The sequence below is a fragment of the Oryza glaberrima genome, chromosome 2, assembly GCF_000147395.1.
Source record: "Oryza glaberrima chromosome 2, OglaRS2, whole genome shotgun sequence".
Lineage (NCBI taxonomy): Eukaryota > Viridiplantae > Streptophyta > Magnoliopsida > Poales > Poaceae > Oryza > Oryza glaberrima.
In genome coordinates, this window is record NC_068327.1 from 14,194,383 (window position 1) to 14,266,471 (window position 72,089).

Genomic DNA, 72,089 nt, shown 5'->3' on the forward strand with positions numbered 1-72,089 from the left:
TCAACCAATGATTTTAGGTACACATCAATATTGTTACCAGGTTGCTTTGGGCCTTGAATACTAATAGGCATCATGATGTACTTCCGCTTTATGCATAGCCGGGGGGGGGGGGGGGGGGGGATTGTAGATGCACATGGTGACCGGCCAAGTACTATAGCCATTGCTCATCTCTTCAAACGGATACATTCCATCCGTGCTTAAACTGGGACTAAAGATCTCAAATCTCTTTAGTCCCGGTTGGTATAACCAACCGTGACTAAAGAGATGATCTCTAGTCCTGGTTGGTGTTACCAACCAGGACTAAAGTTTCTCAGCCATCCGATAGGGGTCTGACATGTCCTGTCAGGGGGCGAATCGGGACTAAAGATCCCTTAGTGCCGTTGGAGTAATAAACCGGGACTAAAAAAACCTCTTTAGTCCCGGTTCTTTTTGGAACCGGGACTATTGCAAAAATCACTCGACCTAGCGAAGATCACTTCTCCAGTAGTGGAGGGATAGATCGGGGTGACGTGGATAGATGCGGAAGCGAGCACGTTGGCCTGAATTCGCCTGGAGTGCTGTGGGGAGGCGAACTCGCCCTCATATTTAATTCTCACCGATTGGGTGGTTCAAAATCTGTTTGAAATCTTGTTGAATGACCGTTTAACAATTCCGTTAAGAAAAATCAGGGACCAAATTAAATAGGAGTAGAGGTAGGACTCGCGACGTGCTAGCGCACGACAAAACTGAGGCCCGAGAAGCTTGGCGCGTGCATGGCCATGGCCATGCAAGATTGCAAGCACCCATGAAGCTAGAGGCCCTGGTTTAGCGTCACGCGCCCGCCACACTGTCCTTCCAACCAGCCAACCATGCATATGCATGCGCCTCCTCCTCCAAGTTTGGCTTCCTCCCCACGCGCGCGACTTCTATATCACTCCGCAATCTCTCTCCTCCCCCTCCACCTCCGGTAACCTCAAGCTCGAACCAAACCATGGCTTGCAAGAACGTCTCCTCCTCGGCCATGCCGCTCCTCCTCGTCGCCGGCACCGTCGTCCTCGCGCTGCTGGCGTCACCGGCGGCGGCCTTCAACATCACCAGGATCCTCGGCGAGTTCTCCGACTTCTCCACCTTCAACCACCTCCTCACGCAGACGAAGCTGGCGGACGAGATCAACCGGCGGCAGACCATCACGGTGCTCGCACTCGACAACGGCGCCGCGGGCGGCGTCTCCTCGCTCCCCTCCGACGAGCAGCGGAAGGTGCTCTCCGTCCACGTCGTCCTCGACTACTACGACACCGAAAAGCTCGGCGGCATGAAGATGAAGAACCGCTCCGCCGTGCTCACCACCCTCTTCCAGTCCTCCGGCCAGGCCACCGACCGCATGGGCTTCCTCAACTACACCAAACGCTCCGACGGCATCATGGTGTTCGGCTCCGCCGAGCCCGGCGCGCAGGCCACGTCCCAGATGGTCAAGGTCGTCGTCACCCGCCCCTACAACATCTCCGTGCTGCAGGTCAGCTCCCCCATCGTGCCGCCCGGCATCGCCTCCGTCAGCAACAGCAACACCGGCGCGCCACCGCCCCACCCGGCCAAGTCCAGCGCGCCGGCACCCTCGCCGTCCAAGTCCAAGGGGAAGAAGTCGGATGCCCCGGCACCGGGCCCGTCCGACGACGTCGACGACGACACCGCCGCCGACGCGCCGGGACCGGCGGTGGATGGCCCCACGGCGGACGGGCCGGCGGCGGACGGTCCTGCGGCGGATGGTCCGACTGAGGCAGACGCGCCGGCGCACGACAAGGGCGACGTCGCAGACGCGCCGTCCGCCGCCGGCAGGGCGGTGGCCAGCAGCGCAGGCCTTGGCGTCGTTGCACTTGTGGTTCTCATCTTCCCCTCAGTCTCACTCTGATCAATGCTAAAATGGTGGAGGCCGAGAAATCGGAAGGAAGAGTTTATAAATAGAATGACCATTAGGAAACGATATAGTCAGGGTTCACTCTATCGGTTGAGACGTTTGTATCGGGGGTCACTGAAATTCCGAAATTTCGAAAATTTCGGTCCGAAATTTGGAAAATTTCGAGTAAAATTTAGTTGAATTTGAACAAATATTACCCAAATTCATGAAAAATTGAAAAATTGAGGCTGAAATAATATCGTATCGGAGGTGACCGAAATTTCCGAAATTTCCCGAAATTTCGGTCCGAAATTTCCAACTCTGGATATAGTACAGTGCTAATTAGTGTTTTTAGTAACTTTATTCTACATAGTAATCTAATTGTATAGGTAGATTGTGTTATATGTGTGTCCATTGTCATACCCTCCTACTCCTATCAGGAATACTGGGATAACAATGTGAGAGTGCGGCAAAAACATGAGCCACTAATGCCACTTTCCGTAAAAATAGATATGCTCCTTGAAGTAATTCTAAATTCTTGAAGTCTCATAGTTTACGTGTCATTTAAATAGTTATAAGATAGATTAATATATAATGATAGAATGTCAAATTAAACCTTTTCTAGTTAAAAAATAATTATGAATTTTCTAGTTAACTAGTTATAGTTTAACTTTTCTATTTCAACATATAGAAGTTGAATTTTAACTTATATGTTTATACAATGATATATAACATATTAATCTATATTCTCAATTTCTTTCATAAATATTTAGATTTAATGTAAACAACAAGTGGATGTTCCGTAAAGAGTTTAAAATTCACAACCCTGAGTAAGAAACTGTGCAACACCACAATAGTTTATGTGAAGTGCTTTTAAATATTGATATTTTCTCGGTAAAAGTAGATAGGAAAATTCTTGTAATGGGTGCTTAGGAGGCGGTGGAAGGTGGCGACTGATCCAGATCCGGTGACAAGAGCTACCAAAGAAAGAGAAGGATGGTGATGCTAGGCTATTGGAGCCGAAAAAGATGAGGGACCACGTGTGACATCCTGGCCCAATTAGGATAATGCCTGTGTTACCCATGTGAGCTGTGTGCGCATGTTTAGTACCACCTTGCTAGTCTAGCAAGAGCGGAACCAACTTATAAGGCATAATCGCTCCAAGCATATCACTCTTGGGTTAACCCTTTTGCATAAAGCGAGGACGAAAGTGTAAGTGGTGTGGTATGCGTAAATGGGTCCGCTACTGGAGAAGATGGAGGATGGTGTGCCTCCGAGGTGGACGGTAGTTGGTGCGGGATAGTGGGAGATTCGCATGATGGGGGAGGAAACATCACTACACTACAACACCAATTAGGACGTTGTGGTCTATTGATAAAAGTGGATAATCGTTAACCCTTCATCTATCGGGGAATATACTGTCAAACTTTCTATCACTAAGAATTTTCGTCTCTCCATCCATAGAAAAAGATATATAATGGTAACAACTTTTTTCGATTGTTGAACCCCTGTCAGACACGTGCGGCAGACTAAGTATCATCAAAAATTTTTCCCGACATATAATTTGCCAGTAATACCTGTTTATCCTGATGAATGAGTGCTTCTATATCTATGTTATGGTGTAGTATGTACGTATTGGATGTTCTAGAGCGTTCCTACATATGAACACAATGCTGGTGAGGGTGAAAATGGATCGGACAATCTGATCCACTTCAAATCCGTCCGAAACGAGGATATGGTATAGATTTATAGAAATCTAGCAGATATGAATGCAGATGCAGATCATATGATGTGGATTCGAGTGCGGATGTGGTATTTCTAAAATCTGACGGATAAGGATTAGTACCCATTACTAATTGTACAATTTATAGCATCAATGGCATTGAACTATTAAATACTAATTGTACAATTTATAGTAGATATAACACAACATTGAACATAATTTCATATATTCATAGAATTGATTTAAACTAATAATTTCCAATTGTTCAACATATAAAATATTAAACTTCTAATTGACAATTGTTTAACATATCAAAGCGATCAACATATGGAGTGAGTAAAATAAACTCACTAAACAAAGGTGGACAACAACTGAGACATTTGTTCCATGCCATGTAAGAACACTAATGCAATTGGCAATCTAAACCACCACAAAAAAAATAAAAAATCTAAAATCCAATGGTTTGTAAAGTAACTTCATTAATATATGTATTCTATAAAGTTACAATAAAGTTACAACCTACTACATCCTAAAGCATCATCATCCACTAACAATTATTACATCTTAACATTCAAACATGCAAATCTACAATTTATTATATTCAAGAGCTCCACGTGCAACTATATCAAATCCCTCTCACATTATTTTCATAATATTTCAACTTATATTCTTCAAATCCTATTTTTCTTCCTCTTTATTCAGTTTGATTTGAATTTGTGGTTTTTAAATAGAGGAACTTGAATTAAATAATCTTAATATACAAACATGCCAATCTATAGTTAATTACATTCAAGAGCTCTACACGCAAGTATATCAAATCATGGTCACATTATTTTCACAATATTTCAACATATCGTTCCAATCCTATCTTTCCCTCTTTATTCAGTCTGATTTGAATTTGTGTTTTTCAAATAGAGGAACTTGAATTAAACAATACTTATTCATTAGTTCTCCATTGTATTATGGGCTATAATATCTGCCAGTTTATTTTTCTAGTGCTATAACTATTGTCCTATATTAGTTCTCATATTGGACTACGTAATTATTATCCCTTGCATTACTTCTACAAATCTTAGAAATATGAACTAAAAAAACCATTTTTCTACCACAAGTTTTCTATCATATAAACACTAGAAAAAGTGCATGTGCGTTGCATTATGTAACAAAACACGAGAGATTTAAGAAAAAATTAAGAAAGATTTATATTATGTAATTAATTAAAATATAAAATTACAATTACACATGTATACGATGTTGAAGAAAAGAAAGGCTGATGAAAATCAATGTAAATGTGGGAAATAAAATATGACTGGATTTAATTTTTATTAAATTCTACATGATTAATTACACTATGTGAAAGTTTTTCAGAATTTTCAGATCTGCATTTCTAATTTTAATAATACAAACATCATTTTCATATTTATTTAAATAAAAATCTAAATAAAAACCCTCCTTTCTCCCTGGGCCATTTTGAGACCATTTCTTTCCTTAGCCCCTCCCTCCTTCTCCTCCTCTCCACTTCCGGCCCACAAAGCGCGCATCAGGCTCATCAGCAACAACATGTCTAATCGTCCTCCCCTACTCCTCTCACTGTCGCGTGGGTCCCAGCGCTACAGTGTCGTCACCTACCTCTCGCCGGTCTCCTGCGGCTCTCGGAGGACGCCTGAAGCTCCCTCCTCCATGAAATCCGGCCACATCCTTGGAGGTAATCCAAAATTGATTGAGGGGTTTCGATTCTTATCTCCCCCACTTTCCGTTTTTTCAAGAATCGGAGCAAAACCGCATCGTATCGTGCTTGAAATCGAGTCTTATCCTACACAACCGAACCCTAAAGTTTCCCTTCTTTTTGCTTGAACAAATATCGTGTATACCTATGGATGTTGAGGACAACGGACAAAAATAGTCCTGGAATCCTTACATACATCGTATCGCGCTTGAAATCGACTCTTATCCTACACAACCGAACCCTAAAGTTTCCCTTCTCAGTCCGTTTAGCTTGAACAAAAATCGTGTATACCTATGGATGTTGAGGACAACGGGCGAAAATAGTCCTAGAATCCTTACGTATTTTTTAACAAAATAAAACCAATATATTTAACACATCATATGTCTTAGTTGTCCAGTTCAATCAAGAAAATCTTACGGTAACGTACAGGCATAGATGGCCAAATGGGCTGTCCGGTCCGGCACGGCCGTGCCTAGCCGAGGTCAGTCGGGCTGGAACAGTCTGACCTACACGTCAGACCGTGCCGTGCCAGCCCACGGGCTGCATATATGGCCCAGATGCGACCCAATAAGACTCGGGCCGTGCCGGGCCGGCCCAAAGGCACGACAACCTATCATGCTTTTCCACATAATAAGTCTATTTTTTCCTCCCTCAACTCTTTGGGCTGTGTCCATATGGCTAGAAAACAAGTCTATTTTGTATTCCCCTTCTCTTTGGGCTATTCCTTATATGGTTGATTAAGCCTATTTTGGATTCCTCTACTATTTTTTCTTCGTTTATGCCGTGCCGGCCTACCGTGCCAAGGCATCGGCCAAGGCACGATCCAACTGTCAGGCTGTGCCATGTTTGGGCTGGGCCAGGCCATCGGGCCTTATTGCCATCCATAGGTACAGGTAGGAAAAAGTATACTTAGAATACCTCAACTATCGCTCAAGTATCATTCATGTCCTCCAACCATAAAACCAGGTATATCGACTCCTCGAACTATCAAAACCAGTGCAAACAATGCCCCACGGTGGTTTTGGCTGACGTGGCGCCTACGTGGCGGTCTTGACCAAGTCTTTATCCTACGTGACGCTTATGTGGCATTAGAATAAAAACAAAAATAAAAAAAATATGTGAGACCCATATGTCATTCATAAAAAAAAAAATATCGTGGGATCTTACATGTCATGCTCCCTCTCTCCCCTTATTATATCTCCCCCCGGCCTTTCTCTTCACCTTGGCCGGAGCGGCAGCGGGGACGGCAGTGGGGAACGGCGACGACGGCGGCGGGGAGCGGTGGCGGCTGTGTGGGGAGCGGCGGCGGCAGCGGCAGCGGTGGGAAGCGGTGGTGGGGAGCAGCGGTGGCGGTCGGGAGCGGCAGCTCCTCCCCGAAGCACGAAGCACGACCCCGCAAAAAAAAGGAAGCACGAAGCACGAAGCGGCGAGCTCCCGGGCTACGCGGGCGCGCGCACGCCGAACCTCCATACCTCTTCCTCGGCGGCAACCTCCTCGCCGGCCCAATCCCTATGGGTGGGCATTCGGTCTAACCGAGAAATTCGGTTCGATTTCTCGGTCTTTTTGAAAATTCGGTCTTCAAAATCTCAAGACCGATCGGTCTCCAACAAAACTCAAGACCGAACAAATCGGTATTCGGTTAGTTCGGTTCGGTCTCAGACCGAACTAACCGTAACATATGTTTGAACAATAAAACACAAATCAAATAATCAGTGCAAGATCGATGAATCAAACAATTAGATCGCAGATGACACACTACAAATTGGTGCACCATCAAATCAAGCACGATTTAGACAAGAAAAGAAGCAAATCGAACACGATTTAGAAAAGAAATCAGCTTCTCATGGCCATGGCTGTCATCTTCCACCAGGACCACCACCGAGGCCGGGATGCAGCCGGCTGGCTGGATGCGGCGCACGGCGATGGAGACGGAGGCGGGTCGGCTGGAGGCGGCATACGGCGATGGAAGTGGAGGCGCGCCGGCTGGAGGCGGAGGCGGCCCGGCTGGAGTCGGCGCATGGCGATGGAGGCGGAGCCCCGGAGGTAGGCTGGTTGGAGGCGGCGCACGGGCGGCGATGGAGGCAGAGGCGAGAGGCGCACGCTGATGCGGTCAAGAGGCGGCGCGAAGGTGCAAAGGAGGATGGGGATGGGGATGGGGACGGCGCACAGGAGGATGGGGATGGTCAGATGGGGACGGCGGCGCACATGTGAATGGATGGGGATCGGTTTGCCTCTAGGGTTTCTTCTAAATTAGTGGGCTTATTGGGCCAACAAGGTCTATTGGGCCCAATTCGGTTAATTGAGACCCCTGACCGAATTAACCGAACAAATTTCGGTCTTAATGGTTGAGACCGAATTTCTCGGTCTCAGTTTTTTCGGTTTCGGTCTTTTCGGTTTGGTTCTTCGGTTCGGTTTTATTCTGCCCACCCTATCCCGGCGTCGCTGTCGAACGCCACGGCGCTGGTGGCTCTCAACCTCGCAAATAACAGCTTCGCCGGGCAGGTGCCCGCCGAGATCGGCACGCTCTGCGCGCTGTCGCTGGAGCTGTCGAACAACAAGCTCACGGCGACTGACGCCGGCGGCGGCTGGGAGTTCGTGGACAACCTGACCAAATGCGGCGCCTTGGCTGAGATACTCCTCTACGGCAACAAGTTCGCCGGCGTGATGCCGAGCTTCGTGAAGCTCAAGAACCTATACTGTATATAGAGCTTTGGTCAGGGAAGAACAGCCCCCAGTTCCTCTCAGATTCAATTCCCGGTTTCTTGTTCTCATTGAAAACGGCGCGAAGGGGAGGAGGTCGGAGTTGGGGACGCCGACCATGAGCTCGACGCCGGTGTTGGCGAAGGCCTTGATGACGTCGATGTTGGTGTCGTAGATGCGCGCGTACTTGAGCGACTGCTGCTGGATGAGCTGCACCACCTTGTCCGGCGCCGGCAGGTCATCGACGTTGCGGGCTTGCGGCCGTAGCAGATACCAACCTTGCCTTCGAGGCAATGCCCTGCAAAAGCCACATTTGCAATCATGCGTTATGGGTCCACAATATTATTTTTTTTGAATGACATATGGGTCCTACATATTCTTTTATTTTTGTTTTTTTTTCTAATGCCATGTAAGCATCACGTACAACAAAGACTTGGTTAAGACCGCCACGTAGGCGTCACGTCGGCCAAAACCACCTCCAAAACCACCGAGGGACATTGTTTGTACTGGTTTTGATACTTAGAGTACTCGGACAATAATTGAGGGAGTCAAAGTATCCTTTTTCCGGTACAGGTATCAACTGTATAGCTGACAATCCAAACCACCACTGACTGGTGCGTGGCGTGGTTGCGGCGGCCGTGGCTTGGGGACGGGTCTCTGTACCTGTGCTGATCGGTTGACGCGGCTGGCCAGCACATCAGAGGAGTGAAGCGGGGAGTGAGGCCCAGGAGACCAGAACGATAGGCTTCTTGTTTCTAGGGTTTAATGTGGCCTATTTATTTCTTCTTTTCTCATATATACATACATATTATATTATACGATTTATTTATACATCTATTTTCTTATCAAAAGTTTTGGATATACATCGGGATACCCTTCAATTGCCCTTCATTTACATCTGAATACCCGACCAACAGCGTCCATCCTATTTTGCAAACTAGACTACACAAATTTACAAAATAATAAAATATACACAAAAATATTCGACAGTTTTCATGTATCCACCTTTGATTTACTATTCATTTTCTATTTTTTAAAAAAAAATCAGCAAAATAGTGCCGACGTTCAGAACGTTTGAGCGCATAATTAGAAAGAACGAGCAGACTACATGTAAGTTTCACAAGAGAGACCAAACATAGTCGGTGGTGGAAGTACGAACAAATTAAACAAGGAGTAAAGGGTGTTAGAGAACATATGTTAAGATACAAAAGTTACATGAAAATACAAGGAGCAAAGGGTGTTGGAGAACATATGCCGAGATACAAAAGTAACAGACATGATACTTGATACAGTACATGCTAGTGATTCTACTATTATAAAGTAACACAAATAATGCACACGTACAAACAGAACATTAACATATCCCGCATTCGAGTGGACTTCCTGGAACCAGTCAATCTCAGTTATGATATTTCTAATGCTATAAGATTCTTGTGACTTATCAAAGTTTCACTATCACCTTCAATCTAATGTTTCTTCATTCAAAACACCACCGCCAAGAAGATATCCAGGCAGCGTCAGCTCCTGGAGAAGGGATATAAATTTAGAACAGGGAGAAGAACATTGAGGGAGTAGAGATTAGACTAATCGATTTTCATTGCTTAATCCAAACCACAATACAATCTCTCCTTATATAGAGAGGGAAGGACCCATCCTAGTCCTATCCAATAAACTCTGACCAACTGAGCTACAGTACTGAGTAAGAGGGGAAGATAGGGATAATGTTACCTCCACCGGTACTGGGCTGCCCAACGCCCATGAGATCTAGCGGCTGAACCACCCACTGGAACTATATACAAAAGACCCACTGAATGGGTAACATCAGGGGCGGTGATGTACATTGGCGCACTTTTATCTTAACCATACCTTTGAGGCTCTCAGTCTACTCATAGAATGTCTCTTGCTTCTTATCCATTTGTGGTCCTTAAACTTTTTAAACTTCTTCCGTTGTGTCCACCAATTTGAATAATCCAAACTTGGATTGAATTCAATAAAATCGTATAGATCTGAAGAATCCTCCCCACGTCCTGTAAGTCCTTTGAGAATGGTTCTAACATTATCCCTTCCATAGCTAGATGTACACCTCTGAAGACTATCGGAACTGCAATAGGTTAAATATAAGCTTTTCAGATATTGGACGAACAAATATGAGTTCAAAGTGACAAGAATAACAGATCTACACAAAATAAAACAGAAAACTAGTATTTCTGAAGGGAAAAAAGGGCTTCTAAATTAAGAAAAAGGGAAATGTCTTTTTTACACCCCTGGATTTTTGCATGTCTAAAAATCGTCCATCAACTTCAAAACCAGACACTTTCATCCCCGAACTTTTCAAACTGTTTGGTTTACGTATTTCAACCAAAATCAGACTGGTTTTAATATGTGGCATCTCAGTTAGCAAAGAAAAATAATAAATTAGTGGACTCTACATGTCATTCGCTATCCCTGCATTTTGCTCTTCTTCCTCAGCTACAGCCTACAGGCTAAGGTGACCGGCAGCGGCTACGCCTTCGGGCGCGGTAACCTTCTTGGGGGCATTGTCGAGGTACCCTCCTCCCTCAACGAGGATCTCTAGTTGAAAACCTTGTCCAGTCTTTTGGACGGACAACGACGGCATCTTTTGATGTCGCTACCTTCATGAAGGCGTTGTCTTTTTTGAGTTTCCGTTCTGTGGTGTTGTTGTAAGCCTAGCGGTGACCGGCCTCGCATAGCGGTTGCCGGTTCGGTGTTTGGCTCCCCTCTCTGTAGCTTGTGTTTGTGCAGTTGGCATGTGGTGTCGGGGCGTGCGCTTTGTGCACATCCTTCCTCAATAGCTTGCTGTCGATGAAAAACCTTCTTGTAACCTTTTTTTTCCTCTATCTTAATGACATTGGATGACCTCCTTCGGTCATCCCGACAAAAAAAGGTTGGCCAAGGGCAAGCAAGGAAGCAGAGGCAGGCAGGCAGTGGTCAAGTAGCAGCGAGTAAAGTTGACCAAGTGCAGAGGCCGCAGCCTGGCGGCTGTGGGTGAGGCATTGATCTAGTAGCAAATAGCATCAGCGACACAAAATCTGCCCAAGCTCACTGGTGCCAACTAGCAATATTCCATGGGTATTAATTAAACAAGTAGCTTGATTAATTGATTGCATCGTTTGACTCATGCTGCTTAGAAATGGGTCTTTGCTCCACATGCACGAGATACCCACCAGATCGGAAGGAAGCCTCCTGTGTGCAGCTCGGCCCTCAGCGAAGCCCTAGCCAAATGCATGTGCGATGAAGCTAAGCGAGTTGGCAGCAGCAATGGTGGGTGAGGCACAAGGACAGGTGAGGTCGATGCCAGCGCAGGCAGGGGCATGCCGGTGATTCGTCCAGAGTTGTTGCTTCACTGCTTCAGCAGGAAGAATGAGGAGGAAGAGAAGGAAGAATCCCAAAAGTAGATGGTTTGATAAGTTAAGGGGTGATTAATATCCAGTTTGAAAGTTTAGAAACAAACTTTAGACTTTTGTGGAAGTTCAGGGATTTAAAATAGACATCCCTAACAAAAACAAAGCAGTACATTAGAGCATTAGCAAGATGGTACTTTCAAATTACACTCCTTAGTGTGTTCATGTGCATATGTACCATTTTCAATGACACAAAAACCAATTAACAATGCAACCTACAAAAGAAAAACCATGCTTGCCCTAAAGGTCGATTTCTGCTCAAAGAAGTATGAAGAAACTTTAAGACTTAATAACAACAAATGCTAAGAACTGTTAAGATCAAGCTCCTCTACATCAACCTCACCATTACCATATAAAGTACCAACTAAGACTATCTTCTTCATTGTACACCTCCAAGAGCTACTCCTAAACTTTTTGGAGCTTACCTGCAGACCTCACCAAAGCCAGGGCCAAGCTTATCTTGAATATAAACTTGCTGTGTGTTCTGAAACCGTAATGCTATCACTGTAGAAGATTTTCTCGGAACAGAGGCCTACATGCATATGGTCTTAGAATCAAATAAAATGACAGAAATAAAAGACATGCTAACAAGAATCAGAGATAAAAAAAAATATCCGAATCGGTACAAAAGAGTACTACCTTCAAACTACCATCTTGATCAGCACAACGAACTTTAGATGCTTTTGAACCATCAATAAGAAAATGATACATTTCAGTAGCACAAAGGTTGGCCATCATCATCATGAAAATGCAACCTTTCCACATAAAGTTAAACCTCATTCTTAAACAATGAACTGATAAGGTAGCAAAATGAGATAGCATTAGCACTGCTCCCTGTTGTCCGTCCCCAGGCTTACCAATGGTATCAAATAAGTCATTTCTCTGAAGCTCATTAGGTTCATAGTGCCCAAGTAAGCTGATGGTTTCTGATACGATGTTAAACACCTTGCAAGGTTCTAAACAATGTGTGGTCTGGCTGCCATCTCCCACTGTCATTTGCCTAATGCAATGCATAATTCGTATAAAAGAGGAGCCCATTAGCCTAAGTGCTGCAGCAAGGCAGATAATCTCCTCTGAAACATTAGGATATAATCTATCCATCTCTTCCTGCTTTGCCAAAAGAAGGACATTTGACACTATGCTTTTCACAGCAGTAATAGTGTCCTGCCTAGATTGTTCATGAAGTACTTGCTGGTTCTCTTCAATGAAACGGACTATATCACTCTCATTGATGGGCAAGTCGTCATTGGAGTGCAAGTTGCAAAACAAAACCAGCCTATTGATATCACAGGCTAGCTTCTGATGAGTTGCAGCCTGTAAACAAGAGCTCAAAGGTCTTCTTTTCATGGAACAACCCAACGGCCTTTTTACACCACTAGTTCTTCTGAAAACACCTAATGCAGGTAAGTAACTCAAATAGACATCCATGGCATGCTCGAACGCCAGCAAATTCATGTTCAGATCCCCATTGTCAGCACATCTGCACGCCAGCAGTAAGAAATGAGCCTGGACAGCAGGCGGAATAGAGAGCAAGCAGCTCTTGTGGAGCAGGGAAAGAGCTCCTGAAAGGCCAATTTCTGGAACTTCCAACTTAGCCTTCGCTGACCATGATAGTGCGCTCAAAAACCCCTCCTCGTCTTGCACAGATGAAATGAAGTGATGCGACATGAGCTCCATGACGAAAAGGTTGCCACCACTGCACACCGAACCCAGAGAGGTGATTCTTGAGCGTCTCGGCATAACAGCATTGGCCGCAGTAAAGCAAGTCATCAGTTGGTTGCTAGATACAAGATTGTCCAGGAACACCTACAACATATAAACCAAACAAGAAATTAACAAAAATACCTCTCTATCCGTTGTCACGGATGAGCTCTCACCTAACTACTCATAGGGGAAAAAGTTATTTACGCCGGTAAGGGGAAATTTTCAGTTGTCCCCTGAGCATCACATTCTGATTCCGGAATTGAGAGCAAAAAAAACAACCCAATGGTGGCGAAGCGAACGGAGCGCGTACCTCGAGGGCGGGGAGCAGTGAGGGGTCGAGGTCGCGGCAGAGGATGCCGCGGAGGGAGGCGAGCAGGCGGGTGCAGCGGCGTAACGCCAGCTCCGCGTCGGCGGAGAGAGGCAGCGACAGGAGGCAGAGGCGGAGGAGCGCGGGGAGGTCGGCGGGTGGCGGGCCGGAGGCGGAGGAGAGGTCCCGCCGGGAGAGCTCGTCGAAGGCGAGGCCGGACAGGCGCCGGAAGCCCTCCAGCTCGCCGGCGTCGGCCATTGCCGGGCCCCCCCGTAAACCCTAGGGTTTGATTTTTCGGGGATGTCGGAGAAGCGGGGGGTTTGCGTCGGCGAAGAACGAGGGAGGCCTTCTTGGTGAGCGTTCGCAGTTGGGCCGTGCGTCGTGTGGGCTTCGCGGAAGGCCGGGCTCGTTTGGTTGTTTGCCGTTGCAAACCTTGCCAATTTTTTCACTTTACTACTAGCAATGATGTTCGTGTGTTGCAACTTTACTATACTAGCAAAGATGTTGATGTGTTGCAACAGGTGAATTCAATTTTAGTAATTGTATATGTAGATACTTTCCATTTTCTTCCACCGTGCATTTATCACACTTTGCTCTCCCTCTACATTTTCTAGCTATTCTGCAATTTACACAGTCTTTTGCCTTGTTCATTAACAAAGAAAATCTCATCACTAATAAGCCACAAAGCTTCTGCAATATATATTTTGATAAAACCTATTTTGCAACCCATAATACTGCCCTCATATTAGAATACTTCGAACATACTCCCTCCGTCCCAAAAAAAAGATAAACCCTAAATTTCTGTGTCCAACGTTTGACTGTCCGTCTTATATGAAAATTTTTATAATTAGTATTTTCATTGTTAGATGATAAAACATGATTAATACTTTATGTGTGACTTATCTTTTTAATTTTTTTCATAATTTTTTTAAATAAAACGAACAGTCAAACCTTAAACTACAGAGGGGAATTGCTCCTCTAGAGAATTTTGAGCTGGCGTGGCCACTTGCGCGAGCCGACGCGTCATCGGCGCTGGAATCTTGTGGGATTTCACGAGCGCAGGTGCGGCCGCGTCGACACTGGTTATTTTGCAAAAAAACCCTTAAACTCATTGATAATTTGTTTTAGGTTCCTGTCCTACAGTTTCTATGTTCTACGTTGTTACGTGCAGGACCTCTACAAAACGAAATATTCTGACCAAAGAAGCGAAAAATCAGAAAACAAGACCGCGCTCGAAAACATGGAAATTAAGGGTTTTTTCCGCAAAACTTGCAACCCTATCCAAGTCCTCCACCCCACGAAAACCTAGCCGCCACCGTTCCCTCGCACCTCTCTTCTCGCTCGCTCTCCCCTAGACCACACCGCCGCCGCCTCCTCGCGCCCTCACCCCCCCAGTGCCGCCGCCGCCGACCACTTTTCTCACACTTAGCCAAATCGTCGCACCTTCCCCTTGCCACCGCGGGGCCAGTTCCGGCGGAGGGTAGGCCATGCCCGCCGGATTCGGTAGCCACAACCTCCTTGCCGGCGGATCCGGTCACCCGGAGGCGAGGGTAGGGCTAGCACAGGAGGCTCATCGACAGTACGGCGGTGAGCTCCATGGGGAAATGCTCTGCTCCCCACCCTCATCTTTCTTCTTTCCAACACTGTGCTGGATTTGGCAAGATGAGTAATACGGTGCTGCACGGAAGCTTGAAGCCGCTCTGGCCGGCGACGGCATCAAGCAAGAATAGCATTGTACGCAGCCAAAAAGGTTTGTCTCCATGCATGTCCCTCTCCACATCCAAAGCCGTCCACGATTCATGTGTATCTGAGTCCCTTGCTATCGTTGCCGCCGGCAATAGATTGTTCTCATATGTGACGGTGACCAGTGGGCAGTGGCACAGACGATGTGTGGGCTGGCTGCCTGCTTGCCTCTTATCATTCCTTTCCCCTTTTTTTTCATGCTCTCTCTTTCTCCCTTTGTATGTGTGTTGCAGCCTTCCAGGCTCTCACTATCATGTATTTCTGAATTTGTGCAGGTTCTTGGCAAGTAACTCAAATTTCTTTTATCTTTCAGGATAAAAGTTTAAGAGGTATAAGAGGTTGGCTTTCTGTTTTGTTTCAACCTCTTTTACTGATTTATTTCATTCCTTAGATTTGGTCTTTAATTATGCATCTTTAGTTACTGAGATCCATAAATTTGTTTGCTTCATTCTTTTAGGTGGTCGACCATCTACAGTTGCTTTGCCTCTCACACAAGAGCCACCAATGAAGCTCCACAGCATAGCGGCAATTGCATACCAGTAGATGCTGCTGGTTTTGTTTGCCATCAGTCATCTTGATTACCTTGGTGCACATAGATATTATCTGTTTATTTAAAAAGAAAACTGAATTTGGATTTGGTGACTACCAAACAGGTGAATACTCGACTTGAATTGTTTATGTACAAAAAGTATTTGGCAATATGTTCTCCTGTAGTTTAGATAGGCTAGCAGTAGATGTTGCTGTTTTGTTTGCCATCAGACCTCTTGATTACCTTCATGCACATAGATATCATCTGTTTATTTAAAAGGAAACTGAATTTGGATTCAGTAGTACACTGGGATTTGGTGGCTACTGAACAGTTGAACACTAATCATGAATGTTTATGCTTGAAAAGTATTCTATCCTTCGGAGATTCTTATTGTTGGCCAGAGGATATAATTAGAAGACAATTGCTGATCCTTTGGAGATTCTTATTCTTTGGGAAGGAAGGTAGGGTTGTTCAACCCCAAACAGTTGCTGATCAGCTATACTGATCCCTTTTTCATGTTGCAAAACTTTTTATCCTATGCCTTCTTTTGCTCAATTGGCCTACAACCAAGGGATAAATAGAAATTACCACAGGATCTTCTTACAACGATGAAAATTTCATTTGTAATAATCATTTTACTACCTCAATAGGGAAAAAAAAACTAGGGCGAGCTTTTATAGGCTGAATGCGGAACTAATTCTGTGAGTAGATGAGGTTATGTGATAATTGAGTGTACTATCTGATGCTCTCTGTCTGCATTTTCTTTTATGCTTTCCAATTTTGTGCAGATAAATAACTGGCAAGAAATTGAAATGCCTCAGGATGGTACAAAACTAAGAGTAAGAACTTTGGATGCCAATACAACACTGTCAGCCTTTGGTCATGAAAACATTTGAGAATCGACTTAGACATTATCAGGTATGTCATTATTAGTACCATCAACATCCTGATTAACTCATCTTAATTAGCTGGAACTATAATACCTATATTTTTCTGAAATATGCTATTTCTGTTCTACAGAAGCAAATTATTGTTGTATAGTGTGTGCTTTCATTTGCTGTAAATCTTATAGGAGGGTTTGAAGTATATGATAAACAAAGTGGAACAACTTATGAACGTGATGCCTAATTGTTGTTGTTTTAACTAGGCAACAAACTCAGCAAATTCAGAGGCACACTTCAAATGATCTGGTAGAAATCCCCACCTTAAATCCTTAATACTGTGCAAACCACAACTATATTTAATCATCTGTTGCCCTTATTTTTCTTATATCTACACATGGCAATGATGCTTCATGTTTATTTTCTGAAAATGCCAGCACCTAAGATTTTGAAGCACACAGCTAACAAAGTGGACATGCTAGGAGTGCAATAGAACAAAATGCAGTACACATGTATGCTGATTGCAGTGCTAGGAGTGCAATAGATTTTTTTACATGGGTGTTTTTTTTTTGAATGATGGATGTTAATTATTGAGGGATATGAATGAGTTAGATGATATATACAAGGCGCGATGAATGAATTGAGGCCATCCTGATGTTGGGTTGCACAAGTAATATATTTCATTGGATTTATCTTTTTATTATGCACTATTTACAGTAGTTGGCCGGAGAGGAATGACTAGAGCTAGAAGACATTTTCACTTTTTTCCCTCTAAATATGGGCAACATGCCTTTAAACCAATTTTTTCTTCTTATTATTACTTGCTCATTCCTTATCTGCAAGTTCAGTTGGAATTTGGATTTGTTAATCTGCTTGAGTTGAATTTACAAAGCGATTCATATCTGGGTTGTTTTATATTTTGTTAAATGGACATGATGGCTGTTAGACTGACTGATAGCAATAACAACACTTCTTTGAAAATAAGAGGGGTAGACAAAGATAGTTCCTCCATCCTCCCTCTTGTTTCTTCCCCACGTGCAGTTGAGGCTAACGGTGATTTTTGACGGAAAACGCGATGGAGTGGCACGGTTCTAATTTCCCCAAATTCCAGTAGCATGTAGCCGATATCGTGAATAGTAGTAACATTTATCTAAAATGGCGTATTTGTAGTGGCATGGATCCAATTAACCCATATAAAAATGAGATCTGTTACTTTGTTTTCTAGATGCTACTGGCCACCCCCATATTTATCTTGCATGTGGCAATGAATAATGTATTGTATTGCATTTGTCCACAATTTGATCATGCAAAGTTATAAAAAGTGGTGTGGTGGTCTTGCCGAGGTGGGTTTCAAAGTTTCTATATCATTTTTTTATTGATGTGGTTCAAGTGTTAAAGTTGCTTGGATTTTTCATTGCTCAGAACTGTAGATTTTCATTAGTGAAAATTGCAAGTGACAAGTTTGGTTCTATTGGTCAATATAATATTTTTTTGTGATATTGTGCAAGATGTTAAGTCAAATCCGTGACTGTTATCTTGACTAGAAGCAAATTTATGCCACAAAATATAGTATTTATTGCTGAGATTGTAGGATTTATTTGTTATAAAATGTTCTTTTTTATCTTGTAATAAAATGTTACCAGCTTAACAGAAGAAAACTATCAGATTATGTTTTATAGGCTAAATGTTAAACTATTTTCGTTAGTATGGCATTTTTTTAATAATATTCTTAAGCCTAAACAAAAACTGGATTATATGTAAGCTATCTAATTATGAATGGCTTTGGTAAGTAATGTAGCATTCCTTCACTATTTATAATACCATCATTGAAGAGATGATCTTCTTTACATTTTTTTTCTTTCATGTGCCCTTTACTACTAAAAAAGAATTGAAAGTACAACCTGAATAATTGGAGGGGATCTTACTTGACCAGTTGGCATGTCTCTACTTCACATTAGTGGGGATCTCACTTGGCTAATTGGCCAGTTGTCATGTATCTGCTTCACATTGGAGGGGATCTCAGTTGGCCAATTGGCATGTCTCTGCTTCACTTCATTTCAGCTCCTCAGAAACAAGCAACCAAGTTCTTATTGCCCAGGGATGGCCAAGCTCTCCAAAAACAACTGATATAATGAAATATTCTTTCGTTCCTCCCACAAAGCTTCAGAGCTGGACTATCACAAAAAAAAAAAAAAACTTCAGAGCTGGAGGGTGAGGTTGCTGCCATGCAAAGCTGAAATTTCATTTTTGAATATTCCTACTGTACTATTCTGTTTTATAATCGTCGTGCTTTTGTTTGTAGAGTATGCTTAATTAGTCATAGAACCAGATTTACAGTATAAATTCGTGAAAGCAGCTGTAAGCTTTTTCATACTATTGCTTATTTTCAAAAAGGGTAAGTTTGTGCTTTAGTGCTTTAGCTAAACCACAAACTTGGTAGAAAATTAAATCTCAATTTACAATTGCATCTATGGCGTTTAACTCCATCTTGAGTGGACTGCTTTTATGCTATTATCAACATAAAAAATGGATCCATGGAAGGCCAAATTTCTATGTAAATTTTTGTGCTATTTATCCTGTCTTTTTTTTTTTGCATTATTCATCCTGTCGAAATCCCTGCTGTACTATCCCTGTTGTCCAATTAGTCATAGATGTTTACAGAAGTTTGGACTGGACATACTATATTTTAAATTGAGATTTTATTTTCTATTAACATTGGATTGAATATTATAGAATTGGTACTCTTATGTCATAATGCATCTTCCTTCACTCTATTTACCAAAATAATCTTACTCTCCTTTTCGGAGGCCATTGGTGTAGCGCGCAAAGCGTGTGTTTGACTCTAGTATATAGTCAATAGCAACTCATACATATAGAGCTGTATTGATCGTGGAGATTCGATCTTCTTATGGAAGTAAAACAAATGTGCCCTTGATTGAAAGGACTCATGACTCATCAGTGTAAGAATGAACTGAAATACTAACAAAGTAGTAATCACAAGCCGCTCTTACCGAAGCTACACAAACTTGTTAGAGAAGGCCTACATAATCAGAAAAAAAACATGCGACACAAAATATTAGGTTTTTGCAATAATAAGCAAGTATTACCAACCATATGCAAAAGTATCTAGGCATCCAATAACTTCACCGTATTTCTTTGACCTCAAATGCCCCAACTTCATGAATCGAATCCACTAATAGGGATTCACTGACCTCAAATGCACAGTATTTCACGAATAGAATCAAAATTCACTGTATTCAAATGCCTCGAATGGGGTTATTGGCTCCGTGAGATGAGCATGCAACATTGGTGTATGCGAACGATCTGGAACATGGGCTTGGATGCAATCGATCATGAACTATGGACGCACGCGGGAGGCCAGGAGCTATCCAATCGATCTGGTGCTAGGCGGAGCCATGTGTCAATGAGGATGGTCGACACAAGCATCACGAAGCAATTGGACTCACGCGGGCCAGGTCGTTGCGTTGGAAAGCGTAAACCTTGTGCTATTTGGACACAAACGACGGAAACATTACGGATATTTTAAGTAGGTAAAGATAAAGATATGGTAAAAATTAGAATTGCCAATTTCTTTTGCTCAGTTGAGTTTGGCCGCAAACCAAATATAACTTGGTTGAGTTTTATCTTTTGGATATATAATACGGTGGGGACTGTACCCCCTCCTTTTCTTGTCTCACGGTGGGATGGAAAAACAAGGTTATAATGTTATAGACGATCACTAGTGAAATATAAGTATATATTGTGAAAAACGATACGAAACTGTAAAATACTTGCGACAGTTTTCAAATCATTAACCATCGAATTTGCTTTGAGATTGGTGATAGGCAGAAGAAAATTCATGTACATGAATGGGCATGGGGAATATCGAACACTCGAGCTGCTCCCAGTTCATGTAGATGAATGGTACCACTGCACCAGCTCGTTTTATTTCATATACATATATAAATTACATTAAGTATAGTTACACTTTAATTATATTTGAAAGCTTTTCAAAAAAAACTGTCAAATGCTATATTGGTACTCCTAAAAATAATCATAGAAATATGCAAAAGATATATTTCATCTCCACGCATAAAACATCGAATTTCTCCTCAATATTAATCTCTACTAAACAACCTAAAGTTGCAAATAGAGAGAGCATGCTATCTTATCCCCTAAAGTTGCAAATAACTTCCCCCGAACAGGTAAGAGCTGATGAGTAGTTGCTTTACTGCGGCCAATGCTGTCAAGCCAAAACGCTCTAGGGTCACCAGTCACCTGGGGAGGAGGGGTATGGGTTCACAATTTTATCCATACCCATCTCATATTTAACTTGCCCATACTTAATGGGTGTGGGTATTACCTAATCGATCGGTGTTATACTATCCAATTGGTATTGGTAACCTACATGTGGACCCACATATAGAAATAGCTCAAAATGTACACAAAGTTATTTTTTATGCAATAAACCATTTCTAAACAAATTCAACCAAATTTGACAAGTTTTTATAGTGTGGATGCGAGTTTTAAAATTATGGGTCCGAGTTAGGTGGGTAATAATAAGTATAATCTCCCCTACGCAAAACTGAAATTAATGGGTAATTTCTTTTTACCCATACCTAGGGATGAAAACGGATCAAAAAGAAACAAGCTCTACCATATTCACTTTTCGGAATTGGAATTGGAAACCCCGGATACGAAAAAGAAATACAATATTATCAAATATAGATATGGAGCAAAAATGAAATGGAATGAATACAATAAAGAATATTTGTCGGAAGATAAAGACCCCTCAAATTGAACTTCTCGAATCAAGATATATCGTTTGTTATTTTTCCTGGAATAATAGGTCATCATTTCCAAATTTTATATTATTTATTTTGTAGGTGATCCTAAACAATACGTGAAAATCGGTTTTCATAGCCGTTCCCTTAAGAGAACTATTATCCACTTTCTAATCTATTGAATAAACCTAAGATATCTTCCTTTATGCATAATTACACATGGGAAGGAGGAGGAAAGGATGAGGCCGGTGTAAGTGGACGTACAACAGCTGTGGGATGGGATTTTTATTCAGATAATGAGATAAAATTTTGATCTTTGCTCAGCGAGTTACAGTCAATTATTACAAAAATCCATTCGATGACGAATGACGAGCACACACCAAGTCAATAAAAGCACACCCAAATAACATGAAGCAAGCACAAATTAATATGCACCAACGCTAGATAAAGATCCCACAATTATTGAATCCTACTCCGTGTCGACGTTTGATGTCGCGACTACGGTATTTGGATAGTATGGGGATCGTTGGTACTAGAATATATGCGAGACTTAGGTAAAAGAGACGGAGACGAGGATTTTTATACAAGTTCGGGCCCCTGAATTGTCAGGTAATAACCCTACTCCTGTTGGCCGAAACCGGTCGTTACTCTTATTCACCATGATCACACCAGTACAATATTTGGGGTAGCCTATCTAATTGTTGTCGACTTGACGGCCTGAAGTATCATCACTAGTCGACAACAGGGTAGTCTTCCTCCTCGAATCCGTGCCCGGCGAGATCAGAGACAACGCTATGTCTTTCCTGACAGTATCCGAAGACACCGTAGGGGACTAGCCATGCTTATTTTTGAAGTCGATATCTGGCGTCTTGTCTTGTTGTATATTGGCTTGTATGTTGATCTTGTGTCTTGATCTATTGTTCTGTGTCCCCTCTCCTCCTAGGAGGCCTTGTATTTATACCCGTAGGTGTCCCCTTCTCCAAGTAGAACTAGGGAAACCAATATGGATACAATTCGAGTAGTCCTTGTCGTTTCCATGTAGAACTCTATTCATCCTTCCTTATGCGGAACTCCTCCTATCTCCGAAGGTTGTTTCCGTATAAGACATGGTATGTGGTGGGTCCTACCGAGATTTAATCAACTACTATTAGGTATGTGATATCCATAACTCTGACACTCCGTATTTGTGAATCTCCATCCGCAGTTGGTGAAAAGACTTTTCCTCGAAAAAAAAACTACCTTTTGTTTTGTTGGATACACTTGAAGGTTAATTTGTATTTTCGAATGTACATACCGGGCACTGTGACGGTGTGCCTCGGGGCAGTAACTCGCTTCGGATGTTCGAGCAGGACATTTAGTGATAGTGCAACACTGAGGATCGAACTTGTTTGAGTTTGATTTCCTCGCACAAGAAAAAAGGAAATTGTAGCGACTTTATTTCCCTTTTTCCGTTTCCATGAAATGGGTTGGCTTCTACTCCCTCCATCCTAAAATATTTGACGCCGTTACTTTTTTAAAAATGTTTGACCGTTCGTCTTATTTAAAAAATTTAAGTAATTATTAATTCTTTTTTATCATTTGATTTATTGTTAAATATACTTTCATGTATACATATAATTTTACATATTTCATAAAAGTTTTTGAATAAGACAAACGGTTAAACATGTTTAAAAAAGACAACGGTGTCAAACATCTAGAAAAGGAGGGAGTACTAAAAATGGAGGCGAGCGAAGACAGCGGGGAACCAGCCGCATGCAGAGCAGCGACGACGGCATCCATGGCGCGCGGCGTACGTACGCAGGAGCACATTTGGAGGAGAGGACGACCCCGACCTCCTCCCAGAAATAGCAGCCATCGCGGCCTTTATAAGCATCCACGCACGATCGATCGCCATTGCAGAGAGCTCGCAACCACAGGCTAATTTAATTAGCACCAGAAATATGGCTTCTTTCAAGATGACGCTGCTCCCCGTCCTCCTCCTCCTCGCCGCGGCCTCGCCGGCGGCGCTGGGCGCCTTCGACGTGAACCAGATGCTCGCCGACAAGTCCCAGTACGGCTCGTTCCTGAAGTTGCTGACGCAGACGAAGGTCGCGGAGGAGACGAACCGGCTCAAGTCGGCGTCGCTGCTGGTCCTCCAAGACAAGGCCATGAAGCCGATCACGTCGCTCCCCGCCGACAAGCAGCGGATGGCCATGGCCAACCACGTCCTCCTCAAGTACTTCGACCCCATCCAGCTGGGCGAGATGAAGGACCGCACCGCCATGCTCCCCACGCTGCTGTCCAACACCGACAAGAAGCTCGGCGTCGTCAACTACACCAAGGCCAGCGACGGGCAGATGTACCTGGGCGCCCCCGGCGCGGCCTGCGTCGCCAAGCTCGTCAAGGTCGTCGCCGCGCGCCCCTACGCCATCTCCATCATGGAGGTCAGCGAGGCCATCCTGCCGCCCGCGCTCGGTGGCAGCGGCGGCCCCGGCCGGCGCGCCAAGGGCGGCAAGGGAAAGGTCAAGCCGAAGTCCAGCGACGCCGACGAAGCCGCGGCCAAGCCCGCCACGGAGCCAAAGGCAACCGATGTCCCTAAGTAAGCCGGTGGCAAGGTCGACGCCGATCGACGCGCTCCTCCGTCCACGTACAAGCTTGGAATTGGATAGCGCAATAACCACGCACGGCTAGGCGTAATGTGTGACGACACGTACGGCGCATTACCAGTCTAGTATACCATCACCTTTGACCTGTACTGCTAATTTTCAGTTTAATTTGTATTCGATCAAGTACGTGAAATTGGGTCGAGTTCGATCGATCGGTTGTTTCATACGAACCGAGTTTTGTACTGCTACTAATTAATGTAATGGCTTATGGCTAATGCAAATATTTGCATGTATACGGCTGATCGATGTGCATATACTGCACATTATGTTCAAGAGAAAACCACAAATCGATCGTCCGATTCCTTAAATAAAAGCTAGCAGGTGTGTTTCACTTTACCAACGAGTTAAGCATTAGATTATAAATAGTGAAAAAAAATCAGCAATTAAAATATTTTAAAAAATTTGTGAAACGTGATGAAAACACTAAAACATGTCGCTATCACATACGTTTTAACAGTTTGAAACATATTTTTTTATTTCATTAGAATATAACTATATGATACATTTTTAAGATTTAATTGTAACAAATATAACAGTGTGATCGGATCATAAATCGGATAAGGAGTTTAGAAGAAGAAATATTATTTTGAAGATCACTATATACATGGTACATGAATGGAATGGAGAAAAAAAAGGTAGTATGGAAGCAGAGAGTAAGAGTAGTGATTGTTTAAGTTTTGTAAAACATGGTGAAAACATATATTAAAACATGTCGTTATAGTTCATGAAACATTAATGGTATAAAACATATTTTTTTATTAGAATATAATCATAGATATTATAAAGAATTAATTATAACAAATATATTGGTTTAATCGGATCGTAGTTCGGATAAGTAGTTTAAGAGAAAAAATATTTTATTGATTGATACATATATGTATTAGAGAGAACAGTAGTAGACATAGTTGTTGGAGGGCCCGATAAAGATTCGTAGCATCGGTAGACCTGTTGGTAGCATTCTCCCATTAAGCTTTGAACACGAGTAATTAAGAAGTTTATTTTAAATGGAGATCTCGACTGCCAATCAAATACTTCCGTTCATTCGTCGGAATGCTAGGGCCAATAGGTGCCCAGCGTGCGTGCTCATCATCCCCTACGAGTAATAAGTCTATCTTGCGTCTCTCCTCTTTTGCCCTTGGTCAAATCGCTTCCCTCTACCCCAAAATCAGGTATAACACCTCCTCAACATAAAAAGCCGGTGCAAAATCGAATCATTATTCAGTGGTTTGGGAAATAATTTTTGTTGATGTGGCGGGTTGACTTGGTCCATGATGAGGGAAGTTAGGTCCTGATCTTTCGATACTGAGCTTCTAAACGAACACGCTACTGAGCCCCGCAATCGCAGCATCACGTCTCCTCTAGTTATCAACCGTGTCGAAACCCGGTTGACCTCGCCGAGAAGGCTAATCCCTGCATGCGAATCGAAGAACACAAGTAAGAACAAGATAGATTGCAACACAATTGCATATGAATGATTAAGCACTTGAATTTGGGGTTCTACAAACCGATCTAGTAGCGAAACTGTTCTTCATAGAATAATCTAAGCAAAACCTTATTCTAAACGATGACAGCTATTGACTAAATATGATTAGGGACGTCCTAGGGTTGCCCTAGGGTGCACACTAACATGGGCTAAGCCCACGATACAATTACAAGGCCCAAAACCCAAATCAGATTCGGACTGGATTAGATACGTGGTTTGTTTTGCAGATTCCCGGCAGCTCGGTAGGAATTTTGACGTGGGACCAAAACCATCTGAAACTAGACTACATAACCTTTCCAACAAGTATTCATGGGCCCCGAAATTCCTTCTAGATCAGCGGCTAGGTCCATTTGAAGTTGATGCTGTTAGGAGGCCCAAATCCAAATCCAAAACATGTAAAACTTGATCTCTTGTCTTCTATGGATCAAAAGTGACGTGATGAGATGGAAGTGGACTTGGAGAAGGTCTTGGTTTGGTCCCCAATCAACTTCTTTAATCATCCATGCATTCCTTACGATCGGTCTCTTTTCTTTCGCCCAAGCAAATACCTCTGCAAACAAAAACACACGAAACTCATTGTGTAGCAACGTTTGTTCAAATATATAACATGTAAATCTAATATAGAACATATCCACCTTTGGTTGATTAATACATAAGGTAGTCATGGTTATATCCGAGCTAGTTGTGTCCTCATCATCCTCCCATTCTTTATTGGAAACAGTTCTCGGTTTCACCTTGTCATGGAGCGTATTGAACTTACCGTTATCTATCACAACATCCAGGGAGGAGCATTTCTTGATGGTCATATGGTCGCAAAACCACAACATTCCCCTTCTTGCAAACCAACCTGTAACTCATTTAAACAACTGGAGGAACTAGATAGAGAATTATTTATACGCATGCGGTCCTCTAGACAATACATCTCATCATGAAAAAGGAGGTATAGTCAAATTTGAATAAATATATACTCGATGCAAATTATATTCTCCTTTACTATCATAGTTGCCAATAACATGAAAAATCACATTAGAAAGACATGGCAATTCAAATCTAGCAAATAATTTCTTCTCTAAATAGTTTAGTGGAAAAAGATCATCAAATTGAAAATAACCCCAAGTATTTAAAGAAGAAAGCAATTTAAACTCTTCATGCTCGCTAGCGTTGTGAAAATAACATGTTCAAACTCAACACATGGTGGCTCTACTATAGAACTAACATGTTCATTCACTAGTTGTGGCATGGATATAAATGAAGCATCGCACAACTCTTCTTTATCACAAGAAACATCAAGCAAATTGTTTTGTGACAAAGGTATTTCAATAATTGTTTCCACTATGGGTTACTCTAATGTAGCACTAGTGGACATAGTTGGCACATCATAACTATGCAAACCTTGAGTAGTTGTAGATCCGTTATCATTACCTTTTTTCTCATCTTCAGAAATTATAGGCGCTTGGTCAATTAAACATTCCTCAAGCATGTATGGAGCTATGGATAGGTCTTTTTGCTCTTCGTCTTTCTTCTCTTCCTCCTCATTACCTTGGTTGTTCTCAGATGCCTGCAAAATATTAGTATCCAAAGCAATAGGCACAAAAATACATTTGTTTCATAATAACTCAGATTTAGTTAAAGGCATCGCAATATTAGTATCATTCCTGGTATCTATGAAAATCTCATCAATTCTATTCTTCATTCTTTCAAAACTATCTTTGAAAATTTCATCGATTCCATTCTTCATTCCTTCAAGATTATCTTCGAAAATTTCAGCAAAACTCAATGGTACCAATTTCATTTTTCAACCATTATCTTTAAATATGCATGTATTAGCAATATCATTATGCAAACCGTTATTATCATATATCCATGGTTGACCAAACAACAAAGAACATGCTTGCATAGGGACAAGATCAAAATTTGCAGTATCATGGTAATTTCCAATCGAAAAGTTTACTCTCACAATTTTATTTACCTTGAACTTACCACAAGAGTTGAACCATTTGATGTAATATGGATAAGGACACGGTTGTGTAGGCAACTCAAGTTTCTCAACCAAATCTGAACTCACAAAGTTATTGCAACTCTCACTATCGATTATAACAATGACATGCTCTACCCTTTACCACAAACTTTGTTTCAAATAATTCGTGGTACTGCCATTGCTCCGGCTTCTCCATTTGAGAACTTAGCACTTGTTGCACCAAAGTACTTTCATCACGTGCATCTGTAGAAGGTGATGTAGCAGCTATGGTTTGTCTCCCATCCAACTTTATCTCATGTCCATAAGAGATTTAACCTACCATTGTCAGTAGAAAAGAGAGAACAACAGAACAGTATTGTTCCTATTAACTACAGAACATGGATTGTAGTGGAGGCTAGCAAATGGAAGCATTTTACCAAGCTCTTACAAGTTTCTTACCAGCAATGCTAAGGACGGAACAACCGGTGGCTAGTTCGTGACACCTTGAAGGACGTGATATTGCGATTACAAGGATCAAAGCGGTGCTGACCAGAAGTATATATGTGGAGATTGGGAGGCACAATATATAGTTGCAAGGAACACAATTGTGCTAATCAGAAATGCAAAGTTGAATAATAGTTCAAAGTACTAGTCAATGTGCTAGCCTAGCCTAGACTCAACTCTAGCTCAAGCAAGCACCCGACAACACTAAGGACTATATATAAATCAATGCACAACTCCGCACTATGAAAACATACTCAAAGGATGAGTGATTTTTTTTCTTTTTTGGTGTGGCTTTTTTTAAGCACCTTTCTGCCTTTTTTTTTCTTTTTTTAGGTGTGGTTTTTTCTTTCTTTTTTTCTTTGCACCTTTCTGCCTTTCATTTCTTTCTTTATTTTTTACTATATTTTAAACAAGAACTGACCACTGACCTCGAACAGGGACTCGAATGTAAATATGAATATTAATCGAATGTAAATATGAATATTACAGGGACTAAAACGCAAAGTGCAAAACTAAAATTGGATCACCTCAAAAATGGATTCCTCATATCATGTAGGTTCTATTTTTATAAAAATATCTCAAATCCGCTACTTAACAATTCTAGACAGAGAAAAATACGGACAGTCACCGATAGATCAGATCTGATCCGGAGTTCTCCCCTCACGCGTGCGCACGGTACTCCCCACATGTGCACAGTAGTACGGCAACACATAAGCTCTAGAAATCGAGTAACTCCAAAACCGTTGGATAAAAATTTCTCCAAAATACAAAAACGGAAACCCGACGATGAGACGATTCAATTTTTCAAGGTCCCGCTAACAGCCGATGAGATGAAAAACTGGACCTAAAACTAGCGTACAACTCACAGACTTGAGTGATGAACCCTAGACCTAAGTGATGAACAGATGCAATACTCAAAACTAAAATTAAATCTAAAACTAAACCAGCACTTGACACGACGATGCAAGCTAGAATTCAACAATGCAAAATCTTATAGAACAATGCAACGGCTCAAATTTTCTAGGTAATGAATAAATATTTTTGTGTGGCAATTTTCAAGTTATGGGAAGATAACTTAACTAATAGGAAACCACGCTCTGATACCAACTCAATTTTCTGGTCATGGGAAGATAAATTACCTAATGGACAACCGCGCTCTGATACCAACTGATGAGGAAAGTTAGGTCCCGATATTCCGATAGTTATTGATAAACAGTCGATTTAGGGGGAGTCGCGACACAACTCGATCCGGCTTCTGAATAGAACACGCTACTAAGCCCCGCAATTGCAGCACCGCGTCTCCTCTAGTTATCAACCATGCCGAAACCTGGTTAACCTCACCGAGAAGGCTAATCCCTGCATGCGAATCGAAGAACACAAGCAAGAACAAGATAGATTGCAACACAATTGCATATGAATGATTAAGCTCTCAAATTTGGGGTTCCACAAACCGATCTAGCGGCGAAACTGTTCTAGACAGAATAATCTAAGCAAAACCGCACTCTAAATGATGACGGCTACTGACTAAATATGATAGGGACGTCCTAGGGTTGCCCTAGGGCGCACACCCCCATGGTCTAAGCCCACGATACAATTACAAGGCCCAAAACCCAAATCAGATTCAGACTGGATGATATACGTGGCTTGTTTTGCATATTCCCGGCAGCTCGGTTGGAATTTTGATGTGGGACTAAAACCATCTGAAAGTAGACTGCATAAGCTTTCCAACAAGTACTCACGTGCCAGCCCAGTCATGAAAGGAATTGAAGATAGATTGGGTCTCACATGTTAGTGACAAAGTAAAAAAAGGTAGGGCTCACTTATCAACCCCCTGCTCCTCTTTCAATCTCGGTGTGTCGCCCTGGCGTTGCCGTCGCCGGAGGAGGGAGAGTGGTTGGTGTGCGGAAGCGGACGATGATGGGCTGATTGTGAGGGCATGCAACACTGCAATGATGATGGCCACTACCATATACCCACGAGGCCAGCTGCACAAATCCGCCGACGGTGACCACAACTCCACAACTTCCCTCGTTGTCCCGTCATCTGCACCACCGTCTGCTGTCCACGACCTGTGACGTGAAGCCTATGCTAGAGTTTCACCCAACACCGCTGCCACCATGGAGGAGTGAGGAGTGATGCCTTTACCACGCTGTTGTCGCCAGCCGGCGATATCCTCCCCATGTGTGTCGCGGTTGGTCGACAAACTCCTCCCGCTTGCAGTCGACCGGCAAGTTTCTCCCCCACACACCCCGCCGTGTTGCTGGACCGCCGCACCCGCTCGCCCACCGACAACAAACCACACATTGTTGATGCCTCCCACAGCCGTAGGTCCCTCAGTGCCACACTCTTGCTACATCGCCTCCTCCTCTCCCCCACTACCCCCCTCCTTAGATCTGGGCCACTGCAGAACATGTCATAGGCCCAATTCAGTGGTGGCTGCACCTAACAACCCTTCCGCGATGATGATGGCGCTATTACAGGATGCTCACTAGGGACGGCAGTCGACGGGCGGGCAGTCTTCGCGACAAGTCGCAACACTGTCTTCGTCACCACCTGCCATGGATCTCTTCGATGACAACTTCTCCTCTCTCTCCCGAGCAGTGGACGCAGTAGCCCAGTAGCCACCAAGCTCTCGATGGCATAGTTGGAGCTTTGTTGGTATTTGTTATGGTCAGAGATAGATCCACAAGCTCATGGATACAGCGGTAGCACTTGACCTTAGAGTATTCCAAGGGTATCGAATCACAAGGGACACATTTATATATCTAGGAACAAGATTCAACCAAGAACAACAACAAATGGTAGGCTTAGGCCAGAGAGGATTCCTAGGGATTCAACTAGGTAACTTAAGTTAAAGGTATAACTCTATTGAATGCTTCGGGCATCGGCCCTGCCCTAGTCTATTAGCCTGGAGTCCGGCCTTGAGCTTTATGATGTACCCAAACGTTGAGGGTCGATACAAAGGACGGACATAGCTATCACCACCTGTTGCCTACCTCACTTTCCGTGGAGCACACAACAAACGAAGGTAATCACCAACTTCGACACCACGCCTAAGCTATTGATTACTACTCTAGCATCGCGTAGGAACTTCCTTCTTTATCCAGAGTCCTAGTACTAGAGCACTTATTTATAAACTTAGCGACAAACCCGCATCGATGAGTATATATCTCACTTAAGTAAACTAAATTAATAACATAAGGAAATCTTGAATACTTACTTGATTAGAAGAAGCATCCGCCGAGGTACGTGCAAGAAGAAGGCCGACAACTCCAGCGCTTCTCCAGAACTCTAGTGGAAGAATGCCGACAACTTCGACACTCATCCTGAACTTCCTAGAGAGAACTCCGATATTTGGGACACTCCTTCCGGAGCTTCCCCTCACTCTCTACCTAATTCCACATACTAAACTTGTGCCTAAAATATAGGTGAGTTGTACTCCACTTGTTGAGTTTTGTGTTGAGAAGTGAAACAAACTCCTCCTTTTATAGTGTGCCAATGATGGTTGGAATGGCAGGTATGGAGGTCAGTTCACCCATAACCGTCATCACCATACAATAGGAGACTGCCACATGCAAAGGAGGTGCCAGGGGCGACAAGTTTGGTTCGGAAGTTCACCCATAACTGTCATCACCATACAATAGGAGACTGCCACATGCAAAGGAGGTGCCAGGGGCGGCAAGTTTGGTTCGGAAGAATCCCTGGTTCGGCCAAACCAGGCTAACCTCACCTGGCCACCAATCTTCTCCAATGCATGACAGGTGGACCCCTATGTTGGTTGAGGATGGTTTAGCCCCCACTTTAAGTCGATTTCAACTCACATGTGGGCCCTCCAATCCTTTGTACTTGCGTATGATTGGTCGATGGTCCATTTTGTCGCATGGCGAGTGTGTTTTCTCCCAGAAATCGCCTGCATACATATTTTTACCAGAACTCGTGGAAACATTTAGTAATAAACCCCTACCACTAAGTTTATATTATATTTTGAAATATTTTTTTGCAGGAGTTGACAATTAAATTTTGTACTAAATGACCATCAACAATCTTGGGCTCCCACGATGGAGGTGGAAGAGAGCAGCGTGGGCGATATAACCAAGCTCCCAAGCGGCACGGGCAGCAGTGGCATCAGGAAGCTCAATGATGCGGCTGCGGCTGTGGATCTAGAGCTCGAGGTCGCAGGGAGGCAGACGATGGGAGACCTCAGCGAGCTCACGGGGGAGCGAGGTTAGGAGTGGCCAGGACTGGCTCCAAATCCATCCACCGCTGCACAACGAGGTGTCGTCGCCGACGCTGCTCGGTAAGCAGGAGCCACCGTAGTAGCTGCTCCTCTCCCGCCGGCTGTTGTGCCTTTCCCTGTCAGTCGCTGACCTAGAAAGCATGAGGAAGAGGAGGAAGAGGTGGAGAGATGGAGGAGGACGCTAGAGAAATAAGATGTGAGTACGGAATCCGCCTCAAATTATGAAAACTATCTCTACGAGTCAAGTGATTTCCAAAGTCCTGCTCGGAAGGGATAGAGTTTATGTTGTACCGTACCAGATCCGATATCCTCAAATCTTTCTTGGAGGTCAAGATGATCCACGGTATAAAAGGGACCCCGAGGGAGGGGTGAAGGACATCTAATTCTATCGCAAACACACCTACCATAGTTTACGAAGCCGGAGTACGCTGAGCCAAGTCATCGGGGGATCTCGTCGAATCCCTCGACTATGATCTCGTCGATATCATCTGTCTCGACTACTCTCTTTGTAATCTGTCTTCATCATCGTAAATCCCATATAAACTGGACTAGGGCTATTACCTGATAAGGGGCCTGAACCAGTATAATCTCTGCCTTTTGTCTGCTTGATGTCGTACTACATAGACCCTCGTTCCAATGTACCCCAATACTCTACTCATCCGGTCCGCGAGTATCACTTGTCAACAGTGGCACGCCAGGTAGGGGGACCTGGTGCTCAAGGATCTACCAGTACGACTTCAGGACTTACCGGTAGTAGTACCAACACCGGCGTCGACCGAGGAGCCTTTACCTCGACACCGCTGGTGTGGACTCAAGTCGGATCCATTGTCTTTCTAGTCTACACCGTCACGCCAATCTCGACTGGCCTAATCACTATCGGAAACGAGAAAGGCATGGTTGCGACTCTGAGAAACGACACCCCGCCGACGATTCCTCCCACTCAAGTGGAGAACGAAACATCGACGACGCCAATACCTGGGAGGAATCCTCAAGCGGCCGAATTTTGTCCTTTACACAAAAAATCGAAGCCGACAAGGACAACCACCCTAAGGCCGAGATCTTGGTATCCCGTACATAAGACATCCAAGCATACTCTCGAGGGCTGCCCAGTGATACTCCACGTGAAAGCTGAACTCTACGCCTGTTGAGAACGTGGGATTTAGCGTACTTCACTGACAGGAGCCACCTACTGCCCAATCCACAGGTCCAGATCTCACGATCTCACAAGCTGTAGGATCTTTCTTAGGACTCTTAAGCCACCGCATCATCGCGTCCAACAACCGCGCGTTCAAACTCCATGTGTTGCCAAGGAACAAGATGCAGCGACAACATCAGATCGGTTCGTTGGATATGTCGGAACTAATCCAAATGAGCCATCTATGCTACACCTCTTGGAAGACTACGAATCCTCTTCAGAGTGACCACGAGATGTGAACGCTGTCGGCAACACTAAGGCGAGTACGTCCGTAGCAGCGAGAAGACCCGCTCAGCAGTTGCGAACCCTGGATGCGATATTGAACGAGAGCCCTTTTGATCGGGTGAAAAACCTAGACGTCGACCAATGGGCAGCGCGACTGCGGGTGGCCATGACCAACCTCAACGCCGCGTTTGCTGAGGCAGCAGTCGACCCGGAACAATGTGGGAACGGAGGGCCGACTGCCGAAGGCGCAGACGGAGAAAATCCCAACGGAGCACGTTTCTCTGGTGACCAATCACCTCGGGAGGAACGGGATCCTACTATGCCACGTCGCGAGAACCGCAATCTTCGTGAACACTTGGACGACCGGCGGAAAGACAGAAGAGATCGTGACAATAACGATCATCATTGACGTTGACATCATTCTCCTTCTCTTTGTGGGGAGAACACTACCCACCGACGACATCGTCACCGCTCTCCTTCACGACAGAGACAGAACGACGGTCGGGGGGGGACCCCTAATGAAGATCGAGACCGGCGGGCCCATAGTGGCCGCCGCAACGACGTCAACAATGACAACTAGCGAGATCAGGGGGCTAATCGCCGAGATCAGGAGCGGAACGGCGACAACCGAAGAGATCAAAATTCCCAATCTCCCGCTCCTGGTCGAGATCGAGGACGAGATCATCAACCGAGAAGCCGAGCTCCTGAGCCAAGCGATCCCTCATCCTTGTCCTCGTCATCCTCTTCATCAGATCAACCTCCCCGATGTCGTCATCATCGTGGGCCACCTTTCGCCCTAGGGGGTGGGTGCAGGGCATTCACACCCGAGCTCCGAGATGTGCGATGGCGTGAGAAGTTCCGACCAGGAGCAATAGAGAAGTACGATGGAAGCACAAACCCAGAAGAATTTTTGCAAGTCTACTCCACGATCCTCTATGTCGCTGGCGCAGATGATAACACGCCGGTGAATTACCTACCGGCTGCGTTGAAGGGATCTGCTCGCTCATGGCTGGTCCTATCTTCCATCCCGCTCAATATCCTCATGGGAAGACTTGTGGCAATAGTTCATCGCCAACTTCCAGGGAACCTACAAGCGCCACGCGATCGAAGATGACCTGCATGCTTTAACTCAGAACCCAGGCGATCATTGAGGGACTATATTTGGCACTTCAATGAGTGCAGAAATACGATCCCCGAGATCACCGATGCTTCTGTCATTCGTGCATTTAAATCAGGCGTCCGAGATCGATACACCAACCAGGAATTGGCGACACGACGAATCACATCTGCCTGAAAGCTGTTCGAGATCATCGACATGTGCGCTCATGCAGATGACGCCCTAAGGCGCAAGGAGGGAAATAGCAAGGCGGGTGAGGAGAAGAAATCGACCAACAAGGACGCACCAGAGTCAAGCAAAAAGAGAAGTCGTAAAAGTGAGAAGCTGAAATCCTCGGGAGAGGTCCTCGCCGCTGAGAAAACGGACCCACCTAGGCGCCCCAACCCCTAGAGCGACGACTCACGCAAGCAATGGTGTCCAATACACAAGACCAACAATCACGCCACGGAAGATTGTTTCGTCTTCAAAAAGGAGCTTGCAAAACAACTAGCGATCGAGAGAGGGAAGCGAGTTCGTGTTGTTGAAACGGCTGAAGAAGCCGCCACCAATGACTCCGACTCTGCTTTCCCGGAGTACGACCTCCACATCTCTCACATTTTTGGCGGCTCTACATCGTACACCTCAAACAGGGAGTACAAAAAAGCGGAACGTGAAGTCTGCTCCACATCACAGGCGACTATGTCGGGTCCCAAAACTAATGATTCGGTAACCGACATGTTTAGACCGTATCAAGCCCTGGATCAGTAGATTGATACAGGTTCAACAATCTGGATCTTCATTGCATACATTTTGACAAGGCTCCAAAGGAGATTTCTTTATATAAAATAATAGGACATTTACAAGTTTGTGGCTAACTATTACAACAGAAGCTATACGATGACCCAACTCTGCCGTTTTGCTATAGAATTAAACCATCTAACTATACTAGACTCGAGGATTAGGTTTAAAGGGAACTAACTTATGTGATTGAACTCCGACTTCAATAAGAACTCCAAAATGACTCTGAAAAAGGTGGGGTAAAGCAAGGGTGAGTACAATGTACTCAACAAGCTATTATATTCAATATGAATGTATGAGATAGCAGTATTTGAGTAGGGCTAGATTTACTTGCAGAAAGCGGAGAATGTAGAAGAAGAAAGCCTGTGATGGTTTTAATGTAGCAGTATTTAGTAAAATCTTGAATTAGGTTTGTAACCAAATACCATATGAGTCTCAATGCTCAAATCCGTGAGCACGGCTATTCGAATAGATTCACTTTCACTTTACTGTAGTAAATATACGCTTTACCCATAGCCCACGACTTGCCGATAATCATCAGCTTCAGTCATGGCCCAGCATTAGGTTACTAACAATAGTGGCACCTGTTCCATGAACTCTAGTCCTCATACGCTCTGAACGTACGTTATCAGCAGCGTGAGGAGTTCTGGCGTTCCCGGGGTATTTAGAGAGAACTGATTGTATGACACCATGTCATCGCAATCAGGGTTTACAAATAAGTCATATATGAAATCATAATTTATCTCAAACCAATATTTACCTGCGCCTCGGTAAATATCACAATATTGCCTTGCTCGGCATAAGTTTGCCTCCTGCACGAGGACTTAAACAAGAACCACTGTACATAGGTACCACATTGTTAAATAACATAATAATTAGGACTGTTTGCATTCTAGAACTGTGGCCGTACTCCTTTGTTCTTCACAAGTATTTGGGCAGTCTTATATCTGTTGGAACAATACTAGCTACCGGAAATCAACCATATCTACTGTACTGTTCCAAGCTAAGTTCATTATATTTTATGCAGTCTAACTAGGCAGACTAAGCAAAGCTAGCATATATCTGGTTTGCTATATGTTCAGGTTATGCAATCAAAATCATGAATGGCTAATGCATAGAATAGAAATATAGAATATAGGATAATTACGCTCAAGGGGAGGAATAATAACTTGCCTTGCTCCAATGCAAATAAATCCGAGATAGGCAACCTGATTATCCAATGCTCGAAATACCACAGGTTGCCATCCAAATATAATAGACTCTACTGAAGGAGAGGAAGAACCAAATTCAATAAACGCCATAAAATAGCAAGAAAGAGATAAATGGTTAGGAGGGCTAGGGTTTAAGATATAGCCTATCTCCTTTATAGGGCATTGGGATTATTGGGCTAGTATTTTATGTATGGGTTCTAAAGGGTTGAAGGTTAAGGTGGAGAGGGGATCAAGCAACTAAGGTTGCTCATAATTTATGTGAAGGCTTTGACAGGTGAGGGGATAGGATGTATATTGAATAATTGAACTGGTTCAGCTGGTATATGGCTAGTGGTAGGTTTAGGTAGTATAATACCTAAGGTTTGGTTATATGGAAGTTGAATGTGGAGTAGGGTAACATATCGGCTAACTCTATATTTTATGTGCAGGTTCTAGGTGGATGGAGAATATATGATGGGGGTGAGGAAAGTGGCATATAGGTAATATTATAACTGGTGTGGAGTCTGGATAGTAGGTTGGCTAAGGTTTCATTTGTTCAAGCCGATATCGAGGTAGGATAAATATCGGCTAGGGTTTGGGTGTGTGCTAGTCAATGCTAGTGTTGAACAACATAGCGACTAGATTTGGTGTCTTCTCTAACCGGTGTCAACAGACAGCATGAGGGTTAGAGGAATAGGAAGTTTGTGTAGGAAATGTTACTTCGACAATCGTGAGTGGCGGCGGAGCGGCTAGGATCACACAAGGTTCAAGAGCGAACTGTGTGGTGTGCTGTGGAGGTCGAGGGAATAGTAAAGCTCTGACTGTTGTATGCGTCAAGACGTAGGGTGCCAGGAGCAGCACTTCGACCTTAGGTTTGGTTTTTGCCGGACTTTACAACCAACGGTTCGACGTTGGGGATAATAAACCACAAACGTCCCCATGGAAGGCGTAAAGTTCTATCCGGCGGTTTTTTAGTGGCTAAAGGTATTTTGGGAGTAAAAGGAAATATTTGGAATGTGTCTATAAGTTTAAATTGGAAATCCAAATATAAGATCAAATATGGAATTTGAATAATTCAAATAAAATAGAAAATTGGGTATCAAAATGTAGATTTTGAATTTAGATGAATTTAGGTCCAAGTTTCACTAGAATCGGATCTACGGTTTAGGAGATATGGGCTTCTAAAGATTGGATTTTGAATTAAATGGAGAAATTATAAAAAGTTACTGTGCTGGGGCCCACCTGTCAATCTTTCCTTTTCTTTTCTCCTTCTTCTTCTTCCTCCCGTCTCTTCATCCTCCTTCTCTTCGGTCGAACAGAGAGGAGGAGGAGAGGGGGCGCCGGGGCTCCGGTGGTGGGAAGGTGGCGACGCCGGCGGCCGGTAGTGTTCCCGAGCGACGCGCACCCGGGGAAGTGGTCGGCCAGCGAAGGAGATGGGGAAGGAGGCCGGAACGGCGGCGACAAGGGCTCGCTTTCGGCCGGTATGGGAGATGGCGGTGGGAGAGAAAGGGGAAATGGGTGAAATAGGTTTGCCGGAGGGAGGCCATCATAGTGGCGCAAGGAAAAGGATAGAGAAGCTACGAGGGAGGAGATCGACCATCGGCGGCGATGGCCAGACATGGGAGGAGAGAGAAGAAGAAGAGCTTAAAGCTCTGATGTGGGGAGGAGAGGACGATCTCGCCGGCTATTTATAGGCAGCGGATGTCGGTTCGCAGAGGAGGAGGAGAAGGAGGGCATGGCGACGGCGGCGTGGAGAAGAGGAACACGGCGCCGGCTCTGTTCGATGATTGGCCGGTGATGGCGGTTCGTCCCTGCTGCTGACGTCGGCGGGATGAGGTGTAGCTGACGTAGAGCGGCGGTTCCTTCGCGTCGACGGCAAGACGACGACGGCGGCGCAAAGCTGCGGGCGACGGTGGCGGCGCGGCTGTGCATGCGCGCGTATGCCACGCGCGCCCATGGCGCACGGCGGCGGCGCCCACAGAAAGAAGGAGCGGCTCGGCTTGCTTAGCTGGGCCGGCTTGGGCTGGTCTGGGCCGAAAGGAAAAGAGGAGTTTTCGGCCCAATGCGAATAGGAGAGTTTTATAATTTTGTAGGGATTTAAAGGATGGGATTTGAATTTGGAGGGAATTTGAATAGGAAATTTCGGAAGGAAAATATATTTAAAGATAATTCCCAAAAAGGATAGTTTCTAGTTTGAGTGCAATATTTTGAGAGATAGAATGGAATTTATTTGATGCACTCAAATGAGAAGGAGGGGAAATAAATGGTGAAGATAAATAGGATTTTTAGCTCCCAAGATGTATGGCATGGGTTTCAAGGAATTGTTGAGGCTAGAAGGAAATTTAGATGACAAGGATATAATCTATTTTCTTAACACAAGAGCAATTATTCACAATGTTTGTAATAATATTATTCTTGTGCCGAGAAGGAAATCAAGCCATAGGAATTAAATCGGCGGCTAGATCAAAAGGAGGAATTTGGATATTTGGATCGAGAATCAAAGGATAGGTTTAAGATCAAAGGATGGGTTAACAATTAATTCCAATGAAATCAGAATTACGGCGGTTTAGGTTCAAGGGCAATATGGGAAGGTTTCTTGGACCATAATTCATAAAAGTGTTTTTAATTAAATTGAGATAAAGGGATTTTTGCAAAAGAAGGTTTAAGGTGCAAAATCAAATCAAAGTAAATACCTTGGTTTAATAAGATCAATTTTAGAATAAAAACAACGAAAGATTTTAAATAGCAAAGACAGATTCTACGCAAGTTAATATTTGGAGGTCTCTCTAATTATATTTTCCTAGGTTTAAAAAGGTTAATAAGAACATAAGAATCAGCATGATGTAGGATTAGAAAATTGTTAATTTTTAGGATGTTACAGACTACCGCCAAGATGAAGTGGTCTCAACACAAAATCGAGTTCTCGGAGGCAGACTACCCCAAGATCGCGACCACACCTGGCATGTATCCAATCGTGGTCAAACCCACGATTCGAAACATCAAGGTGGCAAGAGTCCTTGTTGATGGCGGGAGCTCAATCAACCTACTCTTTGCCAGCACCTTGGACGCGATGGGGATACCTCGAAGCGAGCTGACGCCCACAGATCAGCCCTTCCATGGAATCACCCCAGAATCGTCATCTAAACCATTGAGCAAAATCACGTTGTCCGTTACTTTTGGACAAGCCAACAACTTCCAAACAGAGCAAATCACCTTTGATGTTGCGGAGTTTGACACCGCATACAATGCCATCATTAGGAGAAGTGCACTCGCGAAGTTTATGGCAGCATCTCACTACGCTTATCAGGTACTGGAAATGCCAGGACCAAAAGGGACAATCACTATCCAAGGAAATGCTAAGTTGGCTGTACAATGTGACAAGCGGAGCCTCGACATGGTCGAGCATACTCCCAACCCACCCATCACAACTGAGCATCCCAAGAAAGTGACCAAGCCCAACAAGACGCCAAAACTAGACGGCGCCATCAAGATTATCCCGTTGTCTAGCTCCAACCCCGACAAGACGGTCAGGATAAGGGCTACACTGGATGACAAATAGGAACTCGCGCTCATCACCTTCCTCCACGACAATGCACACGTGTTCGCTTGGTAGCCGTTAGACATGTCGGGAGTTTCCAGGGAGGTGATTGAGCACAAATTAATGGTGCGACCCGATGCCAAGCCGGTTAAGCAAAAACTGCGGAGATTCGCACCCGATACACGAAGAACTCGACAAACTTCTCGAAGCTGGCTTTATCAGAGAAGTCCTCCACCCAGAGTGGCTCGCTAACTAAGTAATGGTGCGCAAAGCCAATAGGAAGTAGAGGATGTGCGTCGACTTCACCGACCTCAACAAGGCGTGCCCCAAGGACCATTTCCCTCTCCCTCGAATAGACCAATTGGTGGACTCAATGGCTGGATGTGAGTTGTTAAGCTTTCTTAACGCTTACTCCGGCTACCACCAGATCAGCATGGCAAAAGAGGACGAGGAGAAAACAACGTTCATCACGCCCTTCGGTGTATTTTGCTATACCAACATGCCATTCAGATTGATAAGCGCAGGGAACACATATTTGCGTGGAATCCAAGGGGCACTTGGCAATTAGCTGGGACAAAATGTCGAAGCTTACGTAGACGACATTGTCGTGAAAACCAAGACAAGCGATTCACTAATCGACGACCTAAGGGAAACGTTCGACAACCTCCGCAGATATCAAATGAAACTCAACCCGAAGAACTGCACGTTCAGAGTACCATCGGGGAAACTACTTGGCTTCCTAGTCTCAGGGCGAGGAATCGAGGCCAACCCTGAAAAGATCAAGGCAATCGAGAACATGAAGTCGTCCACAAGGCTCAAGGAGGTCCAGCGGTTGACAGGATGCATCGCTTCGCTAAGCCGTTTTGTCGCAAGGATGGGAGAACGAGGACAAACTTTCTTCGCCCTGCTCAAGAAGCAGGACAAATTCGAGTGGACCCAAGAGGCCGAGAATGCGTTCATTGCGCTCAAACGCTACTTGTCAAACCCCCCTGTATTCGTTGCTCCTCAAATTAATGAAGAATTATTCCTATATATCGCTGCTACGCCTTGTTCTGTGAGTACGGTTATCGTCTTAGAGAGGGAAAAAGTACAACACCCGGTGTACTATGTCAGCAAGGCCCTCCACGACGCGAAAACTAGATACCCACAGATACAGAAACTGCTCTACGACGTGGTCATGACATCAAGGAAGCTACACCACTACTTCGAAGCCCAGAAAGTCATGGTCGTTTCTTCTTTCCCTTTGGGGGAAGTTGTCAGAAACAAAGACGTCGTCGGCCGGATTGCTAAATGGGTAGTCGAGCTAAGCCAGTTTGATGTCCACTTCGTACCAAGAACAGCCATCAAGTCCCAAGTCTTGGCCGATTTCGTAGCCGACTGGTCTATTCCAGAGGATAGACCAGCCGGTCAAGCGGATAACGAAATTTGGACCATGGTGTTCGACAGCACGCTCAACCGTCAAGGAGCAGGAGCCGGTTTCATCTTGACATCTCCCTCAGGAGACCAGTTTAAGCATGCAATCCACCTCAATTTCCGGGCAACAAACAACACGGTCGAATACGAAGGACTACTTGCATGGAAAAGAGCAGTAGCTGCACTCGGTGCCAAGCGCCTAATCATGAAAGGAGATTTCGAACTAGTCGCGAACCAAGTACACAAAGATAACAAATGCTCTAACCCTGAGTTAGCCAAGTACCTCGCCGAAGTTAGAAAGCTGGAACCCATATTCGACGGGATCGAAGTTCGACATGTCTATCGAAAGGACAATGTCGAACCGGATGACCTCGCATGCCGCGCTTCTAGACGAGAACCGCTTGAGCCCGAAACTTTCTTGGATATCCTGACAAAACCCTCTGTCAAGGACACATACGATGAAAGTACTACAGCCAACACCGACATCAGGCCGAGGGCTGCAGAAGTCGCATACGTCGTTGCAAACATTGAAACAACGGACGACTGGCGTATTCTGCTAATCAAATTCCTAGAGTCAGACGAGCTACCGGATGACGACACAGAGGCAGAGAAGCTATCCTGTCAGGACAAGATACACTGCATGATTGGCAGAGATCTATATAAAAAGGCCCCAAATGACATCCTCCTCAAGTGCGTCTCATCCGATGACGGAAAAGCTCTCCTTCTCAACATCCACGAAGGCATCTGCGGATCACACGCCGGCGGATTCGGCAAAGCTTTCAGACAAGGCTTTTTCTGGCCAACAACCTTAAAAGACGCCTGTGACATTGTGCAACGATGTGAAGCTTGCCATCTTTAGCAAACACACCAAGTGCTAGCACAAGCGCTCCAGGCAATCCCTTTGACATGGCCATTCTCATGCTAGGGGCTCGATATACTCGGGCCATTCCCACGAGGACAAGGGGGCTACAGATTCCTATTTGTCGCAATTGACAAATTCACTAAGTGGATTGAAGCAGAGCCAGCACGAGAAATCAAAGCCGACAACGCCATAAAATTTATCAAGGGAATATTTTGCAGATATGGATTGTCTCACCGCATCCTCACAGACAACGGCTCCTAATTCACTAGAGGCGACTTCCAAGATTACTGTACTGAACTAGGAATCAAGATCTGTTTCGCTTCCGTATCCCATCCTTAGAGCAACGGACAAGTCGAGCGTGCCAACGGAATTGTACTCCAAGTGATCAAAACCCGCGTGTATGACAGGCTCATGGCCTACGACACAAAATGGGTTGAGGAACTCCCGTCAGTCCTATGGACCGTACGAACCACGCCGATAACGTCCAACAAGGAAACACCTTTTTTTCTCGTGTACGGATCAGAAGCCATGCTCCCCACAGAGTTACGACATCAAAGCACACAAGTACAGAAATATTCCAACGAGGAACATGATGAAAGGCGAAGCGACGAACATTGTCATTAAAGTAGCCGCATATCAACAGGCCCTACGTCGATACCATGAGAAGCACATCAGAGCTCGCACACTCGCCATCGGCGATTACGTCCTCCGATGAGTTCAAAATCAGACAGAGCGGAATAAACTCTCGCCTAAGTGGGAAGAACCGTACACGGTGGTGCAAGTCTTACGACCAGGTGCGTTCAAGATCGCAGATGGCGATGGCCGCGAATTATCCAATTCCTGGAACATTGATCGATTGCGTAAATTCTATGTATAGTGTTTGATGAATTCTTGTACAATAAAATTCATAGAAGATATAATAAATTATTGGGCATTTAATTTTGTATGAAAATATTATTTGCAGCCCAATATACACAAAGCGTGTCTCTATGACATGTGGGCCTAAAAATTTCAAATATCACGATGTCTAAATATATTCGATATTGGACTCGTTTTGTTGTATAATTTGAATAGAAAGTAATGGTTCAAATGGATTTTAAATCTGATGTACGATTCAAAAGATTGGACCTATTATTAGAAGAGAAATAAGCAAGTGCGATCGTTACTTGTTTTGCCACGTGAGCATGCATGGTCATTATCTCTAATTTGGAAATTGGCAGTGGCGATTAAACACATGGGGCCCACCGTCATCAGCCATGTTAATCGCATGATTATCTCCAGACTCCAGTACGTGTGTTTGGTTTTATCTCGTCGATGGATTGGTTCATCTGTGCGTCGGCTTATCAGGAGAATTAACGTGTGATCTTGTTGGCTTAATTATGCTGGAAATTCGGAACAGATCAGGCAGATCGTTGCCGCCGCCGCTGCCTATATAAGCAATCGACCCCCCTCGTCGCGGAAGGAAGAGCACACACGGCGTAAGCGCTGCGCACTTGGCAGCAATATGCCCTAGCGACGCATACAGATGCACCCACATATTCACACAGAGAAAGACGAAGTGAGATCGAAGGAGATAAAAAATGAAGATGATGCATGATCAGATGATGTGTATCCCGCAGATGGGCGATCTATACCTGTAGCAGCAGGCGCTGATGGCATCTGTATCGGTGAGTCCTAAACAGCAAGATGATCTTGTTCTCCGTCAAGCTATTTATCCTATATATATAACACAACTATCTCTGTCAAGCTGTTTATCCTATATATATAACACAACAACGACGTAGTGCTGTGCAAATATTATGTATAGCCCGGCATTGTCTCCTAGAGGGAGCAAATATCACTGGTGGAGAAGTAGTTTTTACTCCTGGTTCATAACCCCTTTAGTCCCGGTTTTCCAACCGGGACTACGAATCCGGGACTAAAGATCGCTACTCACGGGTGAAATCACCCGGGAGTAAAGATAGCGTTACCAACCTGGACTAAAGATAGAGGCAGGCTGATCCCGACTGCTCCTTTATTCTATTCTTTTCTTCATTGTTTTTAATATATTGATTTCACTCCATCCCCGTCCCCAAAATTCCAAATCAATTATCACCTCCAAACCCTCAAATCGATCATCTCCAAATACATCACAAAATCTTAAAAAAAATACATCACAACTTCTACAAAATTCATCACAAATACATCACATATTCACATCACACACAAATCAAATACATCACAGATTCTCAAAAAAGAAAACAAGCCGCCATCTTTCGCCTGCCGCCCAGCCGCCGCCTTCCGCCTTCCGCCGGCCAGCGCCGCGCGCCGGTCGCCAGCCGCCCGGTTGCCACATGAGGACGGCGCCGCGCCTACAGATCAGGGAGGAGGGGGGAGGGGAGGAGAAGGAAAAGAGGGGGAGGAGGAGAGGATCCTCTGCATGTAAGATAGCGAGGAGAAGGGGATCGGAGGAGAGGAGAAGGGGAGGGGAAGAAGAGATAGAACCGGGAGGGAGGAGGGGAGGACGAGATATGTATCTCGATCCCGCACACCTCGATCTCTCTGCGCATGCTGATCTTTTTTCCCAGTTGGTGTTACCAACCGGGACTAAAGATATTAGAGGGTTTGACATCACCTACCGTTTTTTAACCGGGACTAAAGATCATCTTTAGTCATCTTTAGTCCAGCTCTAACCTTTTCAACCGGGACTAAAGATAATCTTTAGTCCCGGTTTTTATTGCAACCGGTACTATTGTGGAATTTGGTCGACCGACCAAAGATGGTTTCTCCACCAGTGTATACACCGTAGCGTTGTGCAGTTGCGCAGCCCAGACGGTAAAACAGTAAGTGGAGCACTGATGAATATGTCGTGGATGCGTTGTGAACTTGTAGCCATGGATATATAAGTATCCCCAGCGGCGCATACACATGCACACGCCATCTTTGTCAAGCGATTAACATGGGCTGCAAATAAAGCGATTAACATGAGCCTAACCCTCGTGGGGGTTGGACCGTCTAAATTATAAATATCAAATATTAGAGCTGGATATTTATTTGTATAAACTTGAGATGAGTTTAAGTCTTATTGGCATCAGACCAACCATGATTTATACATATTTTTATTCATGCCAGAACGACTATATATTGCCTCGTGCATGTCATGTACGGGAGCAATTCCTTCTCTCTCCAAATTCTAGTGGATGGACGGGAGCAATTCTTACAATTCCTGAAGACAAGAATTATTCGCTAAATAAAACAACGCTAGTCATGAGTGCGAGACATGCAGATTTAAAGCACACGTTGACATCGTGGCCGAATGTCAACGAGATGAAATGTCCGATTTATCAATATTTATGCTATGTCCGAGACCGACGAGGCCGGACAACATATTGGCTAGAAGTTAATAAGGTTGCAGCCATTCACTCATTCCATCCGTCTATGACCGACGAGGCTAGACGAAACCATGGCCAAGAGCCGACAAGGCCAGGTCACTATACTATTAACACGTCTAAAATGGACGGGAACCGGATACACCGTTGCTGGGCACCGACGAGGCAAAAGCAACCACACAAAATCCATATTTGATGAAGGCCAGGACACATGACTGGGCACCGACGAGGCAAAGGTCACCCACTTCACCAAATTTCCCTCTGCACACTGACGTGATGGTAGTGTACTGTGACCGGGTTTTGGCGAAACAAAGCCACCCGTTCCACATTCACTATATTCACAACATTAAGTCTGAACCAACCTCAACCTTCGGCGAGCAATTAATTTTGAAGACGACGATCACAAAGCGCAGCTTAATCGGAGGTGTTGCATAGGCTCGTCCTATGGATGTAATTAACCGGTAGCCTCATTGCTAGGCACCGGGAATCAGCGGACTGCACGCAATCTCGAGTCAAGATATATGTCCATTAAGCATTCCTCACGAAGACAAAAGGCGAACTCCTACTGGAGCCCTTATGTATTTGTAAACATTCATGTTAATGAATCATGATTAATAAAATACAGGGTTTCCCTATTTTTCTGGGTATTCATTGTTTTTTTTTCATCAAACATATAGAATCAATGTATCTCAGTTACATCAATAAAGCTACCCAAAGGTATTTTGAGTTCTTCATGAAATAGTGTTCTACCCAGAGATCCCTTACCACAATAACACCTACTATTGAAATCGAGCCTATTGTCCCCTTACGCCATTCTGAGAAGCCTCCGAGAGACCTACGGTTATCTCGGCTGGGGACGCCCAGAGCAGATAAGGCCTTGCCGGATTCTAAGAGCCAAACGACCATGTAAAACCTGGTCAAGTAAGAGTGCTCAATGGTGGCGTATTAACCGAGCCGTATAATCGGAAATTGATTTTTTCCAACTTTACGACTGGGGGCTAGGCAAATCGCATTTTCAACTAGGCGAGTTTTGGGTCGTCGAGCCTTCCCCACCGAGAACAGACTCCTCCGAGGACAAGGCTAGGGGCTAGGGAGAGTACCCAACTCGACAACAAGCAAAAACAGCTTGCAAAAAGAGTAGTACTCGCACGTAGCATACCCCGTTCAAACACTTAGAAAATAGATTCCGTTCTATTTACAAAAGCTTAACATTTATATTACAGACCTTTCTCTAGACATTTTTTCTATAGGGAACGAAGTCTACCACGACGGCCATTTCCAATTCATGGATGAGAAGACCTTCTCAGCCAGGGGAGCGAAGGAACACGCCAACTGATCGACTTTGCTTGCCAATAACCGCGAACAACGGAACCCATCATGCAGGAACTCGAGGTTCATTTGTGGATGATGATCTCGGATGTAGGCGAGAACATGACCCCCGGTGTAGCAAGGCTGGCACAACAACACTCCTCCTTTAGGCAGTTGTCAATTCGTTGCCCAACGCCCTCTAGTTGGGCACACGCACCCCTCATCCAAGATAAGTAGCCCACAGTCATCTCCTCAGGCTCTGCACGCTCGATCTTGAGTTGGCAGTAGATTTCCATCATAGCGCTGTAGCAGCTCTTCAAGTACGAGTTCAGCCAGACCTCGCAACCTCGAAGTGTCTCGACGGCCTGGTCCTTCTTCATGATTACGACGGATCGTTCGAGCTCTGCAACCTCGAACTTTGTCCTCCAAAAGACGACCTGTCGATCTTGCTCGGTGTTGGCATCTTTGAGATCTGCAAAGGTCGAGGATTCAATGGAATTTGCCTCTTAAAGTGAAATAAAAAACTTGAGAGCAAATGTCCTAAGACATCACACCTGAGTTCTCTTGAAGGAGCCCGACTACACCAAGACTCAACGAGTCACGAGCTGTGTCGATGCCCTCAGGCACGACCACGTCCATGACGACGTCGCCAGTGGGCATCTCAGCTGACAAGGACCGGTCAGCCATCGCGACATCAGGACGTTCACCTTGCTGGACGTCCTCGGGATCAACACATCTACGAAAAAGCAAGATACGCTACGGATTAACAAGTTAAAGGCATGTAGAGGAGGGCACTGTTCAACCAGGGACAGGACAAAAGTATATGTACAAAAGGAGCCCAAAGCAAGGAAAAATTACTCCTCAAAAATAAGGAGGGCAGTCTCTCCGAGATCCACCACATCGAACATCACATCCTTGCACGAGGCATCGGCAGCCCCCTTAGACAAGATCTCTTTGAGATCAGCGTCCGGGAGAGTGAGCTTCACACAAGCAAGGACGTGACAAGCCCCCGTGTGGATCCCATTGGAGATCTCCTTCGACACCTTGGTAGCATGGTTGGGCAGGATGACCTCCATCTTCGTCGCCAGCTCGGCCAGGGCCGACGTCAAGGAGGTCGCGTCGGGGTGCGTCGAGACGGAAGACTCCACGCCACACGGCAGCACTAGCTGGTGCAAGCTGGTGAAGCTCTTCAGGAGCTGGTCGCCGATGGAGAAGAGATGATCCTGCATGTTGCTCATCCTCTTCTCCAGGCCCTGGCGCTGCATCTCGTTGCCAGCCATGACCTCCTTCATTTTTTGAAGGTCGTCGCGGGCGACATCAAGTTTGCTCTCTAGCTATGCCACCCTCCCATCCGATGCAGTCTCGCGGGAGGCCACGCGGTCCATCTGGGCCACTACTTCCCGAGAAGTGTTCTCGAGAAGGCGGCGGCATTCGGCCGTCAAATCAGACCAGTTCGGTGGTCCCGACGACGCTGGCATGGTCACGGGCATAGCGGTGGGCCTGAAAGACTTGGCAACGGCTGGTGCGGCATCCGCTCAAGGAGAGGTGATAGCGGGAGTCCCACTAGTCGCCACCTCGTCGCCGCTCTGGGCGGAGATCGCCGAGGCTTTCCTGCCAATATCAAGAAACACCCCCAATGAACCCACAGAAATGACAATGGAGAAGGTCAAGGAGTTCACTTACTTGTCGGCAGCCAACTTCACTAATCTCCTCTTCGGAGGAGGAGGGAGGCCGCTCGTGTCCTGAGTAAGATAGCAAGTTATGACTTCACCTCATCATCCCACGAAAAAGAAAAGGCCAACGTAGCAAGAACAATAGGCCTCACCTCAGACCCGCCGGACCTCTACCAAGATCCCACAGGAGCGCTCGCCCGGGCCCAAGGTTTCCTTTTGGTCCCGCTTCCCCCTGCGACAACGGGGATTAAGGAGATAGCGGCAACCTCCTCCACAACCTTCTCCTCGAGGGAGGCTAAGGCCTAGTGATCGACAAGGGGGCCGATGACATCCGTCAGCGGCAGAACCTGCAGGGGTTGAGGTCACTTTGGTTCACTTCTAAGCAGAAATGTGGAAAATCGTTCTCACTCATGTTGATGGCGGCCGCTTTGTCAGCCGCCGGCTTGTCGCAGAGGGGTGTCGGCGGCCTATCAGTCGTGGAGGCAGGACTGATCAGGACGTCCTTGACCTGTTGCGTCACGACATCCGCGGGGAGAACTAGAATGCAGGAGAAAAGACGAAGACAAATCAGATCCCGAGTTCAAGAGTGTTGTCAAAAAGTGACAAAGAGACAGCGATGCAAGAACGAGTACCACGCGATGAGATCCGCGTTATGTCAAGAGCTCCCTCATAATCAAACGCAGGATGAGCGCGGGCTTGCAGCGGTTGGATACGTCAGGTGACGAAGTCCTGAACGACTTCATACCCGTTTAGCCCCCGCTCTCGCGACTCTCCGATAGCGTTCACGAAGGCTTCAAGGGAAGGAGTCAGAGGAGGTTTGGAATTCCAGCAGTCTTGTCGAACAGGGTGGTCCTCGGGCACAACAAGAATCGGATAGAACTACCTCGACCGCCACTTAGACCGGGACGTGTGGCACTGGAGAGATATATATCTCGCCTTCATGCCGTCACGCAGGCGAAACCCACAGCATCCCGACACCCTACTGGCTTCCATCCACCGGAGTTCGCAAAAGAAATAAAAAAGGTCCAGGAAGGGCACTACCCCAACGTAGGCCTCGCAAAGATGGGTGAATATGCTCAAGAAAGCAACGGAGTTGGGGTTGAGATGCAGAAGGGAGAGGCCGTAGAAGTTCAAGATCAATAAAAGGAATTCCGACGGCGGTGGCAAGAAACCACTGCGAACGAAATCTTCTACCACTACCATGCGAACTAGGGCGGGGGAGGGGGCAGTGTACCTCCTTCTTCTCGGGCCATGGTCTGCTCCAAAGGAAGAGCCCCATCGGTGGAGAGCTTCGCGAGCATCGCCAAGTTAGAGGTTGATCGGGTGAGGTCCGCCATCGGAGCAAGATCACCGGAGTGAGGCGAAAGAACCTAGGGAATTTTGGGGAGACTAAGGGTCCGAGACTGCTAGAAGGATTGGGGAATTTTTTCGGCAAACGGACTCAAAATGGATCCCAAAACCCCTTTAAATAAGCGCACTACCTGGCGGTTCGTATTCCAAGGAAGGAGAGAGATTGCCGTCGAAAAATCCTAAGGCCCATTGAGGGCAGTTGTTCAGACTTCAATTCAAATTCATATTTGAGCCGTTGGACTTCCCTTAGTGTTGTCAATAGCTTCTTGTCTTCTCGGGTCCACACCGAGAACGATCAAGTAAGCATGACAAGACACTAGCGAGAGAGGCCATAGATGACAACATGAATTAATTTGAGTTGAAGTCGGGGCTATTGTCAGGGTTATGGATAAGGCATACCTTCTATCCTACGATTTATGGAATATTTTGATAAGGTATACCTTCACGTACACGGGTCATCCCCATAAATATCGTATTGAATCCACCTCAAATTATCAAAACTATCTCTATGACTCAAGTGATTTCCCAAGTCTTGGTCGGAAGGGATAGAATTTCTATTGTACCGTACCAGATCTGATATGCTCAAATCTTTCTTGGAGGTCAAGATGATCCACGGTATAAAAGGGACCCCGAGGGAGGGGTGAAGGACATCTAATTCTATCGCCAACACCCCCACCATAGTTTACGAAGCCGGAGTACGCGGAGCCAAGTCGCCGGGGGATCTCATCGAATCCCTCGACTACGATCTCGTCGGTATCATCTGTCTCGACTACTCTCTTTGTAATCTGTCTTCATCATCGTAAATCCCATATAAACTGGACTAGGGCTATTACTTGATAAGGGGCCTGAACCAGTATAATCTCTGTCTTTTGTCTGCTTGATGTCGTACTACGTAGACCCTCGTTCCAACGTACCCCAATACTCTAATCATTCGGTCCGCGAGTATCACTCGTCTGACACTCACAAAGTCAGATTTGCACAATATATTTTAGAGAAAATTCCTTGCATACCTATAAAATTTAGTTTGAATCCCTTCGATACCCCCTTCCATTAGTTGACTGGTAAATTCTTAATAATAAGTCCATTTTCCCGATATGAAGAAACTTATAAATTTATGAGTATATTATTTGAGCATAGAAATTTTTGTATGAATTTCATATTTATGCATTTGCAACGCAAGATATTGTTTAAGGAAAAAAATTAGTTTTTGATATAAACTAAAAGAATAATATTTATTTTTTAGTTATTAAAAATTGCATGGGTAGTATGTTTTTTTGTTGATTGTAGTACAACATATTTAATTTTTAAGACAAATCTATTTATATGCTACATAAATTTTTTTAATAACTAATTAATAAATATTATCTTTATGTAATATCTACAAATATTTTTGTAAATAATATCTTGCATGAAAAACTCGTAACTTTAATAGTCTCAAACAACAAATTTCTACCCTTGAACAATCTCCATAAATATGTATGTTTCTTCATGTCCAAGAGTAAAATGGACTTTTTGAGGAATTTAACGGTCAACTGACAAAAAGAATATGAAAGGGTTCAAACTAAAATTCGGGGGTATATAATGGAATGAGCATAACTCAAGGGACATAAAAGGGAATGGTAAAATTTCAGAGGTACGTAGGGGATTTTCTCTATATTTTACATAGTTTTATAATATCCTCTTATTTACATGTGTGATATTTTCTTTGATTTTAGATGACCTTTTTTTGTCAAGAGTTACACGAGTTTTCACCTAAGTTGAGTTGTCAATGTCTATGATTTAAAACTCTGTATAAAAATGCTTGACTTAGAGGTTCTACAGTGGCTTGTTTCTTTGGCAGGTTTGAGGAGGAAGATTAGCTCGATATGACGTTGTGTCTTTGAGAAAGAAAATGTGTATCCATCAAGAGACGGGCTTAGTCATATAACACATGCAAAAAGAGGCAACAAAAAATACATGAGCAACAGTAATTGCTGATTGGGATTTGGGACTACCAATTAGGGAGGAATACCAAATTAAGGTAAATTAGGAAGGGTATTTGCAATAAATTATTTTATTGGGAGAATCTTAAACTTAAGATGATATTTGAGGTGATTTTTGCAATTTTCCGTAATTAAATCAGAGTGGTGGTTGCTCTCTAGCACGTGACAGCAGGGATATGTGTGTCAGTTGTCACATACTGATGGCCACGTTGGAAACCGACCCCATGGTTGAAACAAAAACTAGACGATCGACTCATTGATGACCACCAGTTAAAAGACAAGAGAGTAAAGTTTTTCTCCGCGGGAAATTGACACACGCATCATGTACACCACTAGTTAATCCAAATAGTAATAAATGATTAAAAATCCTAAAATTGAAACGCCGAAGTAAAAAGTAATAATTTTGAAAAGAATCCTCCAAATTCATTTTGGATTGAACCTTCTGGCTACATCAGCCAGCACAATGTTACCATGCGCAATTGCGCATCAACTAAAAACCATAACGTAGCATGAATTTGATATGCGGGTAGATGTAGGCATGCAGCGATAACATTTTTAACAAAATGAACAAAATACTAAACCTGTAATGCAAAATTAAGAAAAATATAATTTTGAAATGAATCATTGAAAATCATTTTCGGATCGAATCTTTTGGCTACGTCAGGAAGCACTATGTATAGATATGTGCACTAGTTAAAACCATGGCGTAGCATGAATTTGACGCAGAGTCGGATATAGACATATATAGTGACAAGCGAAGTTAGTGTACTCAATTGATTAGGTTTTTTTTTAAAAAAAAACAATCTACTGTTGATGGTCGTTAAGCACCAACTTTAGTCGTCAACTCTCGTATAAAAGAATACAAAATATACTACCAAACTTAATGGTAAGAGTTTATTACTAACCATTTCTACGAGTATTAATAAATATTTATATGCAAGTGATTTTGGATGAATTTATATCCGCAATGCGACAATATAAACTCTTGACCGATCATACGCGAGCACAAGAATTAAAGGACCGCATGACATAGTCAAATCCGATTTGAAATGAGCCTATCTACGTGCACCGACATAGGGGCCCACCTAGGGGTGAAAATGGAGCGGATATTATCCGATCCGATCTGCTCCAAATCCGACCGGAGCGAGGATATGGTAAGAGTTTTCAGATATCCGTTGGATGCGGATGCAGATTTTATCACGTGGATGCGGATGCGGATATGGTATCATCAATATCCAGCGGATGCAGATTATCCGATTTTTTAATTGGATTATCCGAATGACGAGTTGGCGGATAATCCGCATGTTTTAGGCCAAAAAAATACATAATTGAGCCCATTTTAATAGGCCAGCCCATCTAGCCCATTTATGTTTAGTGTTGACCTAATCCTAATCCCCCACTGCCGGACGCCGGCTCTTCTCCCACTCTCATGCGCGTCGGCGCCACCATTGCGCCACAGTCCTGACGCACACGCGTGCCGCACAGGCCAGTCCCCATCCCGGCGCCGCACACGCGCGACGCCACCGCCACAGTGCCGCGACTACCCCATCGACTGACCGTCGTAGCGCCTCCTGCCTGCCGTGTGCCATCATGCGACGTTGCCTCTCCTCCAGCGGCCAGTGCCTCCTGTGACGCCGTCTCTCTAATGGCCAGCGCCAGCGCATCCAGCGACTAGTGCCACTCGCCAGCGGCCAGCGCCTCCTGCGACGCCACCTCTCCTCCAGATCCAGTCCCCGTCGTCCCCATCCTCCCGCCTGCCGTGTGCCATCCACCGTCGCCACCCTCCAGCGGCCAGCGCCTCTACCTCCTGGACTCCCCGTCGCCAGCCACTGTCGCCTCCCGCAGGCTCCATATCAAGTATTGTATTCTTTGACTTCTTTCTCTAATTTGAATTTTCAATTTTGGGATTTAGAAATTTAGAGATGAGATTTGGGATTTAGAAATTTAGAGATGAGCTTTGCTTTAGGTAATTTAAGTCAGTAGCAATGTCTATTTTGATTAATTTAGAGATGAGATTTAACGTACTGTCATCTTGATTTTGGACTATTGAACATGTTAATTTGTTGGGTCTTTACTCCTGATGGTGATGTTATGGCATTTGACTTATATTTTTAAGCAATGCAGTGAAGCGAGGACTTATATTATGTTTTGGTTGTTTATATTATGGATGTGTTTTGGATCTATTTTCCTATAGAGTTGACATCACGTTTAGATGTTGTTTTGCCATCGTATTGCTGCTCATTATTTTGCTGCCCTCTTGTTGTATGGATTGAACACAAACTTAACATCCAACAATGTTATTCCGTTTCCGAACCGACTCCGCACCGAATCCGACGTCCAAAATAATCCGCTCCATATCCGCATCTGCATGTCATTCGCACCCCCTCCGTATCCGCTTTAAAAAAAATGGTATAGGATATGGTATGACCATTATCCATCCGAATCCACTCCATTTTCACCCCTAGGCCCACCAGTCAGCCTCACAGTCAAAAGAGTAGCTGGAAGGTGGGACCCATAGGTCAGCCAAACCGACCTTACTACTTCTCATTGCCACTCTCTACGTGGACACCCTAGATGACTCCTCAATGACGGTTATGGGTGCACCGACCTTCACAAACCGTCTTTCCAACCGTCATATGGCTCTATAAAAGGAGGAGCTCAAGCCATTTCAGAACACACAACTCAAGTGGAGTATGTTGGTATTTCTCAATGACATTACTAAAAATATAAATTCCGAACAATGGCACAAAAATAGCCCTAATATATTTATGGTTATAGAAGTATCCGCAAGCGCATGGATATACCATTGCAGCATTTCACCCGGAAGTATTCCAAGGTATTGTATTAATTTAATCTCAAGGGAAGATTTATAAAAGAGAGAACTCTGCTAATAACTTATATACATTACTTATATATATCAAAGTCTATGCAAGGGTTACTTTAATCATATGTGTAGAGTGACACAGAGCAGAAAGACTTACATGCTCTCACTTAAATAATTCTAGACTAATGTGGAAGAAGAAATAGAAAAGCAATCATTCCTATACTTCAAATATACACTCACCCTTAGTTTACATTTGCTAGTATACAGTTGTACTGACCAATACCCCCTAACGGTGCCCTCCTAGTGCTTCAAGAGACCACCCTGGGTTGCCGAGTTTCGTACGACAACCTATCATGGTCATCTAACCGGGGCTAAATACGGAGTAGTACCCTCCCTAGGAATTTATCTTGGGAATATATACTAATGTGCAGGAATACCCGTACTGAGCTGTCACCATCAGTGGCCCACATCTATTTTCCCGCAGCATATATGCCCAATTAATGATATTTAATAATCTAAGCATCATGCTTACATTATCAAATATTACTCTATATCCTCTAGAATAACATAGAGTAATCATTCATATGAACATTAAACCCACACCACTACACCTCTCTGGTAGGCTAGTCATACAACTATATCGGCACAAATATAAAGTAAAACCAGTACTCAGACAAGTACCGGAGGTATATAAAGAAGAATATTCTATTAATTCCGAGAGTCTTACAAAATAAGATAGAAAAGCTACTAGAGCCATACCAAAATCTTTCGAAGACTCGAGGACTCCGAGAACTATCCTATTCTATTCCACTTAGCACTAGAGCACTAACTAAACTTGAGAGAGAGAGAGAGATCAAAGCTTCTTGCTTGAGCGTGTATTGGAGTGAGAATGAGCTCCTCCTTAAATAGGCATGTATGATGGTTGTAGAGTATGCAAAATGTCGGAAATGCCCCGCAACTTCCATCAGCAAGCAATTCGGGACGTCCACATGTAAGGCCAGGCTAAACCGACGCTGCCAGGGTTCGACAGAACCCCTGGTTCGACCAAACCTGGGCTAGCTCAGCAGGCCTCCAAACTTTGTACAGGGGCTGGCAGATGGGTCCTCATGACGGTTGTGACAGCTATGGTGGTTTCTAGGACGGTTTGGACCCCTCTATCCTTCAGCTTGCTTAGGAGTGAGTTTTTCCTTTATTTCTTCTCCATTTATGTGCTAATCTCTACAAAGAAATAATATTCCAAGTACAAGTGGAAATATATTATTCTAAAATAAATATGCATTGCAAGCATAGCTAGTTCTCCTTTATTTTAAGTATATTGTTGGTCAAAATTGGTCTATAACGACCGTCAACAGAGTACAACTCACTTTCATATTTAAGGTATCCTCTATTAGAGATAGAATATAGGAAGAGAGTGAGGGGAAGCCCCAAAAGGACAAAGGAGTGCCCTAGATATCGGAGTTCTCTTCGAGGGAGTTTCGGAGGAGTGCCGGATGTAGGCACCCTCTCCATTTGAGTCCTAGAGTTGTCGGCACAATCTCCAATCTTGTACCTTGATGGATGCTTCTCTTATATAAATAAGTATTCGTGATCTCCTTTGGTATTTATTTTTAAATTCAAGTAAGATAGATTTTCACAATTGTGGGGTTTTTGCTTAGTATTTATATTGGGTTCTCTAGTACTAAAATTCTGGATAAAGAAGAAAATTATTGACTAAGGCTAGAGTAGTAATCGATAACGTAGACGTGGTGTTTAGGTTAAAGGTTATCTTCGTTTGTTGTGTGCTTCACAAAAAGTGAGGTAGGCGGTAGGTGATAATAGCACTATCCGTTCTTCATATTCCTCCACATTCAGGTACATCATAGAACTACAAGCTGGACTCGGCTTGGCAAACCAAGGGAGAGCCGGTGCCTGAAGAAACTGATAGAGTTGTACAATAACTTAATTAAGATAGTTAACCCAGCAAAGTCCTCTCTATCCTAAGCCCTCCCATTTAATTGTTGTCCTTGGATGAATCCTAAACTTAGATTATACAAACATGTTCCCTGTGATTTGATACCCTTGGAATACTCTAAGGTGAAGTCCTACATCAGCATCCATGCGTTTACGGATTTATCTGTGACCGTAACATATACTAACACCCACACCCGTTCAAATTCTAGATTTGACATGGGTGCTCACATTTACGGGTAGTTATTATTTTAGTGGTAGGCGATGTACCCGTTGCCAGCGAGGCGCCCGTGGTGACTTCGTCAATCTCAAGATATGCCGCCATCACTACTACAAAAAGCATTTTTGCCGACGTTGGGTATTTATTTTCACAGGCGGATATGACACTCGGAGCCAAATAGCCACCTACAAAAATGCAAACCGGGGTGAAGCTCGCTATCTTTGCAGGCGGACCTCTTATGTGATTCGCCTGCGAAAATAGACTTGCAATATAAATAGAGCCGATTTGGGGCTGATTTTTTCTAAGTCCTCATTCTCGACCCCTCACTCCTCTCCCACGTCCCTCCCCTTCCCCCTCCCCTCCACACCTCTCCTCTCCTCCTCTTCCCGGCCGCCGGCCGGAGGCGGTGGTGAGCAGCAATGGCTCCCCTCCCCCTCCTAGATCCGGCCGAAGGGAGGCCAGGGGAGGGCAGCGGCGGCGAGGCGTGGGGATGGCCACGGAGTGGGGCGGCAACGACGACGCACGGGGCGGCGGCAGCGGCACCCGGCGTGGCTCCCCTCCCCTCCCAGATCCAGCCGGAGGGAGGCCGGGGGAGGGCGGCGGCGGTTCTCCTCCCTCCCAGATCCGTCCGAAAGGAGGGAGAGGGCGGCGGCGGCGGCACCCCCCACCACCAGCATCGGTGGCGGCCCTGCAGCAGCCGACTACTCCCTCCACACCAACGCCTCGGCCGCCGACGTCGCCGACAACCTCTGGGACGCGTTCCTTAGCAGCGGCCATGTCGGCGGGCCCCGCCCTTTCGGCGACACGGTGGTGGACGGCATTGAACTCTTCATCAACCTCACCTCCCCTTCCTCTCCCTCTCTCTCTCTCTCCCAAAACCCTAACCCTAGATCGACTGGAGGTGGGTAGGAGCATGGGGGGTGGCGGCGATTTTTTTCTGTTCGTCCAGAGGATTTTCGCAAGCGGGTGACTAGACCGCCTATGAGGCGTTTGTATACAGGCGGACCGTTCCCCCGCTTGGAAAAATGATTTTTGCATGCCTAAAAAAATGATTTTTCTAGTAGTGCATAAAGGTGTATAGGGTGACAATGATTGACGGGACTACTAGAAACTAAAAAGGAACCCGTAACGATGATCATGTTTGTTGTTTGAAATTCCAATGCCAATAAAGAGAAGGGGCACAGTGTGTGCCGTAAGGAAGTAGGTTAGCATTTAACGGCACTTCTAAAACTACAAAAGGGAAAGATTTAATTTTTAGAGGTCACAGGGATGATGAATAAAAGTCACATTGAGCCGGAAAGAAGAGGAGGCAAGCTATAAAGGGTTAAGTTATGGCACACTTGACTTGTACAAACTATAAAATTTAAAATTTGGTTCGATTTTTTTTAAATCCTAAGACAATTAATCGACTATTTAACAAATTTGAAAGAAAATAATTATGAAGGAAATCATGCGTAAAAAAAAGATAATTTTGTATGATAGCCCGTCGCGGGCCACCTGCTATTCATCATTGTATAAGGGCAAGTGTTATGATAGATGTGACTACCACATCTAAATTTATCCACATCATTCACTCATAAATTAAGAGGCAACCTATACAATATGTCTCCTCTAGTACACAAATACCAATGTCTCTTATACTCTCACACTCCTCTTGAAATTTGTGTGGAGGTTGCCTCTTCATTTAGGGGTAGTTCACCATCTCTCTCCTCACTTCTCTCCTCCACCTCATCACTCAATCCAATATGGCATATTTAGAGGCAATATGGAGCATTATAGTACTTGCCCTAAGGTAGCTATTGTATTGACACGTAATTGAGTACCCGATGACTATTATTGTTTTGGGTACATTTATTCATTAACATTAAATAAAAAAAGTTGAAAGTTGATAAAATTCGCAGAGGACGACCTTGATTGGTTCCTTGTACTCCTGTTGATTGGGAGGCCCCACCCTGCACCACTGCTTCTCTACGAGTGGACACCGCAAGGGCCCCACCTTAGCTAATCAGAGAGGCGAACAGTGTTTCCTTTTTTGGTCGTACGCACAGTAACTCTTCACACAGCGGCTGTATAGCTGCTGCCACTCAACTGTGCAGGACTCCTAGCTCCCTGCTACATATACCGGCCGGTCGGACCCCCTCATCTTGCCGGCCTCATCATCGTCACCGATCGATCCCGGCCATTCCACGGTCGATCGATCGTCTCCGGCCGGCCGGTCGCCGGTGGGAATTGAAGCAGCTAGGTGACACACATACATGGCGGGCGTGTGGGTGTTCAAGGACGGCATCGTGCGGCGCGTGGAGAACCCCGGCAGCGAGGAATCGTCGTCGGCCGGGGACGGCGGCAGAGGCGGGCGGCGGAAGGTGCTGGTGCACGTGCCGAGCGGGGAGGTGGTGGCGTCATACGAGGTGCTGGAGCGGCGGCTGCGGGAGCTCGGGTGGGAGAGGTACCTCACCGACCCGTGCCTCCTGCAGTTCCACCAGCGCTCCACCGTGCACCTCATCTCTGTCCCCCGCGACTTCTCCAAGTTCAAGCTCGTCCACATGTACGACATCGTCGTCAAGACCCGCAACGTCTTCGAGGTCCGTGACGCCGCCGCCCCTGCCGTCTCACCGGCGACCTAGCTGCTGATCCGAGATCCATCCATCCATCGATCAGACGACAGCTTATAGCTACAGCAGTCCACATGAGCTTGCCTGCCTGCTATTATAAGAGTGTAAGTATGTATATATATACTGGTATGCGTGTGATCGATCAAGGATCGATGTACACACAAATGAGCATGCACAGATCACTAGATCGAGATCTATAGCTCGATCGATTTGGGGTTTCGCCTGCCGGCGTTGCAGCTTTTGGATTAGATGTTGCGCCGGTGAGGACATTGCTATAGGTTAATTGGCTTTTGGGTATATTTCTGCATAAATAATGCATCAATAGAGAGCACAACATGTGTATGCATACTTATATTTATATGTACACATGCATACATATATAAGTACATACATAGGGGCCGGGGGCAACATGCAGGTTGCAGAGATTCTGCCAGAGATCAAGCAGAAAGGGGATCACCGATGCCCTACTCTCAACCGTACCTTTTTACTGTTTAATTTGGAATAATTTGGATTGTCTCAATACAAATTATGTACCAGTTTTTTCACATATGATTTGCACGACATTTTAAATATTGTAATCTGTACACATAATATTGATCGGTCTCTCTTTCCCTGTGGCCAATATTATGTGCAGCTTAATTATACAATTACAAGCACCATCCCCCTATGTGTGGTTTAATTATTAGTCCTATCAGAAGAAGAGTCTCTGATTCTTTTCATAGGTAGGGTCAAATTAAACTTAAATTTTTGTGAGATAATATATATATATATATATAAACCAATTTTCAGAAAGAACTCAAACAGATCTCTATAACATTCAACACATATTTTTTTAACTGAAATATTTAACACATATTTGTAATAGTTTGAGAAGACATCCACAGTTTTCATAGCTAGTAATTAGTACGGAGTATATGACAAGTTACAAATTGATCCTTATGTATGCAATTAATATTCTGTTAAATGTTGGTTTAAAATAAGCCATAAACCATTAGCTTGTCGTGTTAATCCCTAACTGTTCGTTCTCTTAAATTGTTGGAGATTAAATTGTAATTGTTCTAAATCAAGAACCAGCAACATTAAGAGATTACCTTTTAAATTCGAACGCCTCCTCAGATTAATAATTAAATATTTCAAAAATAAAGTTCAACGGTTTCTAAATCGAGAACTATTACATATGCTCAAATCTCGAATGGCCCTTGACTGCATATACCGTATATATAGTTTGTGGTCATGACCCATTAGGTCAAGAACCAATAGATTAGTATACCCTCAAATATCTGACTGAATGTTTTTAACAATTCCTTTAACCATTAGAGATCACTGCAGTTGCGAACCGTTGGATATTATTAGGCTTTGTGTAGCAGTGGAAGCGGAATTATTTTAGCAACATAAATCATTTTATTAAGTAAATTCTTTTGTTAAAAACCTAAGAAACTACAAATCCAATCGTGTGCTAACAAAAATCGCAAGTCGACTATATGGCATGTATATATATGTGTCTTGTGTTATGCCAAAGCTTCTACTTAATTCGAGGTATGTATGTCTCAAAATCCCAATGGAATATCAACAGATGTTTTCTAGCCCACAATAAAGCCACAACTGACAATTTTATCTGCATGTCAAGTTGGCAACAACGATACGTATGTGTGTTCTGTCCTGCGTTTAAAGTAGGGATGACTGCATGTGACTTTGTTAATTATTTGGCAGTAGTGCAGAAGTTATCTGGGGACCAAAAGCTCAAACATTTTGATATATGTCAGGGGAATTTTAATCTAGATATGTTTTTTTAAATAAATATATCAGGGCCGTCCCGTCAAATTCGGGGCCCTGTGCAAAGTTGAAGGATAAAAACTTAATTGATGATATAATATGAAAATAATTTATATTACATAATATATTTCATAGCAATCTAGAATGGCCCAAAATGATAATCCAAAATTAGGGATTACCGGATTAGAAATTATCAGAAAGAATTAGGTCAGGGGCGCGGCAAGCGTCAGGCGGCATGACCGCACGAGAGAAAGAGGTGAGGCGTCGTTTACTCCTCTCGTTCGTTGCGATTGGCGATTGGCAAGGTCCACAGTAGAAGGCGATTCAACATTGCGAACCAGCGCAACTGTGCGAACCGGCAAAGGCGTAATCGAAGCCGAAACGACAAGAAAAATAATATATTTTTGGGACTAGTTAGGCTACCAATTTACTTATTGAGTTGTATATCTAGTGTTCAAGTTTTGGGCCTAGGAGCCCCTAAAAATTGGGGGCGCTGTGCGGGCGCGCTGGCCGCATGCCCCAGGGACGCCCCTGATAAATATGGTGACTTTTTAGTACAGTTTCTAAAACATCATGAGCAATATATATAATTCCCTGTTATGGAACTTCTTGCGATAACATGCATATCAGCACATATATAGTACGTGAGAATGAAGAACCAACAAAAAGAAAAAACTAATTTCCCTTTCTTTTGAATGTTTTTCGTAATAGATGGGAAATCCATAAGTCACACATATGGACTGACATTAATTTCTTTTTTTTCTTTTCGTATGTAGTTAACTCTATCTCTTATCAGCAGAAAAGATGGGGAAGAACTGGCCATGTATAGCTCTTATCCATTATCGCATGGACTGACTTTCTCTTTACAGCAAATATAGTGCATGGACTGATGATTCGTTGAGTTCCAAACTCTAGCTCTCTTCCATTTAGTTATTTGCTAGTGTCTCTTGTAGAAAATATTCACTGTCCAGGCAAAACGCAACAAAATATCAGGCCCCTCTGTGGCCTTGTGGGGCTCATCACTTATGCTGCATGCATAGGAGTATGAAACAGAGCCCAGAGCTAGCTAGCTAGGGACACGGCCTGGGGTTCCGTGCTTAATTTACTGCTGTGGACGGTAGCTTTTACTAACTATACTGGCTGAAATTTCCAGTTAAGATTCTGAACTGAAGTTAGGATCAGTTCAAACTGGAAAAGAAAAATCTGACATAAGGAATCTGGACTATTGAAACACCAATCTCAATAATTGTTGAGCTATTGTAGAGTGTGGACCAGCGCTCTGCCAATGGCATACAACGTTCATCAGCTATATTTCATGTAAATATTTTGGAGAAAAATTCTGTGGACAAGATTCACATTCTCCCAAACAATTCGTGGCCTCCATGCACAGTGCTCGGTGCACACATGTACAGATTTGAAGTGCTTTATAATTACAGGTCCATTGTCCCATTAAGCCTTATATGTTTCTAAATCAACGATTCCAAATATAAAACTTTAACCAATACTTTAGTTTCCATCACTTTAATTCCTTTTTATATACCTTTTCTGGTGAACATCATGTTTCCTTTATAATGTAATTTGAACCCAGATCTCGCCCTACTGTTTTGGTTGAAAAAATATATGCCAATTAAGAATAGTGAAAATGAATCAAAGAAAATCTAAAATGATCTTAAAAAACCCTGCAGTTACTTAGATAATCCCTCCGTCCCAAAATATAAAAGCCTAGGACAAGATAGGATATTTTCTAGTACACAGAAGGAAGATGGACGTGGACACACAGAAGAACTTTTCGTCTTCTCGAGCACCATGCTCGATGTTGGCTCAACTCCATTCTTAAATTATCGTGTTTATTAAAAACAACACTTAATCCCACTTACTAGTGTCGGTTTATTAAAAAAATGATATTTTGATTACTTAATACCAATTTTCCGAATAAACCAAAACCTATAAGGTGTTATAGGTGCCGGTTTTTAATTTGGAAAAAATCTGAATTACCCTCTTGAACTATTGGGTCAGTAAAAATTAACCCTCTAGACCCGAAATCTAGACATCTTTCACTCTCAACTATACATACCGAATGAACTACCCCCTAACTCAATTCGAAGCGATTTTGATCTGCGTGGCATACATGTGGCGCTAATGTGGCAATCCAATTAAAAAACAATAAAAAAACATGGTCCCCCTTGTCATATACCTCACTCCTCTATCTCTCACTCTCTCTACTCTCTCATGCTTTGTCAGTTGTTGCATTGGGGGATGAGGCGGGCAGTGTTGAGGCGCCAAGCGTGATGGTGGCCGGCGTGGCAGGGAGGACGTCATTGGCAGCGAACACAAGTGATGAGCTTCCCATGGAGAGCTCGCCTCGCCCCCGCTGTCAACATCCATCGATCGATCGCATCTCCTATGGAGGTGGTGCTGAACAGCAGAGGGGCGGAGGAGCTCGAGAGGGGGAAGCGGCTTCTCTTCGTCCTCTACCAGCGTGCACCTCCTCCTCAGCCTTCTGCGGAGACGACAAAAAGCATGGAGATAGGACACCGGTAGGCGGCGAGCAGCGACCCTTGTCATCGATCTAGTGGACCCTTGTCTTCGTAGGTCACCGGAGCTTTGCCCGAGCCGAATGCAAAGAGAGAGGTGAGAGGGGAAAAGATGGAGGGAAGAGAGTATGAAGTGGGATCCCGTTGATTTTTTCTAAAAAAAAACTAATTGCTGACTGGACTACTATGTAGGATCAAAACCACTCTAGATTGAGTTAGGAGGGTTTTTCGTCTGGTATTAATAGTTGAGGGTGAAAGATGTCCGGTATTCAGATTTAGGGGGTAATTAGTACCCACCCAATAGTCAGGGGGTAATTCAGACTTTTTCTTTTTATTTAGACCCATCGAAGGGATCATGAGGACAAAAAAGGCTTTATATGTATTGGTTTTAGATGAATCGACACATATAAGGTTGTTCCTATTAAGGGTTATGTAGTTGTGATAAGAGATATGTGTATTATGGGAATCGGGAGTCAAATTCTGAAGAAGGGATTAATTGGAAGATGTGAAACCAAATAGAAATAGTTGTATGGGGCTTCCATAGAGCATATCCGAGAGATGGCTAATAGCAGTCCCAAAAATTAAATTTTGGGAATTAAGATAAAAACCATCCAAGAGGTTTCCAAGTGATAAAAACCACCCATTTTAATTTGCTGCATTCCTAATCCCGGTGTCAAATCAATTCAGATTTTGGGCACCGTTTCGTGCTCCCAATCGAGCTGGCGTGGGAGAAAATTGGCCATCGGGCCACCTCATGGATCCCCTGTCATCTCCTCGCTCGCTCCGAATGCCACTGCATGACCGCCATGGCCAGGCTAGCTGCTCACTTGGTCCGTCTGCCAGCCGCCTAGGCCTCCTCTACTTCCTCCTCTAGCGCTACCACTCGAGGCCACCGCCCTGGCCACTACATCGGAGCTTGCCATAAAACAACCTTACGTAAATGATAAGCTTCAGGATGTATGCGTCACAAGTTGCATAATACCTCCCTTCATTTCAGGATATAAGACGTTTTAACTTTGGTCAAAGTCAAACTCTTTCAAATTTGACTAAGTTTATAGACAAATATAATAATATTTATAATACTAAATTAGTTTTATCAAATCAATAATTGAATATATTTTCATAATAAATTTGTCTTGGGTTGAAAATATTATTCCTTTTTTTCTATAAACTTAGTCAAACTTAAAACAGTTTGACTTTGACTAAAGTCAAAACGTCTTATAACCTGAAACGGATAATAAAGAATGATGTATGGCAAAAGATTATCGATGATGGTTTACGTTGAAGCAATAAGCTCGATGCGAGTGAGTGATCGTCCCTTATACCATGGACAACCGACCTGTTGCTTAAAATCGCATATAACTTCATAGGACAACAAGCTTGTATATACCGCCCAGGCTCCCACAAGAGCGTGGGGACGACGAGCCTCTTTTCTCTTTTTTTCTCTCGGGAACCTATTCATGTGCGATTGGGATAATCTGGGTCCACCGCATCCAATGCATAGTACGAGATAGCCCAAAAGCATTCAATCACAGCAAAAGGAGTGCTGGTATTGACCAAATTAATTCTTGAGTTCAAATATATGTAACAATTCTTAATCTGAGTGAATCTATACCCAAATGAGAAGCGTTGTGTATAAGAGCAAATATATTTGAAGAACCCACTAATGGAGGGGAACAAAAACTACTTAACAAAACAATTTTGGCGAATTCACCCTTTATTTTATTATTGGCAAACTAAAAGAGTATCCACATATAAAAATATTTAGATGCTGGTTGATTAAGCGCTGCATGGAAAAATTGATTTTCATAAGCCTCTTAAGATACCCACATATAGAAACAACATTCGAGACCTCCTCATTTTCCCTTCTCCTTTTAACCGGCCCATCCCGACTCCCTTCTCCTGTATTTCTCTCTCATCTCTCACTTAGATCCCCCCTCCCCCATGTCTACTTCTCCCTCTTTGCCTCATCTACTTCTTCTCCCCCTCTAGATCTACGAAGGAAGCCAGCGCGCGGGGTGGCTTGTGGAGGTGGCGATGAGGACATCGGGCGAGATGGAAGAAGCTCGAGGGTGGTGGATCCAGCAGCGCCGCCCTCGAGAGGGTTGGATCCGACACCCTTGGCCCCTGAATGGGTGACGGCGGAGCTCGAGGGCAGCGGGTCCGGTAGTGCCGCCCTCCGGAGGGGCGGATCTGCCATCCTTAGCCCCGGGCAGCAACAGCAGAGCTCGAGAGCAGTGGATCCGGCAGTGCCGCCCTCGGCATCGAGAGAGGCGATGGCGACGACAGAGATCGAGGGCAGCAGATCCGGGGGCACTGTCCTTGGTCCCCGGAGGGGCGTTGGCGATGGCGGTGTTCGAGGGCAGCGTATCCAGCAGCGCCACCCTCAGCCGTAGGAGGGGTGACGACAACTGGGGTGGGAATGAGAGCTAGGGTTTTGGGATTTTGTTTTTTTATTTTTATTTTGTTTAAAGTGATTCTTTATTTTCGTATGCGATTGGCTTAACTGACTGTCCGCCAAAATCATTTTTCGCATGCCGGTGCACTTCCTGCATGAAAAAATCGATTTTTGCAGACAGTTAAGGGCAAACGCCTATCTGCGAAAATATGTTTTGACCGTATGAAAAATGCTTTTATGTAGCAGTGAAAACAACTTGAGATGTGAGGCTGAATGGTTTTTTTCCTTCAATGGTTAAACAATTATTCGGGTACAAACTAATAAATTAAATATTACTATAAGCTAACAAATAGATTCAAAATAATTTATTAGAAAATCATGTATAAGAAAGTTTTATTTAAGAAAAAAATCGTAAAGTTTAAGGAGGTTGGGAAGCGCGCGATCTCCAATCAAATCATTTCACTAAGAAGAAAGCAGAATTAAAAACACACACACAGGAGTACAAGATGTGTTGGCTAGCTAGAAATAGTTGGGCACTGCTTTTCTGTATCCGTACTCCTAGTCCTAGGCCGCCAATATTTTCCCACCCAGCGCCCACGGGCCACACACAGCAGCACAACAGGAATTCCCATGGCGCACACCGTACGAGCCTTCAACCTCCTGCGACCCAGTCAACCAGACGCATCCGTTTGTCCCCAGACGGCGAAAAGCAAACACGTACGCGTCACCACGAGATCGAAAAGCTGAAAGCTCCCGCACCCCGCAACGGCGCGTCGGTCGGAGATCGACGCGCGCGCGCGGCGCGAGTCGGCAGATTGCCACTTGGCCGGCCGGCTGGCTTGAACGTGCCCGTACGTCGCGGTCCATCATTCGCTCGCCCGGCCGATTGACTTCCGGGCAACGTACGTATGTATGTAGGGCAGCACGTGGCCGGCGCAGGCTTCTGGCGGGCCGTCGCCACGTGAAGCGCACACTGGGCTTCGGGCCAGCGCCGCAAGCCGCGCGCGCGCGACCACGTGCGCCCGGGGTCCCGGGGTCCCGGTGAGGTCGACCGCGAGCGTGCACAGGACGCTGCAGCAAAGCGTTGTGTGTGTGTGTGTGTGGTGGACGCGCGCCGCGCGTGGGGATCAGAATCGTCAACCGGGATAGCGGCCGGCGGCGGCGCGTGCAAAAGCAAAGACGTCACGTACGTACGTACTTATCCGGCGGAGCTTGAGCTAGACGCGCAGGCGATTCGTGGCCGCTACGCCTTTGCAGATATCGATCCTGCGAATCTGCGGTAGATCCTTTTGATCTGTGGACGAATTTCACCGCTGCGCATGTAGCCGTCACACGTTTTTACTTCATTCGTTGCAATTTAAATTTAATTTTTTGAGGATTATTTACAAATGTTACACCGGTACAGCTGCGTCTCGTGGTGCCCGCCCTTGCGCGCACCAACCGTGTGCTCTGCGGGCCGCCTTGAGCCACCGTGCCTGTATGGGCTCCTGGAAGGAATAAGTTCAACAGTAGTCCGTCAACTTTACGTCGAGTTTGTTTGACATCCCTAAATCCAATACCAGAAATCTTCAGCCCTAAATTATACAAAACCGTGTAATTTAGATTTCATGACGGTATCGATATCTAGTTTCGCTGACGTGTCATCCTAGTCAACAAAATAAAATATTTAAAAATGAGGAGCTCACGTGTCAGCCTTTCTTTCTTCTCTTTTCTTCCATGGCACGCAGACCAAGCGCAACGAGGAGGTCAATGATGTCGTCCTCGGCGTCAGGGAAGCGGGCTAGGAAGGCCAGTGGCGGCAGGCGAGCGTGGAAACAGCAATAGCTCGCCGTTAGCAGCACCAGCCGGCCACCGCTACCGTCCCCCATCTCCCGCCGCCCGCCTCTCCCTCTCCCACCCTCTCCACACACCGCACCGGCGGGAAATGGAGGGAGAAGCGGGAGGCGGTGGGTAGAGCGGCGGCGGAGGAGGAGGGGGAGCGCTATTTCCGGCCAGTGAGCTGGGTTGGTGTTGCCGAAGTTGGGTCGCGATGAGGCGCCAATAGCATTAGCCGGACGCCGGCCGCCACTCCTCCTTCCTCCACCCCCTTCTCTTGCCAGCGCGACGCGTGGAGAGGGTCTCTCCCACCAGAGAGGCAGCCCCCTCTCTCCCATCTCTCGCTGGCGGGGCAGACCCCCTCTCGCCCCCTTTCCCTCTTAGGCGCCGGCACGGCACCACCACCATCGTCGTCCTCGCCAGATCCCTCCACCGCCGCGCCTAGTCCCTCCTCTGCGCTGGCACCCAGCCCACCACGGCCGCCGACGCCCTCCACCTGCAAAAATGAACCATCATCACCAACAGAAGCAGGAGTCATCTACCAACGTCGCTGGCGGCGTGCAAGCGAAGAGCCTTTTGTTGTTGCTTCGTGCTAGGTTTCGTCTGCTTGCCGACCTGACGAGTGGCGCCATCACCACGGAGAGCCTGCGGCGAAGCGCGGCGAGTGTGCTGGGGTTGGGGGGCGGCGCTGTCGGTGGCGAGATTACGGTGGAGGAGACGACTGCCATGGTGCAAGAAGGCGACCAGGACAGCGACAACACGTTGAGCAAGGTGGAGTTCTACGTGCTGATGGTGCGGCTCAGCCCTGGTATCATGGGCGACACCGAGGGCTGGCATGACGAGGCCATCGCCAACAAGCTCCTCCACTCGACGCTGCTAGTCTAGATCGTCCCACGGGAAAGGGGGAATAGGATGCCGATTGGCCCCGCTGCCCCCCCACCTCTAAGATGATGGGGCTGATAGGTGGGCCCCACATTTTTTTCTTCTCACACTTACATGTGGGACCCATATATTATTTTTATTTTTTATTTTCTGACTAGAATGCCATGTCAGCGAAACCAAACATCTATAGTGCCATGGGACCTAAATTGTACGTTTTATATAGTTTAGGGGTGAAAATTTCTGATATTGAGGATAAGGAATGTCAAACAAACTCGGTGTAAAGTTGAGGGATGGCAAGTGAACTTATTCCCTCCTCCAACACCGGTAGAGCCACAAGTTGGGCCATGCGGACTGCCAGCTAGTTTGTGGCCCATGTGGGCATGATTTACTGTGCCACCTCTGTATTGAGGGTTCCTATTTGGAAAAAGTACACCCAAGGTCCCTCGACTTGTCATCGGGATATAAAAACGTCCTCGAACCGTAAAACCAGATATACGAGGTTCCTTAACTATACAAAACCGGTCATCCGAGGTCCAAGGCCAGTATTGATGCCGGATTTGTCCTATGTGGCGGCTGAGTCAGCGTGGGACCCACAAGGGCCCCACGTGTCAGCCTGTCCAGGTCATCCTACTCTCTCTTTCCCCTCTTCTCTCCCTTCCTCCTCCCTCTCTCACTCTTCTCTCTCTGGCTCTGGGCAAGACGGGTGGGGAGGAGAGCAAAGCGGTGGCAAGGAGGAGAGCAAGGCGGTGACGCGGCGATGATGCGGGAGCAGGGGAGGGGCGTCGGTGGCGGCGAGAGGAGCTTGGCGGCTGCGGTGGGAGCAAGGCGATGGGGAGGAGAGCAAGGAGCGGTGGCGAGGGGAGGAAGGCGGTGACGCGGCAACGACGCGGGAGTAGGGGAGGGGCGGTGGAGTCGGCGGCGGCGAGAGGAGCTTGGCGGCCACGGGGGAGCAAGCGACGGGGAGGGGAGCAAGGCGGTGGCGGGAGGGGGAGGAGGGGGAGGGAGCAAGATGGAGGGGAGGAGAGCAATACGGCAATGCGGTAGCCGCACCAAGTCCGCCGCCCTTCTCCCTGATGGTTGCCAGCGGGAAAGGAGGGAGCAGCGCGCGGCGGCGTCGGCGGGAGAGGAGGGAGCGGCGCCACCACTTTCACTAGCGCCCACAGCGACAGCTTGCCAGCGTCGCTTGCCATGGCGACGACGACAACCGTGGATGCGGCGGTGCTGGTGCTGGCCTCGACGTCCTTGCTGCCCGGCGTCGCTGCCATGGCTTCAGCCAAGGACGGTGTGGCCAGCGAGGTCGAGGCGAGGCGCCGTCCGTTTGCCAGCCCTGCACCCCCACATCCGCTCCCCAATACGACATCCACTCCATGCCTCGCAAGACGGCTCGACGGTGGCGGCAGCCTAGGAGGACGGGAGCGGTGGCGCACCAAGTCGCTGCCGCGGGAGAAGAGGAGGGCGTCGGCAGCGAGAGTGTTGGGGGGGAGAGCGAGGACGATTGGGACGCGCCACCGCACGTGGTCGCACGAGGTCGTACACGCGCGGGAGCAGGCGCGCGGCGGTGATGCCGACGTAGAAGCTCCCCGCAGGGGCTTGCAGTTGACGCGCCACGCGGCGTTGCCGATCACCTACGGGAGGAGTAACATGTCCTGCATCAGCCCGATGTGTTGCTCGACGGTGGCGTCGCAGCTGCTGTTCAGCGTGAGGACGACCACGAATAGGGCCAGGTGCGCGCTGGAGCAGTAGACGAACACCTTGTCGTTGCTCGGCACGTGCGCCGCCTCGCCCGGTGAGCGGGCCAGCAGCAGGCGCACCCTCAAGCGCCGCACCTTCCACACGATGCATAGGGTGAGGAAGAACGCAGCGACGGCGAGGATCTTCGCCGTCCGGTCGACGGCCTGGTACGGCCGGTTGTAGCCACCGCTGCAGGAGAAGATGTCGAGGATTTCTTGGATGAATCCGTTGCATAGAGGCATAGAGCGGTTTCCCCTCCCCCACGCAGAAGGAGGATGGGACGTGTCCGACGGCCACTGCGCCTCTTCCCACCGGCTGGCGGCCGCCACCCCCTACCCGTCTTCAGCCGCGCCGTCCTCCTCTCCTCCATCCCAGACTCCTCCCCCGCCACCACACTCGCCGGCGCTGGCTCCGGATTCACGAGCTCCGGACACCCTCATGCTCCCGCCGCCACGTCGCCGGCCGCCCTGGAGGAGAGAAGTGAGAGAGAGAAGGGAGAGGAAGGGAAGAGAGGAGAGGCTGACGTGGCCACGCTTACATGTGGGGCCCACGTGGGTCCCATGCTGACTCGGCCGGCACATAGATCAAAACCGGGGTCAAAACCACCGAAGGACCTCGGGTGACCAGTTTTGTATAGTTAAGGAACTCCGTATATCTGGTTTTGCAGTTCGAGGATGTTTTTTATCCCGATGACAAGTTGAGGGACCTTCGGTGTACTTTTTCCTTCCTATTTAGCGCTAGTAAGCGAAATAGTGCACACCTTATCTAATCTACTATTTTTTTTCTCTCATTGAAAAACTTTAAAGTCGAGATTTAAAAAAACTTTCACGTTAATATTTGAAACTTTCAACTCATATTTGAAAATTTTCAAGTGAATATTTTAAACTTTCAACTCAAGATTTGGAATTTCAACTCATATTTGAAATTTTTTAACTCAGATTGAAAACATTCAACTCAAATTTGAAAAAAATCAAGTCAAGATTTGAAAACTTTCACCTCAAAATTCAAAATATTCAATTTATATTTGAAATCTTTTTTCATCTCAAAATTTAAAATATTCAACTTAAATTTTAAAAACTTTCAACTCAAATTGGAGGTGAATAATTAAATTTATAAAATATCATGAAAAGAAAAATCACT

At 45.2% G+C, this 72,089-nt stretch overlaps 5 protein-coding genes and 1 long non-coding RNA gene across 10 annotated transcripts; 5 read left to right on the forward strand and 1 right to left on the reverse strand.

Annotated features, from left to right (window-relative positions):
- The first annotated feature begins 913 nt into the window (after positions 1–913).
- On the forward strand, positions 914–2,072 carry LOC127764681 (fasciclin-like arabinogalactan protein 3). Its single transcript, XM_052289591.1, has one exon. The coding sequence runs from the start codon at positions 971–973 to the stop codon at positions 1,883–1,885; it is 915 nt and encodes a 304-aa protein (XP_052145551.1). The 5' UTR covers positions 914–970; the 3' UTR covers positions 1,886–2,072.
- Positions 2,073–9,127: 7,055 nt separating this feature from the next.
- LOC127764677 (uncharacterized) lies at positions 9,128–13,758 on the reverse strand. Its single transcript, XM_052289586.1, has 5 exons — positions 13,456–13,758; positions 12,081–13,247; positions 11,867–11,973; positions 9,748–10,120; positions 9,128–9,543 (listed from the first exon to the last, which is right to left on the reverse strand). The coding sequence occupies exons 1-4, from the start codon at positions 13,708–13,710 to the stop codon at positions 9,871–9,873; spliced, it is 1,779 nt and encodes a 592-aa protein (XP_052145546.1). The 5' UTR covers positions 13,711–13,758; the 3' UTR covers positions 9,128–9,543; positions 9,748–9,870.
- Positions 13,759–14,748: 990 nt separating this feature from the next.
- LOC127762820 (uncharacterized) lies at positions 14,749–18,906 on the forward strand. Of its 5 annotated transcripts, none has more exons than XR_008015589.1 (4): positions 14,749–15,202; positions 15,471–15,524; positions 15,653–16,642; positions 16,872–18,906. It is a non-coding gene; the product is annotated as an uncharacterized LOC127762820 (long non-coding RNA). The 5 variants fall into 5 exon arrangements; XR_008015587.1 differs by having other exon boundaries at positions 15,653–16,185; positions 16,513–18,906; XR_008015590.1 differs by having other exon boundaries at positions 15,653–15,848; positions 16,513–18,906.
- Positions 18,907–23,283: 4,377 nt separating this feature from the next.
- On the forward strand, positions 23,284–24,370 carry LOC127764003 (fasciclin-like arabinogalactan protein 3). The gene has a single exon (XM_052288807.1). It carries the CDS (start codon positions 23,330–23,332, stop codon positions 23,969–23,971), a length of 642 nt encoding a protein of 213 aa, XP_052144767.1. The 5' UTR covers positions 23,284–23,329; the 3' UTR covers positions 23,972–24,370.
- A 34,888-nt stretch (positions 24,371–59,258) lies between these two features.
- Positions 59,259–59,970, forward strand: LOC127761601 (flowering-promoting factor 1-like protein 3). Its single transcript, XM_052285914.1, has one exon. It carries the CDS (start codon positions 59,460–59,462, stop codon positions 59,826–59,828), a length of 369 nt encoding a protein of 122 aa, XP_052141874.1. The 5' UTR covers positions 59,259–59,459; the 3' UTR covers positions 59,829–59,970.
- An 8,870-nt stretch (positions 59,971–68,840) lies between these two features.
- LOC127761284 (calcium-binding protein KRP1-like) lies at positions 68,841–69,221 on the forward strand. Its single transcript, XM_052285557.1, has one exon. It carries the CDS (start codon positions 68,841–68,843, stop codon positions 69,219–69,221), a length of 381 nt encoding a protein of 126 aa, XP_052141517.1.
- Positions 69,222–72,089: the final 2,868 nt, after the last annotated feature.

What these genes read in the sequence shown, in the direction of transcription:
- LOC127764003 (XM_052288807.1), top strand. Translation starts at nt 23,330, where the DNA reads ATGGCTTCTTTCAAGATGACGCTGCTCCCCGTCCTCCTCCTCCTCGCC.
- LOC127761601 (XM_052285914.1), top strand. Translation starts at nt 59,460, where the DNA reads ATGGCGGGCGTGTGGGTGTTCAAGGACGGCATCGTGCGGCGCGTGGAG.
- LOC127761284 (XM_052285557.1), top strand. Translation starts at nt 68,841, where the DNA reads ATGAACCATCATCACCAACAGAAGCAGGAGTCATCTACCAACGTCGCT.
- LOC127764681 (XM_052289591.1), top strand. Translation starts at nt 971, where the DNA reads ATGGCTTGCAAGAACGTCTCCTCCTCGGCCATGCCGCTCCTCCTCGTC.
- LOC127764677 (XM_052289586.1), bottom strand. Translation starts at nt 13,710, where the DNA reads ATGGCCGACGCCGGCGAGCTGGAGGGCTTCCGGCGCCTGTCCGGCCTC. An exon ending in CACTGCTCCCCGCCCTCGAG is followed by an intron (nt 13,248 to 13,455) that starts GTACGCGCTCCG and finishes TATATGTTGTAG; the next exon opens with GTGTTCCTGGACAATCTTGT. An exon ending in GGCTTTGGTGAGGTCTGCAG is followed by an intron (nt 10,121 to 11,866) that starts GTAAGCTCCAAA and finishes AACCTATTGCAG; the next exon opens with TTCCGATAGTCTTCAGAGGT.